Source organism: Tachypleus tridentatus, chromosome 1 (assembly GCF_004210375.1).
Source record: "Tachypleus tridentatus isolate NWPU-2018 chromosome 1, ASM421037v1, whole genome shotgun sequence".
NCBI lineage: Eukaryota > Metazoa > Arthropoda > Merostomata > Xiphosura > Limulidae > Tachypleus > Tachypleus tridentatus.
In genome coordinates, this window is record NC_134825.1 from 123280565 (window position 1) to 123352653 (window position 72089).

Genomic DNA, 72089 nt, shown 5'->3' on the forward strand with positions numbered 1-72089 from the left:
TTGTTGGTCTAGCCTGAATTAGAACTTCATATATCTTATCTAATTTATTTTAATTGCTACCACTTATTATGTCCAATTCACTTCCTTTATTTCCCAACCTATTTTGTACGGGTGATTTTCAATTTTCATCCATTCTACTGGTAAGTTTGTTTGTTTGTTTGGAATTAACCATAAAACTACTGTGCTCTGCTCAACACGAATATCGAAACCCAGTTTACAGCGGTGTGGGTCCGTAGACATACCGCTGTGCCAATGGGGACACTAGTGCTACTTTTCTGTTCTTAAACAATGAACCATTTATGACCATTAAGAGGTAACTAAACTACCATTAAAACTGAAGCAAGGAAGATACAAAAATAAAACTTATTTTATTCTTAATTTTAATGCTTCATTTAGCTCGTTTTTTTCCTGGGCTTTTATTGATGTGATTCTAACTTCAAATTCTTCTTTTGTTGTTAGGCTTCGATTTCTAATGAAGTGATGAATTCTACTCCTGAAAGTACTTTGTTACAATCGTACTACACTTGCAATTCGCTTTCCCTTCTTATCTCCATAAACTTTATTTAGGTTATGCATGATACAGCGGTAACTCTAAGGATTAACAGCGCTAAATTTAGGGGTTCGATTTCCCTTGGTGTACTCAGCACATAGCCCTATGTGGCTTTGCTATAACCAAACACACATATACATGCATGTTTCTATCATGATTGACTCATACTAATATAAAGATAATAAACTGCTGCTTGCTACTGGTAATCAATAATGCATAGCCTTAGAAACAGTTTATTACAGAGAGTTTACTACATTTTTCATTTTCCTCTTTGAGTTTATTCATTCTCTCTCGCACATCTCTTGGCCTTTTCTTTTATTTCAACGAACTTCTGTCTTTTATATTCCTTTCTTAAAACTACGCCCGACTAAAACATTTCTTTCTGACCTTTCATATCTTTCCCATATATCACATTATAACATTCCATAACCAAAAAGAGTCTTGAAGTATCAATGCCTCCTAAAATTAGTAAGTTGGCCATTATACTTTTTTACTAAAATCATATTTTAATGCCTTAGAATGTTACAATACCTTAATTCCTCAGAGACTGCCTAAAAGCCAGTTGCATTATTGCACTTTACGAGCTTCAATTGATCTTAACTTACACTTAACTTCAAAACAACTTTTAATATCAAACAAGCATCTTTTTGATGAAGCTGGTAAAAGTCATATTCTGGGAATATAACATTATTAATTAATTTCTGAGGTATCTTATAACATAGCATATGGGTAACTTGAAAGATGTCACTGCACAACCATTCGAAGAATAAAAGAAAGGTGGAAATTAAACTAGCTCTTTATTTCTCAAGAAATCATCACATGTCCTCTTAAGCTCTGGTAAGATGCCACCCTCAACTACTTTTGATAGCAGTTCATTCCATAAGCTAATATCTCTGTTGCAAGAGTAATAAGGCTTGAGCTGGATTTTAGCTTGACGTTTGAGAATTTTAAACTTTTTCTTCTGATTCCATTTTCCACAGAATAGAGCAAAAATAAATAAGATAACTTTATTTTTTCTATCCCGCAAGATAATACTGTAAATTGTAATCTCTTACCCTCCTTTCTTTAATAACAAATACGTTTGTAGGTGATAAATAGCTCCTCATTTTATATAATTATCCTCATAGTTTTCTATCGAACTCCTTCTAATAAGTCAATATTATGTCTTAAGGAGGACAAAACTATACAAAATACGCCACGTGACGTCTAGCTTTCTTTTCTACAAAGAGATAATTTATTTCGATTTTTTCTCATTATGCCACTATAAATATATTCTATAATTATATTAGCGTTACTGCAGTAAGGGTAAAAACTTATACCAAGCATTCGTTTTTTCATTGACACTATTAAAAGAGATTCCATCCGTATGATAAACATATAGGGCAAATTATTATGCCCCAAACGTATTGTCTTGTAATTACTATAAGTAAAAGTCATTTTCTCGGTTGTTTCTCTAACTTACCAATTTATCCAAGTCATTCTGTAGTACCTCGCCATCTTCAATATAGCTAATAATATTTAAAAGTTTAATGCCATCAACCGTCTTTGCTAGTTTAATAATTATATTCATGTAATTTCGCTGAGGTGGGTGATTGAAATAAGAAATCAAAGTTCTGAAGTCTCAGACCATCCTTCACTCTAGTCAACTAGGTTTACCCAACCTTCACATGTGATTTTTGTTAGTTAATCTTCTGTACAGCATCTTTTCAAAAGACTTTAAGGACCTAAGTACAGTTTGTTAACGTTATTTCTATCTTCCACATAAAAATTAACATTCCTAAAAAAGACAAATTAAATAAAATTTCCCTTTAATAAATCCATAGAATTCTTTTTTATGATATCATATGTATTTCACAAAACAAATTTGCAAAAAGTATGTTGTCATATTTTTTATTTTTCCACTAAAAAAGTAAAACTGAGTGGGTTAGAATTTCTAGGACAATGACTATTTGAGGAGCAGAATAAAACGATTTCTGATTCTCTCATATATAAAAAAAAACGTTGGTAGAATTATTTCAAAGGTATAAAACAAAAAAAACACATTGTTTACCTGATTTGTTTGGAATTAAGCACAAATCTTTACAATGGGTTATATGTGCTCTGCCAATCACGGGTATCGAAACCTACTTTCTAAAGGTTGGAGTTCACAGACATGCCACTGTGCCACTGGAGTGCATTTTATCGGAACATAAAATGTCCATTTTGTTTCAAGATGTGTTTATAGTGATTTGTTGTGTTCTGCAAAATATTCACCCCATGGTAGGTCAAAGCCACCAGATGACCGTAATTTTCAAATGTTTCCAACCACTCGAGTACCTCTCTGCCCTCTGTTCATCCAAACCTACAGAAATCACCACTTTACGTTTATCTCAGAATGGTCTATATCCACAGGCAGTTTCAGTGTCTGTTGATGATAGTTTTCCTTTCGGTTCTCCAGGATTTATTATTACTGGTATATAGCTAGTGTCACCCCTGGTGGAAGTAACATACCATCACCTGAAAGTCATCTTCTTCGTACTTGTACTTAATTTTGTGAAAAATACCACTTAACATTCTAGTAAATGTTAAGCAGATTCTAGTAAATGCTAAGCAGATGTGATGTTTGAATGTTTAATCATAAAATGTTACATTTTGTGTTTGAGTACAAGCTTGAATTATAGAAAACATTGTAGAAAAACAAAAACATAATAGTGTATGTACGTATGTATTTGACAAAAGTGGCAATGCCATAAAGTCGTAATTAAGTAACAAGCATAAGCTTGATAGTGATATATCTGGTTGTATTTATTGTTTTGTTTTTCGCTTGTTGCACCATAAATAAGTGCGTTCTTTACAGAGGTCAGTGAAGTGTCTATTCAACCTTTAAATTTTAACTGCTATGATATATATAGTTTTAAGCTATCAAATATACCCTATTCGATGCAGCAGTGCTTATTAGGTTTTATTAAATTATAAACAATGATGCATTGAAAATAGATGTTCGATATCCATTAAGAAAAGTTAACTGGGAACTTTTCAAAACGTTGGAGTGATGTTAATTAGATTTATTAGTGCAGATAGCCCTCGAATAGCTTTGTGAAAAATTCAAAACAAACAAGCAATTAACCTTGGCCATCAATGGTTAATGTGAAGCTACAAAGTATACAATGCAGTTGTCTACTACAGGTCTTTTTAAGCCTGGAGAATGACCTGAAATCATCCAACACATGGGTTTGGTAAAAACAACACAGTAACCAATATATACAGTAAAGGTCTGAAAAATATCGATTAATACGTACGACAAATTTGAAAAGACAGAGATCGTTTATCTCATTTCCGCAGCTAATTATTAAAGTAAAGTCTTCTTTTTATGCTTATAAAGGAAAAATTTAACATAAAATATTTTAATTTACAGCTAATAATATTATGTCGCATCCCACTGTCCGTATTTCTATTCTACGTGACACGTTCCAAATGCTTAAATTTCTTTCTTTCATATGTTTTTCATAGGATTTCATATGTTCTTTCATTCGCCAATAAAAACGTACAGTATATACATACACATATATATAGTTCAATTGGGATACCGATTCACAGATAATATTCTTTATTTTATTTAAATACAAAGCTACACAGTGGGCTGTCTATGTTGTATCTAATACGGATATTGAATCATGGTTATTAACACTACACTCCCTTTGACTTACCGATGAACAAGTAAAGCTAACATTTAGTCACTGTTGCCCATCAAAGTTAATATGTAAAAAGTTATGACTTCTTGCTTCCATCTAGTTTTACACTGCTAAATTAGAGACGACCAGCGCAAATAGCCCTCGTGTAGCTTTGCGCGAAATTTAAGTACGAACAAACAAACCTTACTACTTCATTCATTATTTTTGCGACTATCCTCATAATTTTTGTATGAGAACAAAATCTATATTTCAAGAACACGGCGAATGACTTCATACCAAACTATATAGCTATAATATCAACCATCGATGAGAAGAACGCCACAGCTTAAACCCGAATAAAAATACTGTGTTCATAAAGTCGTTTTACTATTTTTAAAGTTGAGTGTTTCAGGCTATTAAATAATACAAGTATAATGCGTGTCTGAAACCAAATGCTATACAACTTATTTTCTGCTGTTAGCATTTTAAACAAAATCAAACGTACCAAAATTAACTTAACTAGAAGAAGCTGTATTACTTGGAATAAAAAAAAACTTCTACGTTTCTCTTTATTGTATTATGTTTTCATTTCATCGTATAAATAGTTTTCTTGTATATATTCTAAATATATTATTTTTTAAAATAATACTCTGGAATATCTAAATAATGCAATAGGTATGAAAATGTAAGTTTGATTTTATTCCTTGTTATGATTCTCCTCAAACTAACATTTTATTATAATTTTAAACAAATTTATTCATCATATTTTCTCACAAAAAATGCTACACTGTTAGTTTCAAAGTAGAATGTATGTTTACTTCAAAATAATACATATCTTATAAAGAACAATGAGCCATCTACACAACTCTTTAGCCCAGAAACACTGTTACAATAGGACTCCTAACTTTATTAGTGTTTTGTACAATTGGGTGTTTTGTCTAAAGTTATGATGTGACCTTAGAAACCTAAAGCTATTAGTATTTAGTGCAGCTGCATGTTTAAACTTTGTATATTAAGAAGAAACAAATAATACTCTTATTTTTTATTTTTATGTATTACGTATTATATATACACTGCTGGCCAAAATCTTAAGGCCAATGAACATAAAGAAAAAATATGTATTTTTCATTGTTAGACTCAACCACTTCTTTGAGTAGAGCTTCGAAAGATGACAATAAGAAAAGGAAAAAAAAACTCTTTAGCATTTAATAGGAAAAATATGAACACTATGAAATTAGCCTAAATACTAGGTGGTCAAAAGTTTAAGACAATACCAAAAAGAAGTCCTAAACAGGGTAGAAAATGCCAAACAAGAGGTTTCAGTAGTGAATTGCACGGCCGTCATTGCGAATAACTTCAAACATTTGCTTTGGCATGGTCGATATAAGCGTTTGCAGAAGGCTGGCTGGAATGTTATTTCAAGTGGTGAATATGGCTTCACGAAGACCATGAATTGTTTGGAATTGATGTCCATTTCTATAGACTTCCCTTGCCATCCAACCCCAAACATTTTCAATGGGGTTCAGTTCGAGCGAACACGCTGGATGGTCCAAAAGAATCGCGTTATTCGCCATGAAAAAGTCCTTTGTCCTATGGGCATTGTGGATTGCAGCGTTGTCTTGCTGAAAGATCTAGCCATTTCCACACAAGCGAGGGCATTCAGTCAATAAGGATGCTCTCTCCAACATGCTAATGTAGCCAGCTGCTGTTTGACGCCCCTGTATAACCCAAAGTTCCATTGTTCCATGGAAGGAAAAAGCACCTCAGATCATGATGGAACCTCCTTCACTGTGTCGTGTAGAAAATGTCTCTGGTGGGATGTCCTTATCGTGCCAGTAACGTTGGAAGCCATCTGGACCATCCAAGTTAAATTTTTTCTCATCAGAGAATAAAACCTTCTTCTACCTTTCTTCGTCCCATGTTTGGTGCTTCTGAGCAAAGTTTAACCGAGCTGTTTCGTAGTGTCGAAGTAGGCGTGGCCTTTGAGGACATTTACGGGTTTTAAAGCCTTTCTCTCGCAGATACTGTTTTATTGTACTTGAGCTGCATTCTGCGTCCGTAAGGGCCTTACTCTGGTTCGACGATCGGCTGGTGTCTTGCCGGACAACCCGTCGAATCCTCCTGCTCTACGCCGGCGAAATTTTCGTTCCGTATCCCTCAAGGTCTTTTAAGAAATTTGCAACAGCAGTTTTACTACGCCCAATCTCACCAGCGATGGCACGTTGAGAGAGACCTTGCTTTTGCAGCTCAACAATTCTGCCACGTTCAAACTCTGTCAACTTTTTAGCCTTTGTCATGTTTTTACCTAATGTAACACAAGAGATGTCAGTGGAAGATGTTGACAACGCTAATGCTTGAATACAATTGACTAAATTTCGTTTCGTGTTTACTGATTAACGCTTCGTTTCAGTATGGTCTCAAACTTTTGACCAGCTGGTATTTAAGCTAATTTCATAGTGTTCACATTTTTCCTATTAAATGCCAAAAAAGTTTTTTTATTTTTATTTTCCCTTTTCTTATTTTTATCTTTCGAAACTCTACTCAAATAAATGGTTGAGTTTAACAACGCAAAATGTATATTTGTTTTTATGTTCATTGGCCTTAAGATTTTGGCGAGCAGCGTATATATATTACGCACGTACTGGTATTGTAAGGCACCTTGCTTTATAATTACAGATTGGAAAGCGTAAGATTATGTATTTCTTCTCTATAGACTATAAATATCTTAAAGCTTTAGAAGTCCAGTGTTTTTCTTTCTTTGTCTAAAATTATTCTTACACGCTTAACAGAAAAAAGTTGAAAGTCACTATTCCAAAAGCAGTACAGCTGGTGTTATGACGTCACAATGTCTTAACACATTTCTCGAGTTAGCTTTTACTTTAATATACACACAGCTTCTCATAAACTACAGCCATTGTGCACTAGAAGTTTTAGAAAAAAATAAATCGTCATTCAGATTGACATATATTTGTGTAAAGAAAAAAGTTAATCTCTATTTTTATGAAGTAGAGTTACTTGATTTTCTGCAGCATACGTACAGTTTCTTTCAGATAATTCTCAGTGGTATCAAAAGAATCACATGCTTTTCATTGTTCGTTTGGAATTAAGCACAAAATTACACAATTAGCTATTTGTGCTCTGTCCACATTGAGTATCAAAATCCGGTTTCTGGCGGTGTGAGTCTGCTGACATATCGATGTTCCACTGGAGGGCCATGACGTTATTCTGAAATGTTTGTTTAAAATCAGTACATTGTTATTTAAACGCAGTTTCAATATTTCATGTATTGACTTTAACTCATCAATAACAACTTAAAATATCCTAAGGCACTTGATAACATACGACTTTAAAGTCACATTAATTATTCAGTGGACTAGCTAGTAAATGAATTATGAATTTTTTCTTATTCTCACTAAAATATATGATTTCAGGGAAAAAATAAATAAGTAATGGTATATAGATCTGACGTATTCTAAATAAATAAATAATGGTATGTAGATCTGACGTATTCTAAATAAATAAATAATGAAATATAGATCTGACGTATTCTAAATAAATAAATAATGGTATATAGATCTGACATATTCTAAATAAATAAATAATGGTATATAGATCTGACGTATTCTCTGATTCTCTACTCCCGCTTCAATAAATTAATTTCGCCCATTTTAAGTCGAAGTTGTTATAAACGGTTTTTCATTACTCCCAGAAACTGTAAATAATACTCATAATTTCGGATCATAATGACAAAGCTGTGTCAAGATATTTAGTGGTTGATTCTTGGTTTGCTTAAATCAGCCATTTTTAAGTGCTTAGTTCTCAAAAAAGATACATATTCGCATGTAATTATAATTACAACTTTGCAATAGACAATTGTCTATATATTGCAAGTGCGATTTTCAACACTTTATTTCGTGATACTGACATTTTTTAAAATAGATTTTAGTATCAAGTTATATTTCTGGAAAGTGTCATATTAAAAATAAATCTCCATTTACCTTTGATAAAGAATAAATATGTTTTCATATAAATCATCTTAGGTTCATATACTCTATAAAATACTATACTGAAAACATGGGTAAAAGAATTAGTCAGAGGAGCCGCCTTTGTGAGAGATCGTCATTCAGTTGAGATCAAAGTTACATGACATCACAGTGCTACTAGGAATGGAATCAAATTGTACTACTAGGGGCGAGTGTTTGTGTTTTCTTATAGCAAGGCCACATTGGGCTATCTGCTGAGTCCACCGAAAGGAATCGAACCGCTGATTTTAGCGTTGTAAATCCGTAGATTTACCGCTGTACTATATGAAATCATTTTGTACCATTTAAATCGTAATACTGATTTTACCGTAGATTAATTCAATTCATCTATCTAAACTTTTCGTGTGTTTTTTTTATTATCATGAACCACAACAGTGGTTCATAATAGGTATAGCAAAGAGTTGCACAAAACCCTAATAGAACGTTTAAGCAAAAAGCATCTTAAATAGTAAAGATTCAGTTGAAACAACACGTTAAAACTTTACTATTGACTGTCATGTTAGACTAAAACTGAAAACAGTCGGTTTGTATTTCTGTTTTTTCTTATCATTATTCAATTTCTAGCCTACAACAAAAATGACTTAGTTTACTGCACCCAAAGAGTTACTGAAAAGTTGATTTGTTTCTTCTACATTTCACTTAAGCAAAAAAAGCACCATATTATCATTACCCCTTGAAGTTAGTTTTTTTTCCCAAACGTCAAATAAACATTGGATGATTGTAACATACAGATACTCAAACCTTAATAAACAATACAATAGGGAACCAAACTATATATTATGCATGAAGGAAAAGAATATTTTTTTTGTTTGTTTGTTTGTTTGAAATTAAGCTCAAAGCTACATAATGGGCTATCTGTGCATTGCCCTTTCTTCCACTTTACACCATACATTTCAAACTTGGACTTGTCCATCCATTTTACCTTTTCAGCAAATTTCAGTCTAGTGACAATATTTAGAAATAGAAGTAAATATTTTTTAATTGCTACAACATAAAGTATTCTGTTCTTGTTGACTATTCTTGATACTGAAGATCTGAACACTTTTCTATCATTTGGTACATGGTTGTTTATCCCATGCTTGAGATCTGTGGCAGTCTTCCTTCTGTCTTGAAGGTTACATAAACGGAAATACTAAACACCATTGTTACTGAATTTATTTTTTGTCTCTTTCATTTTTATTTTCAAACTTACCTGTCTCATTCTCACGATCTTGGGCATGCAATAGACAAAAGGAAAAATAATCAGTGAACACCACCCATCGCCAACACCTGGGTTACTTTAATCGAATAGTGATGTTGACCGTGATATTATAACACCTTCTCAGCCAAAAGAGCGTATTCGGCGACTGGATTCCAATCCGCTTATTGCGAGTCAAGCAGCCTTACAACCAGGTCATGCCAAGCCTACACCAACTGTTGTAAAATATAATGATTTAAAATTGTAAAATATACAAACATCAACAATAGCGTATGTAACAAAAAATATCGGTAATTTAACATTAAAATATAGTTCTTACAAAATAAAAATAAAAACCGTATTCATCGTCATATAAGTTTTATAAAGACGATCGTTCGGAGAATAATGAACGAGATATTAATTTATTATTACCCCTTTGCAATTCGTACCATTGATTTATGTATGGATTATACAGAGCGAGACTTCATTTGGTTCAATAATTGAAAACCCTTTCATCCTTTAAGTGAATCAGATATTTCCGAAATTCATTTTTATGTCGTTTATTAAAACCGTCAGTCGAAATTTTCATTTTCTCTGGGTCATTAATAACATCGTGTAGACTAATGACATACTTATGTGATCTTGAAAAACTACCGACCCACCCTTATACTTATAAGCCTTCAACGCCCTAGTGTCTGAGGTAATAATAATTAAGGAAAATAAATAGAACTTTACCAGTTATTACTTAAATATAAAAATCCTATGTAGTACTGAAATATAACAAACGTTATTCATTATATACAAAATCCTACGTAACAGTCACTTTTCCTTGGAACAAATTACAAGTAGCATAACTCTATATAAAAAGGAAGATGTTTTTGTTGCTTTACATTCGGGTTTATCTTAACATACTAATTTTTAGACAAAACCGTTTATAGTTAGGTATTAGTTCCCCGATGGTACAGCTGTAAGTCTACCGATTTACAACGCTAAAATCAGGGGTTCGATTCCCCTCGGTAGACTCAGCAGATAGCCCGATGAGGCTATCTGCATGGCCATGTGTGTTAAGGCGTTCGATTCGTAATCCGAGGGTCGCAGGTTCGATTCCAGGTCGCACCAAACATGCTCGCCCTTTCAGCCGTGGGGGCGGTATAATGTGACGGTCAATCTCACTATTCGTTGGTAAAAGAGTAGCCCAAGAGTTGGAGGTGGGTGGTGATGACTAGTTGCCTTCCCTTTAGTCTTACACTGCTAAATTAGGGACGGCTAGCACAAATAGCCCTCGAGTAGCTTTGTGCGAAATTCCAAAACAAACAAGTCATCTGCTGAATCCTTTATTTTAAGAGAATGACGTTTTGAGGTATACATTCTGATAAGGAGAATTAGGTCAAAACGTCATTCTTTTAAAATATAAATAAAATGTTTGATAATTGTGTAACCTATAAAAAATATTTTTCATGTTTTCATTTAAAATACCTTGTCGTCCGTTTAGGAATAAAATATTCGTTGGTTATATAAAGAGGTACGAAGAATACAACCTAAATTAGTGAAGGAAAGTGAATAGCGCGTTAAAGATAGGTGAAAGATTACAAAATAATCAGACAATGTTAGTTAAGGGTAATAACGTGTATATTTTTGTTGTTTCAATCAATATCTTCCTAACTTATAAACATGTATATATTACAAATAAATTTCTTCATCATAAAAAATGAAAATGCATTAAGATTTTTGAAAATATGTTTCACATTTGTTTTTCTGTTTCTGTAGGTTTGTAGCTGCATACTAAAGTTGTGTAATTAGTTTCACGTTTGTTTAATCATGAAGGCTATATCTGAAAGTGGAATGTAAATAGCATTCCCGTTTTCAGCAAAAATACCATTTAATGACTGGTTTACTCGTTCCTAGTTTTCCCTGATGAGGCATCAACGGGCAAAACTTTTGAAATATTTCAAGTTTAGCGCAATCCCTTGACTTATGCGTTTCTGTGATTTAGCAGCAGCTGGTAGCACATACTACAGGTGGAAACAACTCCAGTGTAACGACTTTTGGTAATGATTATACGACGACTTTCAGTTGTAATATCGACACAAAACGTAAACTAATGGAAGCCAGCAAATGTTGTTATTCTGACGTAAATAGAGCTTTTCTTATGACAATTAATTAAAATCATTATTTGATATGTATTGTAACAAAAATAGATTTTCTTTCAGTGAAAAACAAGCGAAATGTTGGAAACACAATAGTTAATTTGATTCGTAAATTATAGATGTATTAAAGAAGTTCAAACAATTTTTCAGTGTAAAATATGAAACTAGTTAAAAGTAAATAATTAGAAATCAGTTACTTATGCTTAAAATATACATTTCTGTAAAAAATTTGATTGTTTTATATATTTTCTATTTTTTACTTATACTATGAACAATCCTACTTCTAATTGTTTTCAACCTGACCTCACTAAAGTAAAAGGCATATTTTCTTCTTATATGAAATATAGGGACAATATACATTATGCTAGCTGCCAAAATTTTGGGTAAGCGTTTTGACTAAGGCCAGGAATCGTGTGTAATAAGTGTCAATGTCAGTTGTATAGAAATTCATGTCATTTTTGACCTGAGATCAGAACATGAGAGTTACTAAGAGTAATAATTATTTCCCCTTTCATCATTCTTGCTACGAATTACGACATCATCAGTCGGAACATGTGAAGGATCCGATAAATAATAAATAAAAAATCATATAATGAAAAAACAAATAACGATATAAACATGACTCGCGTAAGATAGAAAAGGAAAATTTTAAACTCTTTTAAGAAATATATTTAATACAATATAATAAAGTACTTCCTCATAGAGGAGGATGAAGGTTTTGTTACCTTAGTTTTATATATATGTTTATATTTGGATGTTCAGTTGCTAAAGTGCGATACTTTGGGAAAAACGAATGTAACAAAATGCTGTGTCGGTGACTTTTGTTTAAAAATGACAGTGGTATAAAGTTTTTACTTCTTCTAAAATAACTATGCTTTTATGTTTGGGGATACAGTAAAAAGCCAAATTAGGGGAGCATGATCTTGATCTATGAGTTATGATATTGTTATTAAAATATATGAAAGATTTAATGGATTCAGTTGTTAAAAAAAAAAGAAAAAGTGCTCCAAAGTTTCTGTCCATAGGTGCGTTGTAAGAGTTACAGCCAAATTACACTAGCCGCTAAGATAACACTAGAGTAAGAAATGGCGAGAGGTACTGTTGATCAGCTGCCTTCCATCCAGTCTTTTGCATCAAAATTAGGGGCGGCTAAGCGCAGATAACATTTTGTGTTGCTTGCGTGAAAGTTACAAAAATTAACTTATATTAGCACCTAATTCACAATTTTTTTGTTATATGAATTATATTACATCATACAATTTAAATACATATTTTACTGACAAATGTTATTTAAATTTATGCCAATACAAACTTTTGGTTAAGTATTGATACTTTTGAATACCGAATATTTTTTAATGATCCAGAAACCAAACATTTCAAATTCAGCCAAAATTGGTTTTTATAAACCTAAGTTCATTGATTACACGTTGTTTGATATGTTCATGTTTACTTTTGTTGTGATGAAACGTCATCATAATAAAACAGGTTTTAAACTGCCTTCTTAAAGTTTTAAAATATCGAAATGACACGGTTAACCTAAAAGATAAAAATTCAATTTACAACAATTTGAATCAAAGACTTGAGTAACAATTAAGAAGGACTAACCATATATATATTTACCTCGAAGCATGAGTTAAGACTAATCATATATAATTTTATCTTTTTGTAAAAGCTTCACGCAAGTATTTTATTTCTAAGTAACCTTAATTTGTATTCAAAAGACAAGGCATTAAGCTAAGCAGAATCCTGTTCCAGATAATCGCTGTTTTAAAATTTGTAATTTAGCAAATAACGTCTGATCAAAGTACGTTATCTAGATAGATCACAACAATTAGCGTAGTAAATAATGTAGTTACTTTAAACTTAATATACTGGTCTAACTACGAGTATGCATTGTTATAAAGTAAACAATCATAAATAGTGTAATGCATTAATTCTCCATTTAAATACCTTCACCAATTCCGAAAAAAATCTGAATTTAAAAAATTACATAATAGTTTTTTAACAATTCTTAAAGTTAGGACTTTAACAAAATCAACAGGATAATATATTAAATTTATTGTTTTCGTCACTGATTAAAGCTTTTCTTGAAACTTTTATTTTTATCAAGATGTTGAAACGCTCTTCCTTTACTGATCTGACAATTTACTGTGGCGCAGACGATTCAAAGTTCAGTTAATTCATTCATAATCGAAACTTCCTTATTTCATATCTTTTGTTGCATTTCGAGTAAATCTGCTCTAAGGCTATCTGTGCAAGCCAACCTAATGTAGAAGGGGTACACCAGAGGAAAGCAGCTTGTCAACCCCACCAACTGAAAAGTCTTGAACTACTCAAATTAAATAGTAGGATTTACCTTCTCATCATAATGCCCACAAGGCTGAAAGAGCGTCTTTTCTATAATAGGATTTAAACTTGCGACCCACAGATTTCAAGTTTTGTTTAGAATATAGCCATCATGCTGTGTCAAAAATGTTTTAAATAAAACTTAAGAGACGATATACTGGAGTAATCTTGCTTATTTACATTTCTAAGAAACATACGTAATAATTTTTATCCTAAAAATACACAGAAAAAAATTAATCAATGTTTTGTCAAATGTGATGCTCTTTTGTTGTTTCCTTTGTAATTTTTTGCTGAATATTTATTGTAAATTATTCATTAAATATTTAGAGGTTTCTATCATATTATTTTATGTATTCGTTCAAGAAAACCATTCTTTGTTTAGATCGTTTAATATAGAGACAAAGTTCGAGAAAGTGTAAGCAAGGAAGGATAATTTAGAAAGATTCAGTGAGCCATGTGTGTTGAACGACTTTTGTGGCATCATAGCTTGTCACTGTAGTTTCATCTGGAAGAAGATATTGCTTTCAAAAGTTTTATGTCTACATAGTGGCATAGACCGAGAAAATAGTGTCCAGCAAGTATTGGTATACAGACACACATGGGACTAACAACTCCTCCATTACAGCTTCAATTGTATTTGTTCTGGTGTTCCTCTGAGGAGAAGTAGATTGTTTTATGATCATTCCAGTCCAAGTTGCTATAAAGTAATATCAAAACGCAGTGCAAGCTTCGTAAGTTTGGAGAAAATCAATAGTTTAGCTGAATACAAACAATAACAGTCAACACTACAGAATGTTTAGTGAGGAATGTCGCCACGTGATTGTAATGTTTAGCGAAGAATGTCATCAGTTGAAGGTAATTTAGGAACAGTGTAATCTGCTATGTATGTAATCCCGGATAAATTTTCTATCTGCAGTTCTATCTTCACACTTACCAGTATTTCGCGCTTACTTTTTATCCATTTTTTTGTTTACCGTACCATAACTTATCACTAACCTACTATGTCCATATGATTCTTTTGTCATCTTCTCTCGGCGATAGGACTATATCAGTTCCTCTAGATTATGTGTGTGTGCTTGTATTTTCTTATAGAAAAATTACATGGGGTCATCTGCTGTGGTTTGCTGAAGGGAATAAAACCCTAATTCTAGCGTTGTAAATCCTTAGACTTACCGCTGTACCACATGGGTACCCTCTAGGTTGTTAAAAATACAGCAGCTCAACTATATACTTTCATGATATACGTATGTTTGTCGTCTTCATAGAAGCTAACATAAGTACATAAAAACTTCGGATAAAATGTAATGTTAAAATGCAAATGTTCAGGAAATCAATAGTCACATTATTAAAGAAATTTGTCTTAATTAGATAGAAACAAATATGAATGAAAGCGACTAGCATACAATTTCAGATTACACAAAACGTTTTTTTCAATCAAATTATTCCACTTTTGTTGAAAATACTTTAAATTAACAAAAATAAGATTTACTAAGGTATTTCAAAGTTATCATAGTTGAAATTCCAGAACAATCGTTATTAATAGAAGTGTACATTTTAAGAACAAAAGTGTACTTAGGCGCATTAATTTTGTATTTCCTTTCATATATTTAAAGAGATAGGTACATAAACCACAACTTCATTTTGTTGTGATAACATAACTGCTAAATAAACATTTGAAGCAGTCTCTTTTCCTTAATAACTTATTTATTTACACTCTTAATCGAGTGCTTTAAGGTTGTAACTATCATGTTTTGCAGGAGTCCACCGTTTTCAGGATATTCAAAATAGGGAGTTACTACTATAGTGCTATGTAATGTCCGTCATTATTATTCTGTTTTGTTACAACTAATATTAACTGGTAACACGTGTTTTTGATTAACTTCAAATGCTATTCGTATATTGGTAGCAGAGTAGATGTAACTGAAGACAAAGATCTTTAGATTTCTAAGACAAACTTTCACAAGCAAGATATATTATTATACTACTTGTAAAACTTCTTACAAAGTTCTGAAATTTCAGTTTGAATAAGCATTGGACATAAAGTAACAATTATAACTGAACAGATTAAACAAAATTAAGTCTCTCTCCGTTGGGTCAGCGGTGAGCTTAACCATTGACAGCACGAAATTCTAGAGTTCAATTCCGTACAGCGGTAAGACTTCACTAAAATATATATATATATATCAATAAAACATTTCACTTATTGGAGTCTGGTTTGTTTACCTTTCCTTTAGGCTATTATGAATCTTGCGCCTCATGATATCGAAAGTGTTACAATGTCTATTGGCAGGAGCATTTGCTGAGAGAAAATGTTTGAAAAATTGTCTGTGCGCCAGTATTCCAGAACTCTGAAACGTTGGATCTCAGTCCTGGAAATTATCTGTATGTATGTATGAATACTGGATAAATTATTATGTAACTTTTAGGCGCTCTTCTTTCAACGTGCGAGTCAAGATTTTGAATCGTAGTCCCACCAAATATGCTCCTGTTTCATCCATGGGGGTGTTGTAACGTAATGACAAATTCCGTTATTCAGATGCTAATAGAGTTATCCAAGTGTTCTCAATGGCTGGTGAGGAATAATTTACATTACTTATAGTCTTTCATTACACAATTAGGAAAGGCTAACTCAGATAGCCCTTGCGTAGCTTTGAAAGAAATTCAAACCAAACCAAAAAGTATCTGTTTGTCTAACATCCAAAGTATACTATCTTAGGGTATTATACTATTGCATCATAACTCAGAATGCTCGAAACACTACCATAACTCCTTATATTATAACTGCGAACAGCAACATACAGCTAATTATAAATGATGTCTTAAAAACACAAGGACGTCGAAATTAGTACACACAGTAAGTCATACAAATTGAAACAAATATACACAACCCGAAAACAAACATTAACAGAAGAACACCACTATTACCTGTGCCAGTAACACACAATACACCCGTACAAACTACAACATACACTTAAACAGAGAAAGCATGATCACAACTACTAAATCAAGAAGCTTTAATGCAAAAAAAATATTCGGAAACAACCTAACAGTTCAAGTGTACAACAAAACAAAAATCAAACAGAAATGTCAACCAACAAACATACTTGAAACCAAAACAAATTCCATCTTTGATGCAATTAAAAACTCACTCTAAGAGTTCATATAAAGGTACAGAAACACCCAAAATAGAACAGGTGGCTTTACATGTTTAACAGAAATACTTAAATAACACCATAAACCCATTATTCTACACATCAGTCACTTATTCGTGAGCCCAAATACCACACAATCAATTAACAACATATCTAAGCTCAAGTAAAAATGACAGTCACCCTATTTTCATACCTGTCATAGGATAACATTTATGGACATGATCCTAAAAATAACACAATGTAAACAGAAAATATAATTAAAAAAAAACCCTACGAACTTCAATTAAAATAACAGCCAAAGAAGAAGGAAGAGGTCAAACACGCATTTGACCCTCCCAGGTTTACACAATACTTAAATTCCCACGAAAATGATGCTGTTAACCTAATTCTTAGAAAACTAAAACATGGACTCATTGTTACTACTATATATCGTGAAATTTTATGATTTGTTCAACGATGCCATAACATCTGAGAAAGTTTGATAAATAGCATGAAAACATAACACACATTGGGTGCCAAGGACAGAAATTGAAATACGTTCAACCTGTTTAATTCCCAATTACGTAACAGAACGTAGCATAACATATTTACAACAAGGAACCATTAATTCCTAAATGGCTATTCATACTCATTTGCTCTAAGGAAAAGTGAAAAATTAAGTCCATCTTGCATATTTAAGAAAACCATAGATTCTCCTTTTCAACTCTTCTAACTTGGTAGCTCCCACTTCTCCTGACAACAACTCATACAATAAGCTGAAATCACCTTGTTAGAAAGACTAAACCGATTTTCATAGAGTCCAACTTGCCTTTTCCCTATTCTTATGTTATCTCATACTATTATCTTCATAATACAATAAAAGGAAATCAAAGCTCATTATCCAATTATTCTTACGAATTTGGATATTAAATATGTGATCCAAACTATGATAACTTAAGTGTATTACAATACACTAACTGCAATTAAAGGTTATTTGTCACATTGATCAAATTCATTCTTTAATATCTGCTCGTCCCCAGTACATCTAGAAGTACAAAAGATAGTAATGTCATTAATAAATGATTGATTATGCTTACAATATAATTAAAACAAATACGGGAAAAGGTGAAAGCACTGACCCCTGAGGCACTACACTAATAACGACGGTTTAACTTAACTGGACTCCTTTGATAACATAACAACCTACTATTTTCCTATTCCAATTAACCAGCATTTCTCCAAAATCTACGAATGTGACTTTCGCAGCCAGTCTTTTTGAAAATCTATGTACTACAAGTCTATGCCCTCTTCATAGAGAAATGTTAATATTCCTATGATCTTAACACCAGGTGGATCAAAATTTAAAAGAAAGATTAATTGTTTAGCCTACAAACTTAGAAAGTTATAAACAGTTCTTACATACTTAGAAAGTTATAAACAATTCCGCTCATAATAGCAAGATAGAAAAAAAAAAAACATATCTTCTTTCTCTGCTCATTTATAAATACCCATGCCTTTAAAAATTACTTCTAAATAGTGGAATAGATTTCAAAATATATAAAACACTGAAGTATTCCGTTGTTAAAATATCTTTTTTCTTATTACTTGAGTGTTAAAATCATACATTTTTATACAATTTTTTGTAGAAATATTACCAAAAGTTTTTGTTTTACTAACTTTTACTTGTTAAGTAGATAAATTAGTTTATTTAATTATATGGATAGTGTATTACATAATGTTCAATTTAGCAAAAACAAGTTGTACCGTATTTTGATCTTCTGGAACTATCAAAACAAATTATCCTGTTGAAAACTACAAGAAGAAAAAATGCCATTTTGTCAAAAAATGTTTCTACCAGCTGCGGGATCGAAACTCTAAGTTCAACACGCTCACCTTTACAGCCGAAATGACAATATTATTGCAGCGTAATGACAAATTTGTCTTTTCGAGTAACCCAAGAGTTGTCAGAAGTCCTTCTGAAACATTATCTTCTCTATGGTCGGCAATTAAAAATTAAGGGCGGCAACAAATAGCTGCACTACCTTGGCTGTTAACAAAGGTTCGGTTCCCCTCGACATTAAAACGACATTAAAATATATATATATATGTAAATAATTTTAAATAATTTACAAGAAAAAAAGTATAAGCAAATCCCAGTTAAGGGACCTCTAACGTGTTATAATAACATTGATAATGTAGTGTGAAGCAAACAAACCTAAAGATTTGTTTGTTTTTTTAATTTTGCGCAAAGCTACACGAGAGCTATCTGTGCTAGCTGCACCTAATTTAAGAGTGTAAGACTAGCAGGAAGACAGCTAGTCATCACAACCCACCGCCAATACTTGGGCTACTTTTTAACAACGAATAGCGGTATTGACCGTTACATTATAACATTCCACGGCTGAAAAGGTGAGCATGTTTGGTATGATGGGTATTTGAACTCGCGACTTTCATATTACGAGTCAAGCGCCCTAACCACCTGGCCAAACCTAAAGAAATATCAACTTCTAAAACCTACGTCAGTCAGTTACAAGCTCAATAATAGCCTTTTGTATAAGAATATCAGATAAACTCAGTAATTCAAGATATAAGGATGTCTTTGAAAACAAAGCAAACCCATTCATGCAAGGCTGCGAACAGAAGCTTGTGAAATTGGAATGTCGTGATCACCAAATACAACGAAATTAACAGTTGTGAGTCTTGCTCTATGCATCATGGAAAACTGTAATCTTCATAACATCTAGTACAACTAAATGTCACGAAAATCAATATTTTCCTAAAGTAATGCCAGTAACTTACTATACACAGCTTAGACAATATAAAATTCCAAGACTACTTGCACTACATAATAAAATCTGATTCACAGTTTTAGAATTTTAATAAAAACTTTCAATTTCAACATTTTAAATTATTTGCTAGTTGCGTTTCCTTCAACGTAATTTATTATTAGTTTTTCAATTCTATTACATAATTTACTAACTTTATTAAATATTCAAGTCGATAAATGTAACAGTAAAAACGTTATTTCTACATTATATCTGCTAAATGTTCTGTAATAATTATGTATCAGGAATAAAGCCCACTTATATTGGAGAGCAAGTTTCACATCAGACAGAAAATATAAGTTTTGGATCATTGGAATGCTTTTTTCACAGAGCGTAGGTGCAGAACAGGGTGTGGCACACCACACCTGACTTTTAAGCTGCTTCTAGACGTAAATAGCGAGAGCCCCAAAACAGAATTCAGACCACAATTGCACTGCAGCACGCTATAAAAATGACCAGCCCCTTTGTTTTAGGTTGTTGTACGTTTGTTTCGATCGAATGTGGCAGATACACATATACACCAACACTAAACATTAGCAACACGCGATATATTTACCTGACATTGATATTTCTTATTGTTTATTACCTATTTAATTAAAGCATTCGCTGTTTATATTTACACCAAACAACATGATTCTATATCGAAAATGTCTATAAGTGTACCAAATTTAAAAAACAAACAAACGAGAAAGTTAAGTATGTTTTTTCTATCAAGTAAAATATTTGTACTTTCCAGGGAAGAAAAAAAGTTAGAAAATCAAAATTGAATATGTTATATCTAAGGTATTTTTTACTGGATTGCCATAAAATTTGGTATGCGAGGTAGGAGTCCATTGTAGCATACTACTGAAAATATGTATTTGTTTTGATTACCATAGTCTAAGAAACTACAGCTTTGTTTGTTTTAAATTTCGAGCAAAGCTTCTCGAGGGCGATCTGCGCTAGCCATCCCTAATTTAGCAGTGTGAGACTAGAGGGAAGGCAATTAGTAGTTATCACCCACCGCCAACTCTTGGGCTACTCTTTTACCAACGAGTAGTGCGATTGATCGTAACATTATAAGCCCCCAAGGCTGAAATAGCGAGCATTTTTGGTGCGACGGTGATTCGAACCTGCGACCTTCGGATTACGAGTCGAACGTCTTAACCAACCTGGCCATGTCGGACCTGCTACAGATGGTGGAAGATCACTAAACTAACGCTCCTGTTAATAACACAAAGTGTCCTGCAGGTTGTTTTTGCATCAAAGATACTGTCATGGATCTTGATCAACGGAAAGACAAGTTATAGTAAGGCCATTACTTCACAGATACACACATATACATATGTGGATGGAGATATATAAATAGGTATATCAGATATTACTTCCAGATCACTTTACAAAAATGTTCTCGGAATTAAAGTAATAATAGTTTCCAGTTTTGTTTTCCTTTCTCTAACATTTTAAACATATCATTCAGTGATGTGGAGAAAATCCACTTGTAGAGAAAAATATATATATTTGCAGAAAGCAAAATCAACTAATAAAACTAAGTATATCTCACGAATCAAAAAATCACAAAACCATAAAGTGCTGCATTCCATATATTCCCGACATCAGCAGAAAAATAACCAACATTTGGCAAAAACTAGAAACAAAATATGACATTCCAGTTAATACCAAATTTATTCAAAAACCAGGCACAAAACTGAGGTCTATACTATGTAAAAATTATACTGACAAACACCACACCAACATTATTTATAAAATACAATGTGATAATTGCCACGACTTCTATATTGGAGAAACAAGTAGAAAAATGAAAACCAGATTCGAAGAACATAAAAAGTCACCACACGTTTTCGAACACTGCAAGTCAAATAAACACAACATAACCATAGAAAACACTCAAATACTAAATAAAGAAACAAACATAAACAAACGCAAAATTAAAGAAGTCTTACTTATACAACAACTCAAGCCCAAACTAAACCAGTACAAAGAAACACCTTTATACCTATATTAAAAATAATATAATAAATAATAATAATAAAATAAATAATATAAAATTGTATATTCAAACATCTAAGCACGTCCTCTACATTCCGACATTAAGCTACACAATCCCTTTCAAACATGTGGTCAACTTCCGGTCAGTTACCTCTCTCTTTCTTTGTGAATCTGACGATGACCGAAGAAGGTCGAAACGTTGTTCGCTTCTCTACGTAAAAAATTTTCTCAACCCAAATGAGCTGTTTTTACATATATAAACATACCATTATTTTGTTGTTCCTGTTTGTCAGTTATAAATTACACAGCTAATAAATTGGCTATCTATGCCATGCTATCCTTTAAAATTAAACAGTATAGTAATTCATATCTTCTTGTCTTCAGGTGGGATGGCGATAAGTCTACAGATCAAAACGCTAAATTCCGGAGTTCGATTCTTTACTGTGGATCCAGCAGATAGCCTAATGTGGCTATGCTCTATGACAATTAAACCTAATGTCTTGTGTTGAAAAGCTAATTTTTAAATTATTATTTCAATGCAGTTGTTTGTGCATAAGCCGTACCTTAACACTATTTGAGATTCTTTTTGATATGGATGAAGAAGAAAATGCTATAATTGTTTCAACCTTATCTTAAAGAACTTTAAAAAGTACTAGAGAATGTATTTATTGATACAAGTGATAAATACATCGTTAAAATAATGACTCAAATAATAATTTTCCAATATATTTGCATTTCAAATATTTCCAAAACACTGTAAATTACGTAGTATCTATTACTTATAAATGACGTCTCCAAGTGGCACAGCAGTATGTACTTACAACACCATAAATCGGGTTTCGATACCCGTAGTGGGCAGGACGCAGGTAGCCAATTGTGTAGCTTTGTGCTCAACTACAGACAAACAAACTTATGAATGACAAAATTATTACTTAGATATGTTATTCCAAAATATCAAATAATTGAAAAGGATAAAGTTAACATTAATTTTAAAAGTAAACGATATCTACTGATTTTGCTTTGTACATTCAAATAAGAAATAATGTTGATTTAGAAAAATGCTTTCACAATATATGACCTGAAGCTACACAAGAATTGTATGTGCACAGCAGTCTCTATGTTCGAGCTCATAGAATAAAGAAAAGCACGTGATCCAAAGCATCATTCGGCAACTCTTGAATATGACTCCGACATGTAGAACGTTTGTTGCGGAAAAGGGCCGCATACGGATTCATCGCTTGAGCTCGTTAACTATGAATCCATGCCAAATCCATAGTACCTTAAAATATATCATATGTATAAAAATTATGAACAACAAAACACAAATATTTTAGTTACTAAAACCCTTACTTTATCTCAGAAATCAGCTTTAGGATTATCTGAATAAGTCGCGAATGTGTCTCTCGTCCTCTTTAAATGACAAAATTGTCCATATCCCACATTTTTGTGCGTATATACATATCTGACCTGTTAAAGAGTACCTTTGTACATAATCCTGTTTAAACTGGAGAAAGGACGGCGGAGTATTAGTTAAAAACCCTAAAATTATGCTTTTTGTGAACCATAATCCATAATAATTAATTAAAATGGGCAAGTTTACCATTTTTGTATGTCAATGTGTAAGACCTATAGAAAAGTATCTTTATCCCAAATCTAGTATAAAATGGTCAAAATACGATCAAGTAATTACCCCCAAACTCTCTAAATTATGTTTTGGTGAAGTCTAATCTTCCTAAAAAGACTTAAAATGGGCAAATCCAATATTATATTCGAAGTGTTGAATACACGAAAATTTGTATTTTTGGCAGTTCTCATCTTGATTTTTGTTAATATGTCCTCATAGGAGCCCAGATTATATATTTTTTGTGGTTATTTGACTTTTACCCCATAAAAAGGTTTCAAGAAAACCTAAATAATAAAAAACAAACATATCTGAGTGTACTCAACCAAGTTCCAAATCAATCTGCCATGAAATAAGGTGGTTAGACGAAAAAGGTAAAATAGGAAAACAGAATGTCTCTCTCAATACTTTGCCACCGCTAGTACAGTGGTATGTCTCCGGATTTACAATGCTAAAATCAGGGGTTCGATTCTCCTTGGTGGGCTTAGCAGATAGCGCATGTGGCTTTTTTATAAGAAAACACCCACTCTCAATATTTAATGAAAATATCCGTGATACTTATTTTTATCATAACAAAGAAACTTAAATCTCTTTTTAAAACCTATACTGAAGATATAGAAATAAGGTTACTGTTAGAACATTTATTAGTTTAACAATTAATTTTATTTAATTCATTACTCATTTTAAATAGATAATTACATTAGCAGCTTCTAACTAATCGTTTTAGAAGACTTCTGTCAACGAGACTTTTCATTCATCACCAAACATTATTACTATCCAAAACCTCAGTTAAAATGGTGTTTTAAGTAATTACACTATATTATACTTCAGAGTGTGCAACCTTGACGATATCAAAGCATAAGGTGCTTTGTAGTAGAATGTGTAATAAAATATCTCATAAACAATCGCATCACGTTTTCTGCCAGGCATTTTAATTTCCAAAGAATGAATGTGTGTTTTCTTATAACAAAGCCACATCGGGCTGTCTGCTGAGGCCACCGAGGGGAATCGAACCCCTGATTTTAGCGTTGTAAATCCGGAGACATACCGCTGTACTAGTGGGGAGCAATTTCCAAACACCTATACTCTTCAAAACAAGAAACCCAAAAGGGATATTTTTGTTATTTTAAAGAGAAATTTATGTAATAACGTTACAAGTTCAGAGTATGTGATGTTACACGTGTTAAGGCACTGATTGTCAGACCAAAATGACAATAAAGGTTGTGCACTTTGAAAACGGAGGAAAACATCGGATTTTTCGCCAAAACGCATTCGTGTCCAATAAATTTGTTTGAGAGATCTGCATGTTCTGCAAGTGCAACATGTGCAAAATCCCTATAAAAGTGACGGGTTTTCGGTTTCCATAGCTCAGTGTTAAGCCACCGACATGCAATACAGTTACGCCAAGACTGACTGAAGCACAACGCAACAACGCCATTGGTCGCTTGGAAGCAGACGAATCTCGATCAGATGTTGCCAGAGCTGTGAATGTCCACCCAAGCACCATCACAAGGCTATGGAATCGTCACCAACAACACGGATCAACTCGTGACCGTCCACGATCTGGCAGACCTCGTGTGACCACGCCCGCACAAGATCGCTACATCCGGTTACGTCATCTTCGGGATAGAACCATCACTGCGACGTCTACTTCCTCAATCATACCAGGGCTGCGTAGGATTTTCGATCAGACCGTACGCAACCGTCGACGAGATTCTTAGGCCCCATGTGCAACCCATCATGGTGAACGTCAACGACGTTTTTTCAACATGACAACGCCCGTCCTCACACATCCCGACTCACCACTGTCTTCTTGAGACACCACAACATCAACGTTCTTCCCTGGCCCTCCAGATAACCAGATTTAAACCCCATCGAACATCTTTGGGACGAGTTGGACCGACGTCTGCGACGGCGACAACCTCAACCGCAGGCTCTACCTCAGCTTGCAGCAGCTTTGCAGGCTGAGTGGACAGCCATTCCACAGGATGTGATTTGTCATCTCATCGTTTCCATGGGCAGGAAATGCCAAGCAGTTATTGATGCTCACGAGGGACATACTCGTTATTGACGTTGAGTGACGTTAAACTTCACCTAGTGAGCGTGAACTTCGCCTTTGCAGACTTTGGATGTTCAGCAGTGAATGTGCAAAGTTTCACACATGTCATACAAAACTACCCGGAATAAACCTGTTAACAATTTGTCTCATATTTTGCCTTTTGCTTTTGTTTTTTTCAAGAGTATATTTTATAAAAGACAGCAGTAAGTACTTCTTCAGATTAACAGTTTAAAAAAAATGAGAAATATAAATTATTATAACGAAATATTTTAAATCGATATGAGCTTAAAAGTAATATCACGTGATGGTTTATTTTACTTAATAAAACATATAACAGCAAATCAGAACTTTTCTTTATTTAAGATAAAAAATTGATTTTTCATAATGTAGCATATGAATCATACAATTAATCATCCATGGTAGTTAGACCATGTTATAGAATGTTAGACTAATTGTCTTGCCAAAATACTTTTATTAGATAAGATTTGTATGGATTCACAACAATTAAGTCAAGAAATGTTTTAAAACTTGTAGAATATGTTTACATTGAAAGGATAAATCAATGCAGGAATTCTATTACGAACCAAGATCATTTAGCAAGATATTTAGATAAATTAAGCATCTAAATTTGAGAAACCAACTTATCTTTCACTTAGTTTCGTGAGATAAAATTCGTTATATAGTTTGGTAAAGTTACATAAATGTACAAAGTAAAGGATTAAATATCAGTCAGCATTTTGTTGTAATACGTTAACTGGATCGAATAAATTAAAAATGGAATAATAAGTTACGAAATAATTTAAAGACTCATTTAGTTTCACGATCACGGTATTTTATAAAATCAACCACATAGTATCACAAAAGCATGCTCAAAATTTCTAATAAAATATAAAGTTCTTTTAGTGAATGATCGGACAGTAGTAATTAGTGATTATTACATTTACTAGATATTTTGAATCATTTAATTAATCCACTTACATTTAAATTAAATATGCAATATCAAGCTTTATTTGTTTTGGTATTATGCACAAATCTACACAAAGGACTATCTGTGCTCTGCCTGTCACAGGTATTGAAATTTGGCTTCTAGCAGTATAAGTCAGGAGACATACCACTGTGCTATTGGAAAGCCAATATTAAGTTAGAAACTCCAAAGTCTGAGATATTGAAATCTATAAATAGCACATACAAAATGTATATAAATAATATATATAACATAATATCTTAGCTTGTGAAGTTAGACTTTAAGTGTATTAAGTTAATGAATTAACCATTTAATTTCTGTTAAGCATATTAGTGTACAGAAGACATTTGAATTTTAGTAACAAACGACCTTATTTGTGGAAACGGTCCTGAAGAAGCTATTAAACTAAACATCGAGTATCCATTTAAATAAAAATAACAAATTTTGGTGTTATAAGGTCGATTATTTTTGGTATTAAAGTTAAGTAACTTAATATGCATTTTTATTAAAAATTCACCATAAACTAATAAGGATAAGGTTGCTATTACAAACTTAGTACTGATGATTTTATTATTAAGTTTATTTACCAGGAAATCATAAACTTAGTTCATAGAAGAAAAGTTACAAAAATAAAGAAAGCTTGAAAAATAAATTATAGGATATGTTCTAAGTCTTGAAAATTCAATAAAATTATTCATGAGTAAAAAAGATTAAATATTAGAAAAGTTAGTTAATAAAGACATCTTTTCAAGAAACATGATGTATTTGAAAAGATGAAACAAAAATTTTAGACACATTGCTTTTTTCAGTTAACAAAAATTATGATACCTAAGTTTTCAATAATTTAAGTTTACATAAATGCCATATGTAATTAGGTTACGTTTTCACTTTATAATAATTTATACTCTAATATTATGAACTATCAGTGTCTAGAAAGCTATCATTATTTTCGAAATACAAATATATCAATAGGTGGATAAAAAATTAACATTAGTTACACAAAAAGTTAGATAAAAACCTGCATTTCTTCTTTACAAACTTCTACCTAAGTTAACTTACGCAATAGAAGAAAACACAATGAAATCATTTATTATATAACTAATTAAACTTAAGCAAAAATCAAAGGAGAAAGAAGTCTTTGAAGACATACAAGAATAAGTGGACTATTTCAAATCGAAAAGTTAGGTATTGATACTAAATCTATCTTTAATACATGATCAACACAAAATTTCTTTTGTAAATATAAATCGCTTGTATAAGATCTCGCACAGAATTAGGTAATTAATTCCAGAGATTAAATTTTGTCAAAAAATAAGTAATAATTCTCTAATAAGCAGCACAGTTATAAAATCAAAATAATAGAATTATTGAAAAATATATTTAGAATCTAACTAGAAAAAGAAATAAATAAGGTTGTCAATCATTTTGAGAATTATTCAGAACGAGACAAAACAACCAAATGCATAGAGTATTCTAAAAAATAGGATAATTTACTAGTTTTTAAGGTAAATTTATTGTAAGAAATTTGAAAAAGTTTTCCCCATAAAAAAGATTGGTTTGTTTTTACGTTTTGTAGTGAAATATTAATATCAAACTTATAGTTGGGGAATTTTTTTTTTTTTTAGTGAGTTTGCCTATGTATATATAAAATGGTGAAATACAATAATCTACAAAAGTTTTATGACATGAGAATGTTTTGCCATTTTTTTCCATTTCATGGGTCTAATCGTTCCATGCTATTAATGAATGTAAATTTCACACTATAGTAATGCTTCACTGATCCCGTTTGACAACTAAATGAACCAGGGTGGGAATACTTATCATTCATTAGAATTCCCACAACCTGTACCAAGGGAATATTCATAATGGTTCTGCTTCAATGAAAATACTGATGAAATTTATGGTATGAAATAACTGTCATGGTACCACATGCAGTGTCTAACTATATAGGAAGAAGCTAGCAAGGACCTAGAATATGGTAATGGTATATCCTACAATAAATCAATTTAATAGCTTTCCACCAATAAAGCTTCATAAAAAACAGTGTTTGACGCTATATATGTATTAAGTTTTGTTGTCGTGCCATGCTCCAAAAAGCGTGGAGTATTGTTAGCAGAGTAGAGAGTTCGCACATAAGGTTGTTGGGCTCTCTAACAAATTGATGCAGACTTGAAATGCTTCCCAAACACTGCTAAGTACACCCAAGATCGTGAAAGAGAAACAAGTAAATTATGAAATAAAAAGAGATAGAACTCAGTGTTAAGTATCTTCGTTTGTGCAGCTTTCGGGACAGAAGGAAAACTGCTACTGAGTTGAAGCATGAGATAAACTACCATGTACCAAATGACGGTAAACTGTCCAGATCTACAGTATCAAGAAGGCTCAACAAAAATGGAATATTTGGTTATGTAACAGTTTAAAAAAATCGATCTCCCAATATTGCCAATGGACTGAAATTTGTTAAAAAGTACAAAAACTGGATTGTTAATGATTGAAAAAGGATGCTATGGAAGGATGAGCTCAAGTTTGAAATATTTGTTTTAAAGCGTAGGTTGTACGTCTGGTGGAAGAAAGGTTTAAGATACATACCTCCATGCACAGCGAAGCATAAAGGAAGCAGTTTGATGGTTTGTTGAGACTGCAAGAAGTATTTGCAAAATAGATGGTAAAACTGACCAACACCAATACCATCAGATGCATACCTAATAGTATATTAAAAACATTAATTGCTCATTCTAATAATCAGTAAATACACAAAATCAAAAATTGAAGTTTCACTTTTTCATAATTGCTACCATGCTTAAATACTGCAGTCAATATCTAAAAAAACATTTGGTTCAACATTGAGTTATGTTATATACAACTGGTTTTGGCTCATTTGAAAGTAATATCATGCAACAGTTTCTCAAAAGGTTGTTTCATTCGTTTTATAATTGGTATTTTTTGTTGTTTAAGAATTGCAATGTAACTGTCAGTTGGTCTGAAAACTAACTTTATTATACTTAATGTATATTGCCTGAGTAAACAGTCTTAATTGATGATTTGTAACTATGATAAATTTACTGTCATAAAGCTTTAGCAACAGTGTAAACTATAATTGACTGAAAAGCGGAAACAATATTTAGGAGTCATATAAAAAGTTAATCGTATTCTTTAAATATAATGAAAAATAAGTTATCGCCATTTTATTTCATCGCTATATATTCTAGTGTTAGAAGTTCCAGGGAATTTTCAATATTTATAAAAAAATTCAAGAATCCTTATAGAAAAAAAAAAGGTAAACACTTTCATAAGACCATTAACATTAAACATTTAAGCAACAGTACCGGTAAAACCCGGTACGTTCATGCTTTCATATTTCAGTACATTTCTTAAAGATAAATTGATGAGATAACGTTTCTGTAATATACAACTTGGGCAGACATTTCCTATCAAAGGATGGAAGGAATTCTTCTTTAATTTAAATTTAATACTTGAAAACTTATGAAGCTAAATGAAGTTTGATATTACGATTTAAATTACTCCTTTAGCAATTATTTCTATGAAATCTGTAAAGTGTTTTTCTCACAAAATACTGACTGGTCTTGATAAAATAAAGTGGAAAAATAGTTTAATTCACTGAAGCAATAGCTGTTTAAAATATATAGATTATAACTGACGTTAGTTGAGTAAATCTCCACATTGAGCAAAAATAATAATAATCAGAAATTTCGGGTCTTACAGATTGGAAGTGTTAAAATATTCCGCCTTGTTACAATAATAAACATTGCTTATGTGACAAGAAGGCTAACACCTAAAAATTAACTTAAGAAATATTATTAATATTGAATCCGGTTAGGTTACAACAAACAAATTGGAATTTTTTAAAAAAACGTGATGTTTTTATAATGTTACAGGCAAATACAAATTACAAAAACAGATCGAGTTTATTGTCATAGAAGTTCAACTAACAGCCATATTACAGAGTGTATGTTAACTTCTTAATCGTAAATAATCGTCTTTGAATATATTTTATTAAGTTACCTATCGTATTAATAGTAATTGAAGATATTCTATTTGTACACGTAAGTGACATTTATAAAGTTGAAGAACTATATGTTAGCAATATATTTAGCTTTCATGCAACGATCGATTAGTCTCTAAATTATATGCTACTTTATGACTGATATGATCTTTACCTTAAAATTGGTGATATTTAATGAATGAGTAAAACGTATTTCTCTTAGTTTACCTTTTCACAAATTATGAGAGTTATTACATTGGAACATTCTACTCTGAAAAGGTGAAATTAAAAGTATCTGATAAATCATACACTTAATATAAACTTTGTCTTCGATTTTTACGTATATAACAGTTAATAATGCCTTGAATAAGATTTGTTGACTTTTTTCTAAACATAAATATAATGATTTTTATCAAATTATGAAATTTATATACAAGGTTTGCTCGTAAAGGTATGTTTTAACAACGGAAGGAATGAAGCAATATTATTTTTTCACCACATGTCAAGACTTCAGCTAAAATGTTCATTACAGTTTCCACTCACATAAGTTTTATTATTATGTCTCTCGATTCCATGAAGGAACATAGGGCCGCAATCGCTTGCGGATTCATCAACAGGCTGGTTTTTTAAGTGAGTAAATTGTTAGCCTACTGCACAACCCCCAACCAGGAGGAGAAAACCTGAACCGTCCCTAATTTTGCAGTGTAAGACTAGAGGGAAGGCAGCTAGTCATCACCACCCACCGCCAACTCTTGGGCTACTCTTTTACCAACGAATAGTGGGATTGACCATCACATTATAACGCCCCCACGGCTGAAAGGGCGAGCATGTTTAGCGCGACTGGGACGCAAACCCGCGAATTACGAGTCGCACGCCTAACGCGCTCGGCCATGCCGGGCACACTCACATAAGTAACAAGTAAAAAATAACTATATTTGTTTTCTTTTATAAATTAGCATAAAATCTGAAGATTAAGTTCTTTTTTTTCGAAATAAAAACTAGATATAAATATTGGTACAACAAATAATACCTCTTGAAATGCTGGAAACTATAATTTAGGATCTAACTGCTAACAATAGTGGCCATTTTTCTAAATGCGAGTGTCAAATACAACAGTTTCACATAGACTTTATGGGATTTGAAACACACTAGGAAAGTTGCCTTCAGCTCTATTAGATATCCGAATTGGAACAAGTTCGTCTGTTTGTTTTTGAATTTCGTAAAAAGCCACACGAGAACTATCTGCGCTAGCCGTCCCTAATTTAACAGTGTAAGATTAGAGGGAAGGCAGCTAGTCATCACCACCTACCGCTAACTCTTTGGCTACCTCTTTTACCTACGAATAGTGTGATTGATCGTAACATTATAACGCCCCCCGCCTGAAAGGGCGAGCATGTTTGGTGTGATGGGAATTCGAACCCGCGAACCTCGGATTACGAGTCGAGTGCCTTAACCACCCGGTCATGTCGAGCCGAACGAGCTCGTGCTGAGAATCTAATATTTGTGTTTGTCAGACTTTTATATTTCCTGAAAATAATCATTTATGACATTAAAATATTAATTATTAAGTTAAAATAACGGAAAAATACTTAAAAATTAATTATGTTTATTAGTTAAAGATCAGTTACAGTTTGTTTCAAGTTCAAACTACAGTAATGGAAAAACTAAGTAAAGATATTTAATAAATAGTTATTTTAAATAAAATTTCAGTAACTTCTGAATATACTAGCGCAAACACGGGAATTAGATATGAGTTAGTGTAATGGATGTGCTAACATACATTTATTTTAATATCAACGTTTGTTTCAGTTAAATATATACTTAGAAATACAAAATTCTCACCCCTTCACTAATGTTGTAGAAGATTATTGAGTTTAGGAATAAATAATATACTATGTTCGTATGTAAAATACCTGTATTGTTGCCTTAGTTGAAATTAATATAACCCGCCTCTCAAGCTTATTAAAGGTAACCAACGCAAAACGGTGAGACCGCATATATTTTTGGTTTGCTGCAGTTAGTACATTATAAACCTCGGAAGTTATAACTGTGATTAATGCTTATTAATCGGGAATTTCATGTATTGACCAGGATTTCGAACATTACAAACTGGTTATCTTCAGGGGATTAACATCATACGTTAGTATTTTTACGAATACATTTTATAACTTCAACTGTTAAAAATTCACGTGTGCTCAACCGAGATATAGTTAGCTCCCCGTTAAGTGAATTGTTCCTATATCAATTCAGAATTAATTCGCTCATCGTGAACCCTCGAAAGGATATCAAGAAAATTTTGGATTATATAGAAGACTTAATATTGTTTGTAAGATTATAATTTTTTTATATAAATCATTATTTGTAACAACCCTTATTATAAATTGTATTATTGTTTGTATATCAAAATATATTTCTATCAAGAAATAAAAATGTGCATATAAGTTATGTTGGCAAATATCATAAAATTAATAATCTCAACATTTAATTAACTTCCAAATCCAAACTACAATTTAACTCGATTTTTAGCTATTTTAACTCGTAATTCGTAACATGATAAATTGTTAGTTCGTCCGAGATAAATTATAATACGTAACCTTAGCTATTAACAAATATTTCCACAGGCACTGGTAATTAGTAACTGAGCGCAAAATTTGAATTCTCAAAGTTATATCTAAACGTACTGCAAACATATGTATATATAAATCTAGAAAATAAATCATCAGAGTTTGTGACTGACAATACTAACTCAAATAAGCCTGTTCGTTAATACCATACAAAAAAGGTTATCTTAAAAACGTCCACAAACCTGTAGTTAAACGCAAGAAATATGCCAATTTACACAGTTATCATATTACTGAAGTAAAAACAGAAAGTGCTGTTGATGCAACCATATCATTTACAGACGCTTCTGTAAAGTCTGCTGATGCAGCATCGATGTACTCGTGACTTTTGTTTATAGAGGAAAAGATTTGGAGAAATAGTTTACGTTTACGCAAGGGAATTCGAGAACCTAGCAAAGTACACATTTGGTACTTTTCGTAAAATCGTGCCTTTGGGAAAAATATGTAAAGAATGAAATCAAAATAAAAGCAATGGTATTCCATGACACGACTGAGAATAGATCAAGAAGCTATTAAGTAACTATTTTCCAGACATTTTTATTATACCATTTTCGAATCTATCTTTTATATAAAAAAACAAAAACAGTCATATATTTTTAACGGCCACATAAAATTGGTTGTTAGTGTCGGTAACAACTTTTACCTGTAGTTGTTGGATTTTTCTGTGAATATCAGCGATCAGTTCCTAGTGAATGATCTCATAATGAAAAAATGATTATTAAAAAGGTCGTAGCTTAGTTAAAGCTTACGTTGTAACGATGAACATATGAAATCTTTTACTGATAATAGCAGTCGATATCCAATAATACTCCAATGAAACGAAATAATAGGATTTAGCCAAATATAATTTTGGTAACTATTTGTCCATCGTAAGCTTAAATATTTATTACTATAATAAATTTCGTAGCATTTCTTTCACCTACATTTACCCCAATTAAGTTAAATATGTAGCTTTAGCGTGACACAAAATATGTTTTATTTTCTGAATTAAAATAAGAAAATGTTTGCTGGTATGTGTCTGGCTAGGCCTAATATTTTTTGTCATCTTCTAATGTCTTTACAAAATTTAATTTCTTGACTTGACTTCGTTCACTTATATATTTATAGTTATTTTAATGAGTTACGAAGTTCTTATAGTTTTAAGTTATGAAAACTTTATTACCGGTGGTAACATTATAAAGAGCAAAGGGGAGTAGCGAAGATTAATGTTATCTTCATTATCTTCGTACCATGAAAATGCGTTTATTTTCATCTGCAAGTAAAATTTTAAAAGTTTATACAAATCATCTAATTTTCTAAATCTTTAAATGCTAAAGCGTTTTTTAATCTATTGCTTATAAGTTACTACAAAAATGAAATTAACATAAATAATTTGTTCCAACACCTGTTGTTTGTATGTGAACTGACGTATTCCGAGGCTAAACGGAGAGCAGGGATAATAAATGACAGTTTCTAGGCATTTGAAATTAGTGTTTTGGAGGCTATACACACTGTTTAGCCAATCATCCGAAAACGCTCATGTTATTTAAGACTCATAACGTATATATAAATCAATATGTAGAATTATACATGGATTTTTCTCTACTTTTATTTGCAAGGGCCTTCAAAGGGGCTCTTCACTAGTACAGCGGTATGTCTACGGATTTACAAATCAGGGGCTTGATTCCCCTCGGGGGGCTCAGCAGATAGCTTGAAGTGGCTTTGCTATAAGAAAACATACACTCGCCTTCAGAGGGAGTAATTAAAAAGTACACATTTACCTTTTGAGTATTATACAATTCTACATAAAATATTCTTATTGTTAAATTTATTTATCAGTTTTTTGCAGAATAAGATACTAAATACAATTTGATTTAAAATTTTAAAATATGCAACTAGCTATAGTATACCTTTTTTATATGTTTAAAAAGATTTTTATTAGGAAATTCAGTATACATTCAAGAATAACTTGAATTAAGTCAATATAAAAGAACTATTTTTTCTAAACGAATATGTGACACATACAAATTGTTATTTTTAATTTATTATTGAATAGCAACATGGGTGTATTAAATACCCGAATTTTTGTAACTACAATTATTGAATAAAAAAAAAAAAATTTTATTTTCAGATCTAGCCTTTTTAAAATTATTCATATTTTATTACTCACAATATCCCCTGCTGGAACAGCGATAAGTCTACGGATTTACAACGCTAAATTCAGAGGTTTGTTCCCCTCGCTGGAAACAGCAGAGAGCCAGAGGTGGCTTTGCTACAAGAAAAAACACACAAACTTTATTAATCACACACAATGCAGTTTTATTTAACATGCTATCTCAAATACTATTATTTTGCTTTTATAATTTTAGTAGGTTAAAAAAGTTTGTTTTTTACCATTGTTGTTAAAAATGAGTTTCACTTTCCTATCACGTAGCTAAAGAATTCACAGAATACAGCTTGCAACGTATGTATCTATATACGTTTATTTTGATACCTACGATTGTTTCATTATATTTTTCCATTAGCATGTGGTGTATATTTTTGACTGTATATTGAGCAAGTCCCGCCTATTTTCGAAGTTTGTAGCAGATTCTTGAGAGTAAGAATGAGCAAATTTTATTTTACATGAACGCTATGGAGTTTACGAACATTGTTGAAACTTTGAGAAACCCGTGCCATTCATATAGAAGCAGTTCGTCGAGAGACAGTAATAGAAGATTATTATTGGTCAGCTACAATCAGTGTGCTTTAGGCCTCGGAAGCTATAATTGTGATTAACGCTTATTAACCAAAAAACTACAGAATTTGACCAGGAACATTTACGGATTTCATTACTTATAAACCATTTTACTTCAGTGAATTAACTGTAAACGTTGGAATTTCTTCGAGAACATTAGGTATTGTCGCCGGTGAAACTCACGGATGCTTCAAGCTAGCTAGCCGTCGAAAGGAGTGTACATGTGTATCAACAAAGAATTAATTTGCTCTCCATGAACGCCGATAAAAGATTCCGTTTTAGACCAAATATATAATTTAGTAATGTTTGTAAGTCTGTAAAACTCTTGTATGTAAAGCATCATTTGTAACAACTGTTAGTAATAACCATTATTATAAATTATATTATTATTTTTTATATATTAAAGTGTATTTGGTATAAAAAAAATTATGTGTATCAAACTTGTTGGCAGATAACATAAATTTGATACATATTAACATTTAATTAACTTCCAAACTCAAAGTTCTAGCTATTGAAATCTTAATACCTAGTATGCGTAACATAAATCGGAGACTCGTCCAAGATAAATTATAAATATAACAAGCTGTTTAAGAAAATATAAATTTTATTCATAGCGCCAAGTCATCACAAGTCAAAAAAGCTCCATAAAATCAAACTCAGAAAAAAATTAGGATGATTTTTCTTGTTCTTCAGTTTAAAATACCCAATGCTTCCTATAAAGTGATTATTGGGAAAACTTTTGTTTTATCTAATTCAACAAACTTTTTCCTTTTAAGTCAAGAAACATTTGCATTATAATTAAGGCTCATAAGTTTTCATTTTCTGTAAATAGCGTACAATCTATGAGAGCATCACATCAAATTCACGCATACTTATTTATATACAGCCACGAGCACTTGTTTTTGTAGGTAGTCTTCCACGCTTTGAATTGAGCAACCATGACTTTTCCTTCATATTGCAGTCATATTTCTATGGACATTCATTATAGAAAAAAAGTACGAAACATTTTCATAATGATGAATTTCGACATCATCTATAGATATTTTCTCGTCAAGACCATGTTCAATTAAGATTATATCTTTAAATATGTATATTTTTTATTCATTCTGATGTCCACTTGTCAGGGTGAAAATTGTTTGACACGTATAAACAATTTATATAAGCTTATTGGAAGCGAGGAATGTTGTTTATTCATATTATCAAAAGTATTAATTAGTTCCTAAGGTAACGATTAAAATGATACCTTCAGATCACACTCAAACGTATCTCTAATGAAAGAGTTAAAGCAGTGTAAATGAATTTCGTTATGAAAGTATATAGAGTTGTGATGAAATGTTCACAGAAATATAGATCACATGAGCATATACGTACTTTGTGTTTGTTGTAAGTTATATGTGTAATAATAAAGTATTGTGTATTGGATGTCTTAGGTTCGAGTTTATATGGGAACGTTTTTGTTGTTTTTCTATTTTGTAATTTTAATGCATATAATATTGAAAAGATACAAATATTTGTCAAGACATGCGCTTTTCAAGTGTGAATTCTGGTTTAAACGTCATTCTTAGAGTAACTAACAGTAGATTTTCCCACAAGTCAGCTTTAGTGATACACGAAGTGGTCTACTAACTGACAGCCCAGTGATTAAGGCCCTCGACTCTTAATCCGAGGGTAGCGGGTTCGTATTCCCTTTCAGCCGTGGAGACGTTATAATGTAACGATTAATCCCAGTATTCATTGGTAAAGAGTGTAGTCGAAGAGTTGGCGGAGGGTGGTAATTACTGGCTGCTTTATCTCTAGTCTTACACTGCTAAATTAGGGACGGCTTGCGCAGATAACCTTCGTGTAGCTTTGCGCGAAATTCAAAAACAAACAAAATATACTAACTGCGAATATCAAAGCCCAAAGTTTAGCATTATAAACTTTCACACTTGTCTCTAAGCCGCTGGATGTAGTATTATGAGTGAAAATAAATAAATTATTCAGCTTGAACTCGTTAACCAAGCAACAAAGTGAAGATAAGTACAATGTAAAATTTTACAAGAAAATGAATTTCTTAAGGTCTGTTTGGTTAAGCAAGCGAAAAAGTGAAAATAAGAACACTGAAACGTTATAAGAAAATTCAAAATATTGTTGCTGCACGATGTCAAATTATATTTTTTTAAATCAAAAGTTATCTTGAAGTGATGTTTTTGAAGTATGTATTTTTATTTTTTACCCATAATTGTGAAATAACCACATTTTTAATGTGCCCAATTTCAAAAATTCTAAAAAAGTAAAATATATATTACGAAGATTAATTAACAAACCTTAAAACTCTTTGCTAGAGTATGCAACCTTAGTATTTCTAATGGTATATTCGTAATTGTCAATAGTAATGATTTCTTCCATCAGAAGTTCTAACAGAAACTACAGCTTACAGCTTTCTACGTCTACAGACAACAGGTAGCATCCAACAAAATATCATCCTTTTTACTCGGTAATTTTACTTCAGCAACCAGTCAAATTAGAAAAAAAAATGAAAATGTTTCATTGCTATACATAGTGGGTCTCTGAAAATTTTCAGTTTACCCAAAAATAATTAAAATTCTTGAAAACATTTTGCAACAAAAATAATCTTATTTTAGAGCTTTCTGATATATCTTCTTTACATTTTCAAATAAAGAAATAAACGAAAAATTTTGCTTTTAGATCCGTCCTCATTACGATTATATATCTACTGGAACAACATAAAATAAACCAAACACGCAAGTAAAAAAGAGAAAATTCTTCCAATAATACAGTAGAATCATAAGCTCTTTATAGCGAGTGTGTTGCACACTTATAACCAACCAGTAGAGTACATAGTAGAGTGTTAGATTGGTTAGTAATGAAAGTATTAACAGAAGCAGAGCCTACATAGTAGTAACAACACTATTTATCGAGAAAAGCTTCTACTTGAAGTTTCACTTAAAATATTAAACTACAGTTCGAAATTCCGAAGCAGATAAGGTTATTCAAATGTATATGGTCCCTTCCCTCAAACTACCATTTAGTGATCTGGTTGTTACAAAATAGGGTCTTGAAGCTAGTGATAGGCCTTCCTTAAATACTACCAGTTTCAAACAAATGTAAGGAACATGAACTTTCAATTATTTATTAGGCCTGTGTTTACTGCTTTATTTGTGTTATAATAGATATATTAATATTTAATCCTAAATTAATTAGTCAATCCTCTCTAGATATAGTTTATATTTCTTTCGTAACAGAAGTATCTAGTACCATTAGAAACATTTTATTTCTAAGTTGTAAGCTGTTTTTTGTTTTTTTTTAGTATTTGGCTCCAATTATCTTAAATAGATTGAACTTCAATGAGGTCTACCTCAAGTATGAACATATTTAAAATAGAAATGTATACTTATGCATTTAATAATTATTTCATGTTTGGTTTAACATGTGTGTAAACAATTTGTTTTGTAATCAGTTATATTTCATCACTGCAACTTATTGATTAAATAAAAAAATTGTTAGTAACAAAATGATAGCTGTTATAAAACAAGCAAAGAATAACAAACACATGGAGTTTTAGCCTTTTATTCTTAACAATGATACACCTGTATAACCAGCATAACGAATCCAAATAATTTGGTAAGAATATACTACTATTTTAAAACGTAATAAAAGGAAGTTTATTCTCCTAATACCCATAATGCACAGTATCGTCTAATGCCTCACTGTTAAGTGTGTTTTAAACATTTGTATCCCAATTGAATAAAAATAACAAACATTTTTTATTTTCTTAAAAAAATAGAAACGTATAAATATATTCAACTAAAGCATTATTTGTAATAATAAACTATTTTAATAATAAAAAAGAGTCTATTTTATAAAATAACTAAGATGTCTACCAAAAGGAATGTAGTACTTCCAACATTAATGAAAAACAGGAATTTAACAGAAAAATATTCTGGTATTAGAGTGCATTAATTTGAAGTTTCATTAAAAACGCGTAGTTATACCTCATCTGGAGAAAAGTATTTTTAGGGGTTCCTATATGTAATGAATATTGAAATATTATATTTTACGAATTACAAATTCTTTACTCTCTTAGAAATTAAATGTAAGCTTGTTCTGTATCAAACATTAATTTTACAAACGGCAAAATCTAATTAAATTCAACTATTTAAAAGAACACGCTGACAAAAACTATGATGTATGGTGAAAAAAATAATCTAAGTGTTAATTATGTACAAAAAAGAAATTGTGCAACCAATCGTGATATGTAACGAAGGACAATGAACAAAATATTATATACCAGGTAAACAATTTAGATAATTTGAAATGAATTATAATTCATTATAATTAGTTTGTGTGAAAGTATCAGTTCGGAACTTTCTTTGATATCGATATGTTAGGAATAATCTTAATAACATCTTAGCTAATGTAATTAGTGTCCTAAATCCACTCATAAGACCAGTTTATCTGTTGGAAAATGCGTACAATTAGCTAATACGAAAGTATTCAATAATAGTATTTAATCAGTATTATTTCTCTAAAATTGCAATTATAAAAAATAACTTAAATATATTTTTGAACACGTTCATGAATATATATTTTTATATACTTATCAACTATTTCGAATTCGTGACTTGCAAAATCACCACTTTCATTGCATCTTTACACTGAGTTGGACTTCATAGCTGTCTTTTTAGTTGTTACAATTATATCCATGAATAATGTTGATTTTTCCCGCATCTTTAAGAACATACACTTTATGGATATACATTAGACAATGTATTTATAGATTAATTATATCTCAAAAATATTTGTACATGTTGTTGTGTAAAATAATTTATGGCCAACATTTCTGGAGTCAGTTGCACAATAATGTCTGTTCATAACTCGGACGGCTGAGTTTCGACAAGAGTTCGTTACCGTTAGGTTAGTATGTTAAAAGTGTAAAACGTTTTCTTCCTTAAACAATAAAATTGTCTTCAAATTTATTAGTTTAAAATTGGATTTATCGTCATCAGGTTTGACAACATTTAGAATTTAGAATGCTTGCTAATGCACGTATTTACGAGAATATAAAGTCAATTGTTTGTTTTGTTTTCAATTCCACGCAAAGCTACACGAGGGCTACCTGCGCTAGCCGTTTCTACTTTTGCAGCGTAAGACTAGAAAAAAGGCAACTAGTCATCATCACCCACCGCCAACTCTTGAACTACTGTATTACCAACGAATAGTGGGATTGACCATCATATTATAACGCCACATCACGGGTTACAAGTCGAGTGTCTTAACCACCTGGCCATAAAGTTAATATACAAAGTCTTCAAATATGTAAAAATAATGTATAGTTAGACACCTGTAGCACAGAAACCAGGTTTTGTTTTCACTTATGTAATTTCCATCTTTGGGTTACGATAACATATAAACCTTTTACGCTTTTCAGTTCTTGGAAAGATACTTTTCATATCCAAAAATTAATATTGATTTTAGTAATCAGAGAAAATTATTTCGTGCTCATAATATTAAAATGAAGTTTATCGTTCACCTTTGATATTTAATACTAATAAACCCTTTTTTCTGCATTACAATGTTAAGTTCGCTGTTAAGACAGTTGTCATATTAATGTATATAATGTGCTCAATGGTTTACATTAATATTTTTTTATATATTCAAATTCATGTGGATATTGCTTTAAAACTGTACCTTAAAATTACATGGCTCAAAGTATTAACATGAAAATAATTCAAATTTTTACATACTAAGAGATATGGTTTAAACTTTTTACAACACAAACAGCTCTCTAAGCTTCAGATGATGTTAAATTGGCGTTAGTGTGATGGGAATTTTGGTGGCTGTACCTTATATATCATGTTGGAAGTTAATAAGCTGTTAATGACAACAAACTTTCAAAATTTCATTATATAAATCATATAAGTTCATATAAGAAATTCCATGTGAACTCAAATAAAACACATTCTGTTGTATCAAATTCAACTATGTGTTTGTAGTATCGAAGATTTGATGAGTCCAGTATTGAGCAAAACTGTCATCAACAGTGTTTATGCTGGATATAATGTGGTTGAAATACACTTATTCATTCTTGAAAACCCTGATTAAATGAATAAATAATCTTCTATTAAAAATATAATCGGCTTAATACCAACGTCTTATGATAAGTATAATTAATTATAATAATGCTTTGCCAGCTTGTTAAAATTATTCATCCCATAACAGTTGTTGTAACAAACAGTGTTCCGACCATTACTGCTTTTGTGGTGTCCCAGTCGACCTGATAAACTCTGCATTGAGCATTTTGTGGAGCCCTTATTCCTATGGTTTGCATGTCCATTTATCCATTTTCAAGTCTGTGTGGATTCGACACGTTCTTGTTTTTATTTCTCAGGAACTAAGAGTCCCTCAGAGCTCTGTCTTGAGTGTAACACTTTTCGGTGTCAAGATTAATGCTATCTCTACACAACTTCCTCGTTCTGTTAAAATTAGACTTTATGTTGACAACTTCCACATCTCGTGTCAGTTGTCGAACGTGAGGTTTATTGAGTGGCAGCTTCAGTCTAGACTGAATCGTTTGTTGAAGTGAACCACACAAATGGATTTCCCTTGTCTCTCTCGAAAACAATTTTAATGCACTATAGCCACCAACTGGTTATACGACCTGATCTCAAGCTCTGTCTCAGTAATGTTGGTTTTCCCGTGTACCCTGAGGCAAAGTAACTGGTGCTTATGTTTGACCATAAGTAACTTTCATTCATTACATGAAGCAGCTACATGCCATGTGTATGAAAACACTTAACATCCTCCAAGTTCTCTCTTCCACCTCTTGGAAAGTAGATTGATGTTATATGCTCACTATCTATCCAAACTGGACTGAGGGTCATTTTATCTATGGTTCTTCCGGGACCTTGGCTTTTAAAATGCTGGATTCCTTTTACATCTGCGGCTTCAACTCCCCGTTTCTCCAGTCCAGAATTTCTCCACTGAGTCTCACGAACCTCCTCTTCACCTCCACTATTTCTAACTTTTTTACAGTATGCCATTAAACTTCGATCCTTACTACAGCATCCCACCTGGGCTTCTGTCTTCCTTCCTCAGTGAGACAGACTCTTTTGGAATAGGTGGTCTGCTAGTCTTTCCTTTGGCCGTGGTATCCAGGTGCTTCTGGCTGAGTAGGGTGTGTCATTGGATGACGTTGCTGTCTCTACCATGGCTTATTACCAGCCCCTCCTGTGACCTTTCTTTAAGTCACCTGAGAAAGACAGATATCCCCGATTGGAAGTACCGTATTCTTTTTGTCCAACATCTTTTGAACCATTCTTCCATTCCCGTTTATGTGAATGGTTGGAAATCAGATGACTCTGTTGAATCTACTATGTTTTGTTGTGACTTGGTGATTGCTTACAGAATCTTCTCTACAATTTCTGTGTTCATTACCGAGTTGTACGCTATTTCTGTTGCCCTTGAACACGTAGAAGCTCGCAGTACACATATTATACTACTTATACAGACTCACTTAGCCCTTTATCGGCCCTGGAATTATTTAGTGTTAGTTCTCCTCCTATTCTCGTTGATATTCAACTAGGTCTGGCCAATTTTTTTCTCTTTTCTTTTCGTACCCAGGTTTCTGGATATCTGGTTACGTCGGTATTCACGGAAACGAGTTCGCTAACACTGCTGGCTGTGTCCTTCTGTTCTGTTGCAGTCACCCCGATGCCTGTCCCGTCTATGGACTGCGGATCTGTATTGAAAGCTTCGATTTGCGCAAGTTGGTAGTCGACTCGGAATGAGTAAAGTCACTACAAGCTTTTCTAGATCAAATCATCTATTGTTCTTTTACCATCTTGTTCCCGTTAGGATCGGAAGAAGGAAGCTGTCCTAACTAGGCTACGCATTAGTCACAGTTTTTTAGCTCATTGTTTTCTTTTGTCTTGGACTGATCCACTAATAACACTCAAAGTCGATAGTTACGTTTTACTATCGTTACTACCGTGAGCGACGCCACCATTTTCGACATTTCTTTACTCTGGCTTTACTCCTGACGTTGAACAGAGTCATTGGCGATGATTTCTTACCGGTTGTTTGGAGCATATATCCTTGTTGCTTTGCATCAATAAACGCCAACCTACTTTATTTAACTTAGAAGTTTTCAGTTTCTCCTCAGTGAAGGTTTTCAAGACGTCTTTCTGATCTTGAATTTTATTTCAGTCAATAGTTTTACTCACAAAGATGGTTTTGACAAAGAAGTATGCTAAATCAGAAGACAATAAACTATTTTAATAAAAAAAGGTTTTCATTATAGTAAATGGAGTTCCATGGCAAAAGTAAACGAAAAGTTCACTTTTAATGGGCTTAAAACGCGAGATGAAAACGCTTTAAAAGCCAAGTGTACAGATCAAGACCTCAGTAATATAATGCACACATATACAGAATGTTTAATATGAATGTTTTATAGACGAATGTAAATGGTTTTTTAAGTAAATACTAAATACGTGACCAAAATTGTTTATTTTAAATACTACTTCTACAAATAGAAATTTAGTAAATACGTTTTTGGTTCTTATTCTTTTCTTTAAGCTTGCCGCACTCCATTCACTATGTATGTATCTGTTAGATAAAACCTAAGTGTGTATCTGTTAGATAAAATCTATGTATGTATCTGTTAGATAAAACCTATGTATGTATATGTCAGATAAAATCTATGTATGCATCTGTCAGATAAAACCTATGTATGTATCTGTAAGATAAAACCTATGTATGTATCTGTTAGATAAAATCTATGTATGTATCTGTTAGATAAAACATATGTATGTATCTGTTAGATAAAACCTACGTACGTATGTTAGGTAATATCTATATCGTATATAAATGTTTAATTGCAATGTAAATTTTATTTATGATGTTCAACTTAATGTGTTTATTGACGCATTTAATCTTGCGTGAAGTCATATAAAATTGCATTTAGATAAAAACTATTATACACAGCTTTAAAAAATTATGATCTTACCTTATTTTTGGGATTTTTTTCCCTATTCATTTCACCCGAAACATGCAAAAAATTTATTTGGTTTGAAATTCGCGCAACGCTACTCGAGGGCTATCTGCGCTAGCCGTCCCAAATTTAGCAGTGTAAGACTAGAGGGAAGGTACTTAGTCACCATCATTCATCACCAACTCTTGGGCTACTATTTTACTAACGGATAGTGGGATTGATCGTAACATTATACACCCCTATGGCTGAAAGGGCGAGCAAGTTTAGTGTGAGAGGGATTCGAACCCGCGATCCTCAGATTTAAAAACAAACAAATAATTAACACTTTTATTAATAAGAAGAGAACAACGTTTCAGGTTAATCTAAAGATGACCTTGGAAGGTCGAAACTTTGGCCTCTGTTTATCAAAAAATTGTTAATGCTCATATCAGCCGTTCTGAGATATATTTTTATTTCATGTGGATTTCTCCTCATCAAGAAATGAGTAAATTTCTTTTCTTAAATATTCAGGTTTATTAATTTAATATAACACTCTCTTTAATTACGTGTGTGTGTATATATATATATTCTTAAAATATCTACGTATTCTTTTGAAACCCAAAATAACTTTGTTAAAGAGAACTTGGGCTTTATGTTCAACATGTACATTCCTTTCTGGTGCAGTTCTTAGTTTCGAAGAGGACTCAGCGTGGAGCCCAAAGTGTTCTCGGCAGAAAAAGTCCATAACAAATTCAGTCTTTGTTGTATAAGTGCTCGAGATATACATTAGGCATTAAACTAATCGTTTAATATGTTATCTCGAAAATAGTTACTTTGATCAAAACGCATTTTCAGTAATGTAGGTAGTCACAAGCTTGTAAGTGATAAAACGAGATAATAGTCTAAGGAACAAAGTAGCAACATTGTTATGAAATTGAATCAACAAACTGATCCTTTTGAAGATGATCAACTTCACAAATCAACACTTTGATACTTGAAGTTCCTAAGTCCCAGTCAAGAACTGTGCATAAAATGTCACAAGCTATAACAGAAGTAATAACAATGAGAATCCTTATTAATTTAACTATAGCTATAAAATGTATAAATCATTGCTGTTCTAAACAGGTTTAATACTGTCTTTGTGATTTGCTTAAAATCATGTGCAGGGTTTATCGATAAATTTAATAAACATCAACTCACCATGACAGGAAAACATCATTATCTTCCAAGTATTGTACTAGCCACCTAATATATATCAATATTTCCAATAGTGAACACTTTTAATTTTTATATAGAACAGATTTTACTCCAAGTGTCGCTTTCTATTTTTCGATTAAATTCATATACTAATTTCTCTGGTTTAAATGATGCAATAGAGCTAAAAACAGAAATAAACATTTGCTTGGTGATTGAAATATTTAATTGTTTATATTCACTTAAAAATTATCTGTATTAATATCTCAAACGTACGTTAAGACTTTTCTATCTAGTTCGCAACATTCTCCATAAGTTTGATATTAAAAACAAAATTTCAGAATATATAACAATTTAATAAATTTGAAGAAACTTACCGTTTGTGATTAAATTTATAACCGTCTTTCAATCTAACCAGTCTTGCTAAAGTGCACTTTACAATTCCTAAATTGTACATAATAATTTATTTGCACTTTTCTAATTTCATTCGTACAATCCATTTTCCTTTTTTGGTCTCATTATTCAAAAAATTGTTTCAAAATAACGCTCACTTTTCCTTAGAAGATAAAGTTAACATAACTGAAATGTAATATTCATGAATAATTTACTACAACTGATATATATCCCACATCATAACAGTTTCTCAGTTCTGAAATAGTCAAATAAAGACCGTTCTTAAACATCAAATGATTGATATTTTCCAATAGTTTATTTTAAACAATATGAGTCTGAACGCAACTTCTATATTTGAAAAATGGTTCACATACTCCTATAATGTATAAAAGCTGTGTTTATAAGTAATACAATAGAAAATTATATACGTAAATATATATATAAACACAAGAAGGAGATGTCTACATTCAGTACAGAATCATCTTGAAACATTTTGTGAGCTTTATGATACCTAAGTACCAAGATGCTAAATATATGAATCTCTTATTGTTAAACAAATTTCCCACCTTATATAAACGTTAGTTAAATCCTGAAATCGTGTTCGTTTTTGTTTTGTTTGACTTTCTTTTAGCGCAAAGTTACACAGTATGCTATCTGTTCTTTGTTCACCACAGGTGAGCCAACCTCGGATTTTAAAGCTGTGAATTTGTAATCTTATCTCTGGTCAACTGAGGGACAATCCGAAAGCTCTCTCGTATATTGATATGAAGTGAGTAGAAAGATTGTCGGGGTGTATAGAATTGGGGTGTATAGATTACATATTTCATTTCCGTAGCATCTATTTCCTTCTACCCTTAAAGTTCTAAACAATAGTTGCTATGGCAATGAATAATGAACAGGATGAAATTTAAATTACAAAATACAAAACAGAGGGAGGTTCGCGTTTAATGAGGTCAGTTTATTAATTTAATTTGGCCTGGTATTACTATCCTATTCTATCTAGCATGATGCATGAGATTATTAGTTTAAACATTTTGTATTGAAATAACTAAGGAATTGTATGTTTAATATATAGTATACATGCAAAATAAGGAATAAGATAAAAATCATTATTTAAATATTTATTTTCTGCTTGAAAGACAAAGTAAAAATTATCAGTGGTAATTTAGTGTTATTTTTTGTTGATATAATCAATGTCAAAAAGTACCTAATCGGTTCGTTTTTAATAATTAATTTAATAAAATTTATGGTTAAAAATCATAAATGAAACTTGGTGTATAGTAAAGAAAAATGAACACGTATTACGTATTCGTATATGAAATTGTTTCAGCTCTATCTGTATTATATTCGGCACTGAAATAAATACAATAATAATTATTTATCTGTAGTCTTTAGAATGTGTTAATAGATAATGAGCAACATAAACGATTATTTTAACTAGCTGCTGATTAGAATGCATTCAATCCAGAATAATACTATTCACTGATCATAAGATGAATTTAGTAACCTAAAGCAAAGAAGAGCAAAATTTGTATCTCAAGATAGCTTGTAAGGGTATTAAAACGTATTGTTAATAAACTAGAGAACAACGTTTCGACATTCTTATGTTATCTTTAGGTTAAGAAAAAGAGATTTTGCAACTGACTGTTAAAGACGAGAATGTAAATATGTACAGGATTGTAGGTGGCGTTGCAGTTGGATGTTAGGTTATTGATTAGTATAAGTATAAAAGTGTTCCTTTATACTAGTTTAATTTTTGTTTCAATTGTTGTATAAGCATGGCTTCTTTGCGTTTGTTTATATGTTTCCATACTTAATGTATGGGCGTCTTCTATGGTTATGTTGTGCTTATTTGATTTGCAGTGTTTAAAAACGAGTGAAGATTTTTTTGTGTTCTTTAATCTGATTTCCATTTTTCTGCTTGTTTCTCCAATATAGAAGTCGTAGCAGTTATTACATTGTATATTATAAATAATGTTGGTGTTGTGTTTGTCAGTTTAGTTTTTACATAGTATGTACTTTTGTTATGTACTTGTTTTTTCAATAACTTTGGTGTTTACTGGAATGTTGTGTTTTGTTATACGTTTTGCTAAATGTTGGTTATGTTTTCGCTGATGTCGGAAATATATGGTATGCAGCAATATAAAATTTTGTAGTTTTTGTATCTTGGGATTTATTATTGTTTGTTTGTAAGTAGTTTTTGTCATTGAATATAAAGTTAATTTTCGTGGTACTGAACTAATTTTATGCTCAATGACCAAAACTACTTACAAATAAATGGCCTAAGTATGGGCAGTCTCGAGCCACCAGCTCTAGTCCAGATTTTTATGACACAGATTGAATCTTAAGCGATTCATTCAACCTTACACTCACCACTATACTGGTACATATATGTTGATGATACAATTGCTGGATTCACATCTACAGACCACACACTTAGTTTTTTTAACTACATTAACTCTATACACTCCAACATTAAGTTCACTTTTGAACTGAAAAAAAACAAACTAAATAGCATTCCTAAGCCTCAAAATCACTAGAACCCATACAGAATTCAAAACAGAAATCTACAGAAAAATCACTCATACTGGACCATACTTTCCCGACTCAGCACATGAAAGAAAACAAAACTCAAAATATTATGAAACCAAATAAACAGTCACAAAACTAGGCTCACCCGATAAAATTAACGATGAAATCAATAAAATAAAAAAACACTTCATCAACATCAAATTTCCTCCAAAAACCGTTTAAAAAATTATACACACTTAGATCAACAACACAGGCAACAACAATCAAACAATAATAATTTAAAAGAAACGAGAGACTATTAAACCTTACACTGCTTCATATACCATATATTCCCAATATTAGCAAAAAAATAACCAACATTTGGAAAAAAAACGTATAACAAAACATAGCATTCCTGTAAACACCAATTTTTTTTTCCAAAACCATTTACAAAACTGAAGTCTATATTATGTAAAAACAACACTCACAAACACAACACCAACATCATTTATAAAATACAATGCAACAGCTGCCACGAATTCTATATTGGAGAAACAAGCAGAAAAACGGAAACCAGACTGAACACAAAAAGACCTTCACACATTTTTGAATACTGTAAATCGTGTAAACACATTATAACCATAGAAAACACAGATACTAAGTAAGGAAACAAATATAAACAAACGCAAAATCAAAAAAGCCCTACTTCTACAGTAACTAAAACCAAAATTAAACCAACATAAAGGAACACCTTTATACCTATACTAATTACTAATTGATAACCTAACATCTAACTGCAACGCCCCCTACAGTCTCATATCCGTTTACACTGTCGTCCCTAAGACATGTGCACGGCAACGTTCAGTTGCAATCTCTCTCTTTGTTAATCTGAATATAACCTGCCCACGCTTGTACAGTGGTAAGTCTACGGATTTACAACGCTAAAATCAGTGGTTTGTTGTCCCTCGGTAAATTCAGCAGATAACCAATGTGGCTTTGGTATAAGAAAACACACACACACTGAAGATAACCTGAGAAAGTCAAAATGTTGTTCTCTACTTTATTTTAATAAAAGTTTTAATGCCAATACCAGCCGTCTTAAGATACATTTTTACTTCAAGTGGGGTTCTCGTCATCACGAAAAGCAAAAACTGTTTGCAAAGCGATTACCCTTTATATTTTGGGTACATATCGTTGTGAGATAGAACTTGTGTTGAGATACGTAATAGACAAGTATATTTCAATGTGTTTTTTTTTTGTTAACTTAACTGAGTGAAGTCGAATACAATGGTCAGTGGGTTAGCGGTAAACAAAATTCAGATAATCCCTTGCTTCGTTATAAGAAAACAACATTTCTTGCAGTGTGTAGAATATTTTAAGATTAAATCGCTATACATTTCAATATATTATTGCAGAAGATGCAATAAAAGTAAGCCTTATTAGAAGTAATTCATGAACTTTAAACAAATAATTAGACTTTTTAAGACGTTTTTCACTAGATTAGCAACTGTCGCAATCTCTTCGATAACCATTGGCATCTATATTTTGTCATTTGTTACAACATCAAACTCAAGAAGAAAACGCAATTATTGCACATTTGGTTTGTCGGTTTGTTATACGAGTAGAACTAAAAACTAACACTTTGAGTATTTCGTTCTCTTTGAAAATTATCACTATTCAGTAAAATAAAGTCTTGGATCAAATAGTTAAAATAAATACTTAGTATATATGACATAATTAATAACATACTTGTTTGTTTGTTGGGTTTCAAAGGAAACCTACTACCTGCTACACAATGGACTATGTGGATTTACCCATGACAAGTATCGAGCCTCACTTTTTAGCATTTTAAGTCTTTGAGCTTACTGATGAGCCACCTAGGAACAGAGGTAATATCAAGGTCTCTCATCAACTTCTACATGAAACTGTTAGAATATATGGCTTCCGATTTATTATGTTTCACGTCATTAGTACTATTAATTAGAGTGTTATTTCAACTGAAATACCACATAAATATATATCTGATGAACGAAGCATTAAGATAAAACATCTGTATAACTACTCAGTAAAAAAAAAAGTAATAATAGATTTTTACATACATAAGACACCCAAGGGAAACATGAAGACTGAAGATCAACAAGTTCCGTAAGGTAAGTCGTACTAGCACTTTGATAATTTCGGGATGAAATAAAACGTATTTAGCAACTCTTTGATAAACTATAATCGAAAAGTGAATTTAGTTTGCCCTTCACATTCGAATCTTGACCAGTCGGTTAACGTTACCCACAAATAATTTTGTGTAATTAATATCCAGTAAATGTGACTTAACTCGTAAACTAATAATAATAAATTTAACTTAGTGTCAGCCAGTGCCTTGAATGGACTTATAATTTATGTAATACATGCCATTATACAGGGGCAAAAATGTTCGATATATACAAGCATATTCTATACTTAGTATATTTAATGGCTTGTTGGAATCTACCTGGTTGAAGCTAACTGATTAATAATGCAACTTTAAAGAAATTTAAGTCTAAACATGCAGTGTGTAAATTGTTGCTACATTTTAACAAAATGCTAGTTTTAATAAATGTTCTATAAGGTTCATTAAACATCATAACTATTTAATTATTAAAAATTATAATCTTCATAGCATTCTATTACAGCATTAAGTAAAATAAGTAAAAAATCCAACATCTCTTAAAGCTTTCAGAAATAGCATAATTATTGCCAGCAAACGGAACTAATTTTAATAACAATCCATTCATTAATAGTTATATTAATATTAAAATAAAAAATCAAGTTTTATTTTCAGTCGAAGTTTTAAAGACATAATTTTGAATTCTAAATCGATAAGTGCCGTTTCAGTACAATTAAAACCTAGTTATAAGCACCGAAACACACTATACATATATATTGGGTTGAGGAATAATTCGTGAGCGTTTTTTCAAGTTAAAAAAATATATTCATAAATGAAATGCTTTCGCAAAATATTTCATGTCATTTGGTAGATAATGTTTTGCTCTAATAGATGGTGTGTTTGATTTTCATATGTCTTTAATTTTTGCTTTCATTTTCAGCTCATTAAATGGAATGTCAAGTGGACAAAATCGAGCATTTTCGACACTATCTGCTTTTCGCATTTAATTTCTTGCAATTTCGTTTAAAACAATGCATACAATATACCTAGGTATTACATGAAATAAAGTATCATAATAAATGTTTCGGGTGTAATGTGTTCATGCATTGAAGTATTGTATAGTCTTGCATGTAATGCTTGAATGAAATTATTTAAAAACGCTCACGAATTATTCCTCAACCTAATATATTACACAATACTTCCTTCATTCCTCTAGTAAACGTAAATTTAAATCAAACACCATATATTTTAAAATCTCTATTCTATGATTACTTTATGCCCGAATATTATTTGTCCCTACTACAATACTGGCTGAACGTGACTGATTGATTAGCCTTCTTGGGCTTTGAATCCAAGTATTCAAGATGATTTGCGATCCCTTGTCACATTAACGCGCACTGAAGTTTGAGAACGTGAATCTGCTGTAAGTGTGACAGGAAAATCCGACTGTTCGGCCACATAAGAATATCCCTAGACTTGACATTGAGTTTAGTTGACTAGATTACTTTCTTCTATTATCTCAGTTCAAATGTGTGTATAGGTGTTTGCAGAAAAGCCTTGTGTTGCTTCGTGCTTAACTTGTGAAATAAACTGTTTTATAATGCATACGCAATATATTTTACATACAGTTTTCGCATTGAGACAAAGAAACGTACAGCTGTTAAAACACAAAAATATTATCCAAGAATGAATTACAAAATTGAAAATTTTTGTTTTATTTACTAGGTTTAAGTAAGAACGTTTTCTACCAAACTGGTGTTTATCTCGAAGTGATTTTTAAGAGTTAAATTAAAATGTCACTTGTCAGAGCAGAAACTTTAAAATTTAAAATGCTATCATAAACTTCTTAACGTAAATTGGGCCACTAAAAAAATATATGCATTATTATTATATCATAACATATATCGTTACTAAATGCCATTTTATTTTTGACTGTTTTGGTTAAGACTTCAATGTACATAAGTTTCTTTGAAACTCAATATAGGTAAGAAATTCCAAAAGTGAAAACCTTAATCATAACATTCTGTTTTTACTGGAAGTATCATTTTATGTTACACTTTAGTTTCGTGAATGTAGAAGCAGAAGGACAGAAATGCCAGATGACGGGTTTCCGGTCTAACAATAAATAAAAAGTCCCGCTTAGAATAATATATATATATGTGTATATATATATATATATATATACTATAAAATCAATAACTCTCTCATACAACTGTGATAGAGACCATAAAGGAAATATTCGTTGAGTCTAGATTCGGTCCTTTGAGCATCATTTTCATAGACTCACTACTCTATAGCTCACATTTAGACTAACAATATAACCAAACGTATCACACTACATAAATTGTACTTAAATTTAAACATAATAGTGCAAAACCTAAACTGTGTAGTGTTGGTGATGGTAGCAGTTTGGTTAACAATCCTGATCGTGTTATTAAAATAAACAACTAAACATATAATAAAATAGCAAAAAAAGCTATAATATATGAACTTCATTTTTACTCAACTCCTAGGAAATGTATTGCAAAAATTAAAAAGCTGTTATTGTTTTCCTGAACGTGATTTTACCATTGAGAACTGCATAGTAAATTGACAAAGCCTTCATGTGAATAACTATAATAAATTAGCTTCTTAACATATAATTTTCCCTACACTTTCTACAAAAACTAAAAATCGATTTCTTAGACACAAAGGCACTGAGTCTTTCACAGACTTGCTCTACAGAATTATAACTGGATTATAACTTCGATTAATCTCGCGAGATACTGCAACTATGGTAGTTTTAGTCTGATACTGCAACCATGGTAGTTTTAGTCCGGTATACACTGCATATTGACTGTAATGTACTTTTCTTTACTGATACAACCTTTCTTTAAGACATAAAACTGGAGATTATTTAAGTGATTAACCATTATTAATACATACTTTAGTTAACATGTTCTCCACTGACAACATCAATGTTTAACATTTGTCCAATATTGTGTTCTTTGTTAGATATTGTAAAGTCAATAACTATATCCTGTTTTATGTTGTTGTCGTTTTCTACTGACTTATCTTCCGGCTACAAATTAATGAAGACTTGAACTTATAATCTAAAATAATCTTTTAAAAACTATTAATCTTTTAAAGACTCAATTAAAGTATTTTTCTTATAAGATGCTTAAGAAAAATTAACACTGCAGCTAGGAATACATACAATGACGCAGTGGCTACAATCAATCGACTTTTATATTAAGAAGTAATAGTTAAGTTTTAAGTTTCAGATAACAAAAGTAATAAAAAGCCTTAGAAATGTGAATATACTACCAAAACTTTTATGCATGCACAATACATATTAGTGTTTGTCATACAAAAACTGACAAAATTATATGGGATATACAAGCATTGTATAGATTTTGCTGAATTACATCTATTAATTATCACGTTCTCATATTTCAACGACACCAGTTTTAACACCAATTTAATATGCTTTTGTTAACTTTTAATAGATGAACACAGAAGTTTTCGTCCGCAAACAGCATGTATAATTTACTTCAAACTTAGCTGAATAAGAATTTGGATATAAGCACATGCAACATCTGTAACAATTTTCACATCTCAATGCTGACTCTATTGTCTGGTGTTGAAACGGTTACGAATAGATTTCAAACTTTATGAACACGTAAATGAAGATGATTCACTAACACAGACGCAAATTAAATGAAGCTGAAAATTAGAAGTTGTGAAAAACTTTGGCAGATATCTTTTACCTCCCACTCAGTAGTTAGTTTTGTTATCTTAATACGATCAAGTTTGTGATCTTTATGGGTCTAAAAACTAATGTGTTTTCTATCACATTACTTTTTTCGATAAGAAAAAACTTTTAAAAGAAATAGTATTCTACATAGAAAGCTATGTTCTTACTTTTAGGGGTCGATTGTTTTCACTATCCAATTAATAAATTCCAATTACAAAAATGACAACAGCATTATCAACCAAACAAATTTAAACTTTCTTTGTGCATGCGTTATTCAGATCTAAACAAAGAATAAATATCCAATGACAGAATTCGTATTAAACAGTCGTTTAATTAACTCCTTAAAACAAATTATACGGTTTGACAAATAATATTTTTGAAGAGTTTCTCATGAAACTTTACATTCTCTTTGTTCTACATCTGTAAATTACTTTGTTTGTTTGTTTGATGTTTATGAATTTCGCGCAAAGCTTCTCAAGGGCTATCTGCTCTAGCCGTCCATAATTTAGCAGAGTTAGATTAAAGGAAAAACAGCTAGTCATCACCACCCACAGCCAACTCTTGAGTTTCTCTTTTACAAACAAATAGGGGGATTGATCATAACATTATAACGTCCCCACGGCTAAAAGGGGCGAGCATGTTTGGTGTGATGAAATTCGAATCCGCGACTCTTAGATAATGAGTCAAGCGTTCTAACCACCTGGCCATTCCAGACCTCTATAAATTACATGATCATCATTCCATTTTTCTACTATAGGAAGTGATATTCCAACTGAGTTTAAAACGTAAGCGTGTTTAACATTAGGTAATGTAACGGCAGTCATATATCAAGTTGGAATTTCCACATTAAGTCGCACAGTTTAAATTCCACATCAAACAAGTTAAACTGATTTAAAAAAAAGAGACAAGTGATTGTTATTTTGACACCTCTGTAAGGTTTTTAAAAAAGCATTAATTCCCGTATCTCCGTTTTCACTCGTGTCCTTTGATATGAGTAGATGCAGTTTGCTTCTATTGTACTGCTTATTATCATGAAACATACATAAACATACTACCATATCCACCAATGCTAAAAGTTTCACACACATTTCAAAATAACTTCTTATTGCTGAATGACATTTGAATCATATTTTCAGAATTTAAGTTAATTTTCCTTTTGTTGTTTCTCTTAGTTTATTTAAGTACACGACTGGCAGCAAATTACAAAGAATATTTAGACCATATCTCCACTATAGTATATAGCTTTATTTTTAGTTACTGGTGACTCAGCGACAGTCTGGAAGCATACAGTGCTAAAAATCTTGTTTCGATAATAGTGCTTTATATATTTTAGTGTTGAATAACATACACGCTTTTTTAGTTTTTTAAGTCTGTATTATTTTATAATTATAAATTTAAACTTTGATTTTAAATGCACTTCAAATAATACAGAGTTTTAAAGTTTTACGAAATTAACGTGCTTACGTAATCATGATTTGGATGCTTGTTTAACAATCTTTCGTCTAATTTCAGATTTTATAACAAACAGGATGTTATTCTTCTTCCATTACTTGGATTATGGATTTTGTGTTTATACTAAAGTGAAAGGAAATGTTGAGAGTGTAAATTCCGAATATGATGCAATTTGTTCGTGTTTTTTTTTCAATGTTTTAGTGTTTAAGCGCAAAATAATAAAAGAAAACTAAGATTTATCTTGAGTGTGTTTTATGTTACAAAATATTTAAAATTTACATAATTTCAAACAAAGGTATACCAGAGCTATTACGGTTTGTAGCTATCCCTAATTTTGAGTGTATAGCACATTCACGATTTCAGAGCGCATTTTTGTAGCACCAGGTACCGTATTATGAATCATTCGTTGTTCGTGCTTGTAAGAATTAGATCGCTTGTTCAGAAAAGCAAAGGTTAGTATGTGAAATCAAACGTCTACTCTTTCAATTACACGTTGTGAACATATGACTATTTCAAACTTTTAAGTTCTTATTTCTTATTAAAAATGTTTCCTACATAGTACAATAATGTACTTTAATAAGAATTGGATGAAAAACGAATTACTATGCGAATTAGACAGGTACCTCATACATGATGAAGATAGTCCTAAATATCTCTCCCCAGTTAATTTATATTTTAAATATAAAAATAAATAAAAATATATAAAAAATAATAATAATAAAAATAAATATACATATGTATATATATGTATTAAACAATAAAAAAGCCACCAACAAACTTGACATTCTGTTGATAGAATAAAATAATCACTATATATGAGCCACAATCATGGACATTGCCCTGAAAAGGATCAAAATTATATTCAGTTCTACAATTATAAATAACAATCCGGCAAGAACATAAATACTGAGAGGAGGAAGAGGTCATAGAGAACCTGACCCTTCAGGGTATGAACTCTTCTTATTCAAACACCGACATAGATTCGATTAAAAATGTTAAGTTTGTTTTGAATTTCGCGCACAGCTACTCGAGGGTTATCTGAGCAAGCCATCCCTAATTTATCAGTGTATGACTAGAGGGAAGGCAGCTGGTCGTTACCACCCACCGCCAGCTCTTGGGCTACACTTTTACCAACGAAGAGCGGAATTGACCTAACTTTATAACGTCCCCATGGCTGAAAGGGTAAGCATGCTTGGTGTGACATGAATTCGAAACCGCGACTCTGGATTACGAATCGAGTACCTTAACCACCTGGCCATGTAGGGCCTAAAAATCTTAAATGAACTGAATGACTTTAGCTTTGGAATAAAGGAATGGTTTAATTTTACTGGATTCCGTATAATATAAAACTTCAAAGTATAAAAATTTTGCATTTTCTTTATTTAAGGTAAGACAACAAGGTTCGTATGATGACTAATCTCTATTTCTCAATCGTACTGACTTGCTATTATATATCTATTTTAATATCAATGTTTCTTTAAGTTAAATATATGTTTAGAAATGTACATAGCGTATACTTTTAAAATTGTATTGCGAAAGTCTGGCCTATTCTCTAAAGTTGTAGAAGATTCTCGAGTGTAAAAATCAACAATATGGGCGTGTAAGTAAACACTAGTGTACCGTCTATATTGTGTGCAGGTTGAAATTTCTAAAAACTCTTCTCACACCTATAAATGTAGCAAAGGCGACGTGTCAAGAGACAGTATATATTATTCATTGGCTACAGTTGACATACTATAAAACTCGGATGCTATAACTGTAATTAACGCTTCTTAATCAGGAACTTCAAATATATTGACCAGAAACATTTATAGATTTCGAACATTACAAACCATTTAACTTCAGTGGATTCACATCGGATATTAGTATTTTTACGTAAATATTATATAACTTCATGGGTGTAAAACTCGACGAAGAACGCAGTGCCAGCTAGCTTCATATTAAGTGAATTGTTCCTGTGTCAACTCAGAATTAATTCGCTCATCTTGAACCCTCGATAAGATATCCAGTTTACGATAAGATAAAAAACCCAATATTCTTTGTAACTTTGTAAACTTTTTCATATACATCATAATTTGTAAAAACTATTTGAAAAAACCGTTACTGTAAATTATATTTTAGCATATAAACAATACATATTTGTACTAAGAAAGAAAACTATGCGTATTATCAGTGTTAGCAAATATCATAAACTGGATACATATCGACACTTATTTAACGTACAAACCTAAATTACAATTTAACTCAGTTTTAGACTATCTGAAATTGTAATTCTTAACAATATACACGTATAACTCCACCTCATCTAATGACCAAACTCGTATCAAATGCGTCTTAAACATAACAAACTAACGTCTCTTCATATATTAAAAATACAGAAGTTAAACGTCTTTCTAATTTAAAATATATGTAAAATTAATTAGCTCTTGAAATATTTATTTTTACGGTGTTGATTAATTTGTAAATAATAGATAAAAGAAATTTCAAAGTTTCAACCTTATTAATTTTTTTCATGCAAAAGAGTTCCTTAGTCGAATATGATAAATATCTAAACATCTAGTTGGAAATGAGATAAAAGCCCTATAACCGGAACACTTTCGAAAGGTTGACCTTTCTTCTTCAGAAGCAAACTGGGAGTGGCGGTTTGTCATGACGATTTGCAAACTCTTTCTCTTTGTTAACCTGAAGATGACCTAAGTAGGTTGAAACGTTGTTCTCTACAATATTTTAATAAAAGTTTTAATAACCATACCAGCCGCCTTGAGATACATTGGAGTGGTGGTGTAATCGAACGAGTTATATATATATACATATATAGAAGGAGTGTAGTGACGTCATGACGGTTTTTTGGTTTTTGAGGAAATGTTTGTTTTTCTATGTGGTATTGTAATCATCTTATTTCCAATACAATGTAGCCGATGGCGAGAGTGTATATGAAAAGTTGTTAGGGATATTTTAATTTAGAAATGGCTAAATGTACTTAAGTGTTTAAATAAAATAAAGGTAACACATGGAGACTGATTTAAAAAGCTATGTTTTACTAATCGATTTATAAAGACAGGTAAGAAAAAATATCTTAAACAAATAATAAATTTCAGGAAATTCAAATTTCATATTACATGAAACAATAAGTAAACAATAAAATTATTTTTCTTACGGAGATCACTGAATCCTGGATCCAGATAAATTAATTCCGAAAGGTTGAATAGTGCTTAGCTTACCAATCCAATAAACTTCTTGTTTCTCTCTTTTCTTTTAATTTAAAGATACTGCAAGCATATAATCTCATAAAGAATGAAATATTACAGTATGATATTTAAACCAACGTAACTTTGGTGAAACATTATTCCACGTCACTTGATTTAAAATAGTATGATAATATACTAATTTTACCACCGTATTACTGCAAATTAGATGTATGAAATTGATACTACAAAATCAATGTTAAATATAGACTACTTTCTCTTATTACAATATTCATTCGAGACTTAGTTATTTATCTCCTTTTAACTTCTGAATATTGTATAATGTTATATAAATAAAGATTACAGAATCAAATTTCATAATTTTCTTCGCATTTGATATCATCATTCATGGAATTAAAATGATTATGTATATGCAATTATATAAGCACATACACAGAACAAAATCATGTGTGGGTTTGAACTTACAGAAATTATTCATGTTTAATGCTTTATGAACAATTCACTGTTGCAATTATGTGGTGTGAACGCCATTTCCGAACTGGCGAATCATTATGATTAATTACACTCGTCATAAAACATTAGTATTAGTTTTCCAACCACACTACGTTCATCATATGTATCATCGATATCGAAGACGCGTTTCGCTTATTCTAGGGCTCACCAAGTTGCCTGAGACACAAAACAGTTTTGGTCGAAACGCTATGTGGTTGGAATGGTATTATTACACACTCTTATAATTCTTGAAAATTCCTAAAGGTATATTTGTTTTGTTTTTTTCAAATTTAGCACAAAGCTAAATAACAGGCTAACTGTATTTTCTCCCATCATAGGTATCGAAACCCTGTTTCTCACGGTGTGAGTCCACAGACACTGTGCTACTGGATACAGAATGCAGCGTTAAAAATAAAATAGGCATAGTTCTGATGTCTTATAACAAGCATAGTTAATTATAGTCATGCTTTGTCAGTTTGGAGAATACGTTCGCACCACAACAATTGTTCTAACAAATGACTATTATAACTACTGTTCCGGCCACTACTCTATTTGTTGTGTCCAAATCCGTAGAAAGAGCATTGAATTGCGCGAAATGCGTCATTGGCAATGGACACAGCGAACATAATGTGGTTTGAATATAATTAATATTCACTATTCCAATTCCTTAGAATCCCTAAAGGACTAGATAAAGAATGCTTTTCAGAACATAGTATACATAACTCTATCGTCTTAAAACAAGTATAATTAATAATAATTTACTATTATTTCTAATCGTTACTAGATTCGCGAAACAGCATTTAATTTGTAATTATTATGGTAATATATACTTGTATATCATTGTATAAACCGAAATATGAATTAGAAAACTACACAACTTTGTAGTTTATTCAAATAAAAGTGTTGTATAACTTCACTAATGTAAATACAATATACAATATTAAAAAAACACGTAATGAGTTAATAAGGTTGTACTTGAAGTTCAATGTCAACTACTAAATATAAAGTTAACTTGTAAGTCATTGGCCTCATTTTCAGGTAATGTATTACTTCATTTAAAGAAGTACACATAAAGAAAATAAAAACTGGCGTGCGTCAGGTGTCACCAAAACTACGCAAAATTATTGAATCACTAAAAATTAAATATTAGAGTTCTTAATTTGTGTTAATAAACAGAAGACTCTGTGGACATAATATAATGTGAGATGCACATTAATAATTTCAAAATGCTATTATTTTCTGGAAAGATAAAGATAAATTGATGATTCATACTTAAAGTCAAATGTTTTTGCTGGACTTTCAGCTGGTCTTTAGTGGTGACAGATAAGATTTTTCTTTTGCTGGTGGGGGATCTAGTTGTAAGTATTTTTCACGGTACAAGCTCGAACTTATAATAACCAAGATTGGTCGCTTACTTTCTCCAGTTCTCAGGCACGTGAAGAATACTGATAAGTGAAGTAATAGAGTGCTTTCCAGAAACTTTATTGAAACATTTAACATCAGATATACAGAGAGTCATTAGATTATATTCAGGGATAACATTAGTTGGCTTTAATTATATCAAAATTTATATATAATTGGTTATATATATATCGATAGAAATAAGAATATTTGAATGTAGAGTACTTCAGAGCAGAAAATATAGCTCCTATAACTGTAATAAACATGACTTCAGAAAACAAGGTATTATATGAAGGACAAATTTAGAGATTATAAAATATTGTTTCATATATTTTACAGATAAACAAAAAGTAACCATGGTTATAATGCAATCGAAACTTTGATGTTAAATATATTATTTTCACAAATGCACACACTCTATACAACACGTATAATTTGCTATAACTTAAATATTAGATGACGTTATTAAGAATAAATATGATAATGTATCTCCAGCTGGCTTATAACGATGGAAGATATGTATTTTTTAACAAAATCAAAATAGGATCATCGGACTCATTATTTCAATTTTTTTCTATTTTATCATTACAAGCCTTTCATGAAAACATGTACATAACTTCAGTCGTCATATTTCAATCTACTGTTAATACAATTATTTTAGTTCTGAACAGCTTCAACAACGAAGGAAGATCTAGAAATCTGTTATTTTAAAACCCAATAATAAAAACATATTAATGATTGGAAACATGTATGAGTCAAGAACATGTTGCTAAAAATACTTGCGTTGTAACATATAGATTTATATTATTTAGAGTCATATAAAAGCATAAAAGGTTATTATGATCATATCTAATCAACATAAGTAATAAATTAATCGTACATAGTGTCCCAAAAGTCGGTTGAGGATATTATCATTACTTTCCTTGTTGTGTTTAGATAATTACGCTAAGTGTTGACCAATGTGTGGTGATGACAAGGGCTGAAAGTCTTCAGTACCGTGTCGATTTTGAGAGCTGATATTTCGAAGATATTGTATAATGGTATATAGATATTCAGTACGTAGCAACTAACTTTTGAAACACCCTATACGTCTTCTTACATGTATTGACATATTTTAGAACTTTGGAGTTACATTCATTACCGAAGATAAACTTTCTCAGTGACTAAGCCTATACGTCACTAGTCCTTAATATAATCACTAGAACATTTACTTTTGTGTAAAAACAATAACTGCGCTACAAATCTTCAACATTGCGATTTTGTTTAAATACATGAATTCTGAAATATAGAGATATCAAATAAACAATGAACAATGGACATAGTTAATATATAAACAATCGTATAGGCAATAGTCATCGTATTTTATTGTTATTATTTTATTTATGTGTTATAAAGATAACCGAATACTTGATTAAAATGTACAGTAGTTTACAGTCATGTGAAAAAGTTAGGATACCCTATGATAGCCCGTGTATTTGTGTAACATTTTTGGATATATAGATATTTAATCTCAATTTCAACAATACTGAGAGATTATAGGAATATAACTGAACAATTAAAGCTGAAGAAAAGACTTTTCAAGATTGTCTGTAAATGTAATTCTACAAAAATGCATAATCTAACTAAGGAAAAAGTTAGGACACCCCCACATTTATTCCTACTTAAAATGGCTCAACTCACACACAAATGTATCACACCAGGTGCACATGATTAGAAGATCGTTACTCAGCATTTTAAATGAGACTTGCTCTATTTAAACCTCAGACATTTACTTTGGTGTGCTCCTGACTGTTGAAGTGAGAGTGAGCACCATGGTGAGAGCAAAAGAGCTGTCCGAGATCTTCAGAAAGAAAATTGTAGCAGCTTATGAGTCTGGTAAGGGATTTAAAAAGATCCTAAAAGATTTTGAAATCAGCCATTCCACTGTCCGGAAAATAGTCAACAAGTGGAGGGCTTTCAAAACAACTGCCAACATGCCCAGGTCTGGTCGTCCAAGCAAGTTAACCCCAAGAGCAGACCACAAGATGCTTAAAGAGGTCTTCAAACACCCTAAAATGTCATTACGGGACCCACAGCAGGCTCTGGCTACTGTTGAGGTGAAAGTGCATGCCTCTACAATCAGAAAGAGACTGCACAAGTTTAACTTGTATGGGACGTGTGCAAGGAGGAAACCTTTGCTCTCTAAGAGAAACATCAAGGTCAGACTGAAGCTTGTCAGAGAGAATGTAGACAAAGACCAGGACTTCTGGAATATTGATCTTTGACAGATGAGTCCAAAATTGAATTATTTGGACACCTGAACATAGAACATGTTTGGCGTAAACGAAATACAGTATTCCAGGAAAAGAACCTCATACCAACTGTGAACCATGGAGGTGGAAGTGTCATGGTTTGGGGCTGCTTTGCTGTAGCAGAACCTAGACAGCTCACAGTTATAGAATCCACCATGAATTCTACTGTGTATCAGAGGGTGCTTGAGGATCATGTTACACCATCTGTATGAAAATTAAATCTGAAGCGGAACTGGACTCTGCAACACGACAATGACCCAAAACATACTAGTAAATCCACCAAGGACTGGCTAAAAACTAAGAAATGGAGAGTCCTGGAATGGCCGAGTCAAAGCCCAGATCTTAATCCCATTGAGATGCTGTGGGGTGACTTGAAACGGGCTGTACATGCAAGAAACCCCTCAAACATCTCACAGCTGAAAGAATTCTGCATTGAGGAGTGGGGCAAACTTTCTTCAGACCAATGTTAGAGACTGGTAGATGGCTACAAGAAGCGTCTCACTGCAGTTATTTCAGCCAAAGGGGATAACACTAGCTATTAAGGGATAGGGTGTCCTAACTTTTTTCTTCAGTTAGAATATGCATTTTTGTAGAATTACACTTACAGAAGATCTTGAAAAGTCTTTTCTTCAGTTTTAAATGTTTAGATATGTTCCTATAATCTCTCAGTATTGTTGAAATTGAGATTAAGTATCTATATATCCAAAATGTTACAAAAATACACAGGCTTTCACAAGGTGTCCTAACTTTTTTCACATGAGTGTATAATAGTTTTAGTGTTTATCATCTTACTTGTTGTCTCTAACAATAACAGCTATTACAAAGGACGTTATATATAGGTCTTCAAAATAAATGTTATAGCACTTGAAATCTGGTTTCAATACCCATTATTGGTACGGTGCAGATAGTTTATTCATAAACTATGTACTTAACAGTAAATAAATATACTCTAGAGTAAATATTAGACGAAAACGCGTTCGTGTATTGACGTCGAAATAAAAAAAATCATAAACTCATTAAATGAGATTTTTAACGTATTCGCTCTTTTCGCATCTCACCGATCGCTTAATTTCTAAATTTGTTTAATTCAAAGCCATTTCAGTCGTGTAAACAGAAAGTTAATGTTTTGTTAAAGCAATTTTACATTATTAAATTAGACGCATCAACAGATCAAAATGAAATGTGTTAGCACAAGAAGATGAGAGGTTGGAAAATATGCGTGTTTTTATTTATAGCAAAGCCACATCGGGATATCTGCTCAGCCGACCGAGGGGAATCGAACCCTTGATTTTAGCATTGTAAATCCGGAGACATACCGCTGTACTAGTGGGTGGCTGGAAAATATGTATACTGAAGAATATTATTATTTTTATGGTTGTGTTTTCTCTGTGTATTTAATATTGCGCGAAGTTCAAAACAAACAAAAAGTCGTCATGTTTCTTTTAAGTCGTTACTTTTATTAAACTAACTATTGTATTGTAACGTAATGCACCTTAAGACGTAGCTTTTTAAAATCCTTATTCGAAGCCATATGGTGTGTTTATGAGAGGATTTTGAAATTCAGGCCTCTTTTTTTTCGTTGTTCAGAGACTTGATTTTACGTCCAGTGACATTCATCACTGACCTATTTTTTTTTCGTAATAATTTTTGTTTTCACAAACACAGCGAGAGCCACAAAAGCATACTTGATTTTGAACTAGAATATTGCTTTGATATTCATACTTTTCAAATTTGTTTTATAATAATAATTTGTGTATCTCAGAAAGTTTTACAATAATATAACTTTGCTATAAGTTAAAAGAAATGTTATTTTATGGCAAATTTGATAACATGTACTGACATTCGTAATACAAATTTGAGATAATTTTAGGATAGCAGGTTATACTTAGCTATTTTTAAGAAACGACATTTTTTAGCTTAATATCAGAAGGGAAGCGGATTCGCATTCACCGTTTTGTTATGCAATAAAAATTCCTCTACGAGTGAACCAAATCTTTACAAGAAAAGCTCGCCATGTTAGGTATGATAATAACAAGGAACCAATAAGCCTCTCACAAACTAAAATACTGCCATAGTGCGCACTCTTTCCGCTATAAAGCGCCAAATGTTTGGTTCTCAAAGAATCTCCTATACTACCACCAATATTTGTGTGTGTGTGTGTGAGTTTTCTTATAGCAAAGCCACATCTGGCTATTTTCTGACCTCACCAAGGGGAATCGAATCTCTGATTTTAGCGTTGTAAATCCGTAGACTTACCGCTGTACTAGCGAGGGCATATTTGTTTTGCATTAAAATATTTTTTTCGGGCTCAACCACATTATTTCAATCGCATTAGAAAGATCAAATGTGGCTATTTGTCTTCCTTATAGATAGATTTATTTTAGATAATGAGACGAGTATGTAAATTTTGCTGTAGTTTTATTCTCAATTCTCACAAAAAAAAAGAGAGAAAGAAAGGAAGCGTCCTTCTATTTGTAAGAGAAGTGGTAGAGTTATCTGATGAAATATTATAGCTTTCTCAGGATGTAAACTGCAGAACAATAAATCAAACATAATTACTTTCCGTTAATGATGTTCTAGGAAAACTAGTTCGTATCATTAGAACCTGGTTAGGTGTAACAATCATAGCGTTGTAGAAGGGATATTTATTAATGGATCATAATACATTTCTTTGTGTTGTAATACCCTTAGCTATCGAAACATTAAATTTTAATAGGTCAAGCAAATGTGATGTAAATAATGCTTACCTGAACACTAACTATAATAAAAAACATGTTAATTTATCTTCACCAAATGGTTGTTTATGTAAGGTTTCTGGTGTTTTAAAATTTGTAGTGCATACTGGAGGTGCTTACAGATGCTGATAATAAAGCTAGAAAAACGACCTTTACACTCCAAACAAGTGATTAACTTTTCTAATTTTATCATTTTTTATGATAGTTTCAACAGCTGTCATTACACCTCAACGGTAAATGATCTCAAATACTGTTATATAGCTTATGTTCATTTCTTTCCTTATCGATGTTTTAACAAACCATACATAGTTGATCTTTGCTAAATGTTATTTCTATTGTTATTAAAGTTTCAAATAATATGACATTAAAAAGTTTGAAAATTGACAAATTTAATAGCACACACATTGAGTAGTGAATGATATATTATGAAAATTCCCAATCTAATATGAACAAAATGGTTTAGAAGTCCACATTTTTACTTCTAATATGTTTAATAGTTTTTCCTACCCAAGTATTTATTTTTTCAGCTACTAATAATTAACTGTCTTCTGCATTTTTGGGTTTCTTTTTCAATACACGTTTGCTTCTCTTGACAGGTTATATTTTTATCTACTATGCTACCTTTATACTGACTCGTCTAAAACGAAATTTGAACAGCTGTGACTAGTGAACATGCCACTAAACATGATTCATAAACCAACACTGATGAATAAGATACGCACACAAGGGTGACTGCAGTCGATCTACATACGTCAAGTTACAATAATTTTTTTCGTAATTTTTTAGATAATTTAACTTTTTATCTTTTGAAAACGTTAAACACGATGTTCTGCATCACTTGCTGATATTCTGTACTACTTGTGGTTTATCGTTAAATTTCATTTTTTGTGAGGATTTTGTTTTTCTTTTTATTACTGTAGTTGCTTTATGATGCAAAATGTGGTTTATAGATAGTGGACAAGTAAAAATACGATTTCAGTTCCATTCGACTACGAGTTTGTTCACCCGCTCAGTTAAAGTTTTGCCACATGAGTCATAACAGAAATAAAACTCCATCACCGACTTTAAAGAAAGCTTGAAATATAATGACTATTAAAAAACCTGAAAAATAAATGATCACTTAAAAAATCTGACAATAATGGTAAACTGATAATGATACTGTAACACATTTTTACACAGGACAACAGAAAAATTCTGAAAGATGCCCAATATTTTTTCATTCGTTAATGTCAATAAACATTTACAGAAAGAGGTAATTGTTAAGATCATTTTAAATGAATAGCATGCCCCAATTGTAAATCTGATGATTCAAGGCGCGCGTTCTGTTGCTGTAAAAACACTTTACAGTATGGGTGTTGAGATGATAAAAGTGAAGCTCAAGTACTATGGCTTGTTAATCTAATATTAGGATTGGAAATCAGAGAGAACCCTATGTAACACTGCACAAAAATTTTAAACAACAAATGATGAACAAGTATAATATTTTGTTGTAGTTAACGACTATATACATATAATTACGTACAAAAACAGACCAATATAATTAGCAGGTTGAATTAACATACGTTATCAGCAGCTGTTACTTTTCTTCGCTAATAGCACGAGTAATTTATGTCTTAATTTCAGACCTTTGTAACTGTTAAAGGTTTTTCGAGTAACAAGACAAGCATTACTGTCTTTACTGATAAAGTTTTCGCTCAATAACTGGTCATATTCATAAGGCGTCATTTTGAAACAAAAAGTACACATAAGTTGTTGACTATGAGAATATTGTTTAAAATTTATTATTATAACATTTTTTACTTCAAACAGCTTTTAAACTAAACATTTTACAAAATGGAAAATGGAATTTCATATAGATATTACATCTGTCATAGCAATCGTAAATGTTATTCAGTTTAGTTTATTTACTACTTATAACGTTTTCGAATGTTATAATATGGTACCATTTGATACATATTTTGTTACAATTTGTAATGTGTATGTGTACTACTTTAGTCATACCCCGCTGATACAGCGGTAAGTCTACAGATTTACAACGCTAAAATCAGGGGTTTGATTCTCCTAGTTGGACTCAGCAAATAACCCGATATGGTTTTGCTATAAGAAAAAACACACTATTTTAACGTGAGTTGTTTTGTTACATTACAGTTAATAATATACAATATTGAATAAAGATTATTTCTCAATGCAAAAAGTAACAAGAAATGAGATCAATATGAGTAATTTAAACATACTAACAAAATTACTAATCGTAATTATTTTGTTTACAAATGTACGTCTTTCTGAGTCACGATGAGATATTGTTGAAAAATAAAATTAACTCATGACTTAAACCAAAGTAATTTTATTGCTCTAATGTTCTGTCTATAATTTTGTTTTCAAAGATGAACTTCAATATGCGTAAACAGAAAAAAAATCTAACACCTAGAAAAAAAAGAAACAAAACCAATACCGTTAGAAGCATAAAGCTGTACTACTGTGTATCTGAGCTGTGCTAACCACAACTATCGAAACCCGATTTTTAGTGTTTTAATCCCCGAGTCTCACCGCTGAACCCCCCAGTGGCTTAGCGATATGTCTGCGGACTTACAACGCTAAGAACCGTGTTTTCATACCCGTGGTGGGCAGAGCAAAGATAGCCCATTGTGTAGCTTTGTGTTTAATTCAAAACAACAACAACAACTCACCGCTGAAGCGTGTCAAGCATGTCTTGATGGTTAAAACGCTTGACTCGTAACTCGAGGGGCGCGGTTTGAATCCCTGTCACCGATCGTGCTTGCTCTTTCAGACAAGTGGGAGGGTAGGTTGTCGTTTGATGGTCAATCAACCTGTTCGTTGGTATAAAGTAGTCTAAGAATTAATGGTTTCCGATACTGACTAGTTGCCTTCTCTCTAGTCCGTCACTGCTAAGTTAGGGATGGGTACTGCAGATAGCCCTTAAGTAACCTTGCGTAAAAGTCAAAGAACAAACAAACGAGCAAATCATCACTAAGCCACTTGGGTTAAAAACAAATTATTCGCAAAACGTGTTTAAGAAACTTGAAATATTTTCGTAAACAAATGTAAAATGGCAGTAGTATACCTAATGACGTTCAATGCTGTATTTTGTGCTCAGTAATATAAAAACGAATATACAGAGATTCGATACTGTGTTTTATTCTAAAATTCAGAATAACAATCTGGATGAAGACAAAGTTGCTACATCAGCTAATGATGACTTGGATTAATAAGAGAACATATTTATTTTCCTGCGATCGAAGATATTCTTTGGTTATCTTGTATAAAAAATATTTAACTCTTTTGGGAATCTCTGTGGGGTAATGGGAAAGTCATTAACTAGTACGATTTTTGTAGATCAAAAGTTTCTCATAAGCATTTCGTTGCTAGAAAAACACACTCCACACTTTATGTGAATAAGAGTGCTATGCGATTCAACGTTAAATATCAACTATTCGATCAGACAAGGGTTGGCGGTAAACAATGTTGTCTAGCTGCCACCACTTAATCAGTCAGCTCAAAAATACGGACAGCTATGGACATAATTTGTATGAAAAATTCTAAATTTTACCCTTACTTTAATATTTCCATGTCATGTTTATGCTTTACTGGCACTTTTTTGTCATTTATTATAATAATTGGTTGGAATTTTATTAACTTTGCAAGAACGTCCGGAAATGATCATTTTGTGCAGAAATTCTGGAATCAGCAGTAGATCATGACAGAGCTTTATGTTACACAAAAGTTGGTCATGTATTTGGTAGATTTCACGGAACCAATATTATGAATAGTCATAATCACAATATATACTCTTCTTCTGCAACGACAGAAGATCTCTAGAGATAGTGGCAGGTCGGTTTTAGCAAGTGCAACGTGTTTAACTCGCCAGAATAATGGATAACATATAGAGATAGTTTCGGATTGTGAAGCAACGTATAAGCTCATTCTAACAAATCTTACATATTCTAAAAGGGGAAGAAAGGAAATGGACCAGAGTAGCGCGTGGAGTATTACGGTTGATTCTGTATGTAAAAGGAACTATATAAACGCTTCGTTGAACTAACTGTTGTAGTTGTAGATTGTGGTCACAGTGAGTATTTACACTGACGGGATGCTGATGGGATAGGAAAAGAAGATATGTGAAACACACTAGAGGACGTGGTGTTTGAAAGAAAAAAAAAGAATGCAGCTCCAACCAGATTTCGCTTCTTCCGACAAATGGATATGGTTTCTTGGGCCAGTACCATGGTCTACATATTGTTATAGGATATATGAACCTTTTTCTCGTCCAGTGTCATGTCTGCATTCAGATGTTGACAACAGCGAATTTCTACTTCTCTCTGTTCCTGATATTGTTACTGATGGTTCCTAACAATTTTGTAAGTCCATAAAATCTTTATTCTTTTACTGTCCTTTCCTTCTGGTTGTTATTATTTGCTTCATATTTTCTACCTTCATCATATATATCTTTAAAAAATAAGTTTGTCTGTTTTTTAATGTTCTTTATGATGTTGTGCGTCGTGTTCACTTGTATCAATATGTGTTCATGAGATGGTACAACGTTAGGCTTTTTCTATTGAATGTACGTTGCATACTTAGGATATTAGAAATCATAATTCCAACAGGCTGCGTAACAGTAATATCAACATAACACAAATCGTGAAACAGTGGCATTTTGTCATGGTATCAACGGTGAACATTTCAAATAGTTCTAAAGGCATGACTTACTTAAACGACAGAATATAGCGCGCGACTTTTGCGTTCTCCTCTATTTTTAAGATCTTTTGGATGGTCAGTTTTAACATAAATATTTAAGCATTTACGCTGTCTTTGAAGACTTTTCTTTGGATTTATTGAAAATACAATTTGAAAATTGTTCTCTCAGTTATAAAACCAAGAGCAGATAGCCCTCGTGTAGCTTTGTCCGAAACTCGAAACAAACAAGTTACAAAGCCCGTGAAAAGAACCGTAATAATGTTCCTTATAACGTACTTTTTCCTATCAGCATTGTATTTATATATCTAACTACCTATCTACTTATGACCTAATCACCTTCTTGGTTTTCTTGATAAGCACTTGTAAGTTTAACAAGAAAGGCGACTTTGTGAAATACCCGCTGTTGTTTTTAAACTGATGGAAATATTATTCTTGTAATTTAAACAAATAAACTTCTAATAACTGAGTGTATTATGAATGAGATGAAACTATGTTATGTAACTATATAACAAAAGTAAATTTAGAATGTTTTAAACTAGTTTACGTAGGTCTCAGAATAGATTAGTTAACAAAGTTATAATGTTTATATCCTTATTATCTTTAGAATTTCAACCTTTTTATTTAACGGTTGAGTATATTAAATAGTTTTGCTATTTTTCAATAGCAAAGTTTACATTACAAGAATTTTCTACGTTCAAAACGAGCGATTTTCCATGTCAGAACATCTTGTTAGAAGATTTGATGTCACTTAACCGCCTCCGTCTGAAACAGATTGAATGAGTCACCACCATATGCACATAGATCCATGTGATTCACAGTAGTTATTAAATTAACATTCCCTCATCATGAACAACATACAGATATATTCCAGCACGATTTACAATAACAACAACCAAACTGACAAGTAGATTAATAGCCTACACGTTCGTATGGTTTCTAGATATATTCACGATCTGTTACCAAACTCATTTATCAAGACAGGACGTAAAGCGTGCGACTCGTAATCCGAGGG